This window comes from Oryctolagus cuniculus, chromosome 17 (assembly GCF_051225735.1).
Source record: "Oryctolagus cuniculus isolate XC-2025 breed Fujian yellow rabbit chromosome 17, ASM5122573v1, whole genome shotgun sequence".
NCBI classification, from domain to species: domain Eukaryota; kingdom Metazoa; phylum Chordata; class Mammalia; order Lagomorpha; family Leporidae; genus Oryctolagus; species Oryctolagus cuniculus.
This window is the reverse complement of record NC_142883.1, coordinates 9,187,099-9,259,187: the sequence shown is the minus strand read 5'-3', so window position 1 is coordinate 9,259,187 and position 72,089 is coordinate 9,187,099. Positions and strand designations below refer to the sequence as shown.

Here is a 72,089-nt window from a genome sequence, read left to right as displayed (position 1 = left end):
TGAGAATAGGACATTTTTGTACCAGTTAAGACTGTTGTTAGATGAAAAAATGATTTTGGTAATCTTGGATGAAAAGTGAGTCAAATGTGTTCATGATAAATTGCTGCCTCTTTCCTGTAATTCAAGCGTTGTAAGTCAGGCTCCCCAAGAAACAGGTTCTGAGATGCGAATTTGTGTGCAAAGATTTACTGGGAAGTACTTTTGAGATCATCAACTTGAGAAAGGACAGCAAGAGTAGGCTAAGTGAGAGGCTGAATGAAGAAGCAGGTACAAAAAGGACTCCTGCCAATCCCAACAGGAGTTCTGCACCTGGAATGGTCCTTCAAGGATGGAGAAAATGGAACCCTTGCACAACGTTGGTGGAATTTAAATTAGTGCAGCAATTGTGCAAAACAGTATGGAGGGTGCTCAAACATCTAAAAATGAAATGCCACATGATCAAGCAAGCCCACTATTTTGTATATAGATTTTATAAGTAGAATTAGAATCAGTAAGTTAAAGAGATATCTGCACTCCAATGTTTATTGTAACCCTATTCACAATAGCTACAGAATTAGTCAATGTGCCCATCAGTAAAAGAAAAGATAAAGAAAATATGATGTATACATACAGTGGAATACTATTCAGCCACAAAAAGCAAATCATTTCATTTCTGGCAGTGGATTAACCCAGAGAACATCACATTAAGTGAAATAAGCCTAATGCAGGAAAACAAATACATGATCCCCACCATGTTTGGAGTCTGAAAGTTTGGATTCCATCAAACTCATGCGTAGAATGCTGGTTGCCAGGACTGTAGTGTTTGGGTGAAAAAGGTGTTGGGAAGATGTTGATCAAAGCACATAAACTTCAGTTACCCAGGAGGAATGAACTTAAAGGGTCTCTTTGACAACATGGTGACTCTACTGAATAGCAATATACTGTGTTCTTGAAACCTATTAAAAGAGTGGATATTTTATCAACAAAAAAACTGTAAGATAATGCATATGTCAGTTAGCTAGCTGTAATCATTCTATAATGTATATATACTTAAAACATCTCATTGTACATGATACTCATGTGGAATTATCTGCCAATGAAAGGAAAAAAAGGACAAGAGAAAGAAAAGAAAGAGTGAGGTGAACAGTGTGAGAGAAAGAGAAAAACAGGGGCCGACGCTGTGGCATAGCAGGCGAAGCTGCCACCCGCAGTGCCAGCATCCCATATGGGCGCTTGTTCAAGACCCTGCTGTTCCACTTCTGGTCAGCTCTGTGCTATGGCCTGGGAAAGCAGTGGACGATGGCCCAGGTCCTTGGGCCCCTGCACCCACGTGGGAGACCCGGAGGAAGTTCCTGGCTCCTGGCTTCAGATCGTTGCAGCTCCGGCCGTTGCAGCCAACTGGGGAGTGAACCAGTAGATGGAAGACCTCTCTCTCTGCCTGCCTCTCCTCTCTCTCTCTCTCTGCATAACTCTGACTTTCAAACAAATAAATCTTTAAAAAAAAAAAGAAGAAGAAGAGAGAGAGAGAGAGGGAGGGAGGGAGAGAGAGAAAGGAATAAATAAAAGTAGTAGGAAAGAAAAGATCCCTGGAGTTAAGATAACAGAGTTGGGCAGGCCTGCCGTATATAAATTAAAGACTATGGGTTTCCCCAGGGAAGGGATGTAAACTTGGATGAGGCAGCTCTCTTCAGTTGAGCGCAATTCTGGGAGGAAATCAGTTGTGCTTGCAGGTTCTGCTCTCAGTAAACAGGATCGGTGCCAGGAATAAGATTCTGAGTCTTGAAGCAAAGATTCTGGTTAGAGCGCTGGAAACACATGCTCAATAAGTAATGATCCCTTTAGACTTACTGTAATTCTTTTATTTGATTTCAGTCTTTTTGAAACTGAATAGGTCATAATTGACTCAGTATTCCTCAATTAACTTCTGTTTGGAAAGGAGTAATTTTTCTATATTTAATCATTTCTACACTTATTGTCTCATAAAATTTTATTCCATATCATCAAACCTTTAAGCCAATAGAAGGAACAAATAGTAAACATGGCATTTAAATGGCTTTTGTGTTGGAGAAAAACCTTCACTTTTTATGTTTTTAAGACCTCTCTCTCTCTCTCTCTCTCTGTCTCTTCTTTTCCCCAAAATAAATAAACAAATTTTTAGAATGGGGTGACTGTTTAGCCTAGAGGTTAAGATATCCCTGTCCCACATCCAGATACCTGGATTCAATTATCGGTTCTGACTTCTGATTCCAGCTTCCTGCTCATGTGGACACTGGGAGGTAGCAAGGACAGTTCCAATAATTAGGTCCCTGTGACCCACATAAAGGACCTGGTTTATGTTCCTAGCTCTTGGCTCTGCTCCGTGGGAGAGAACCACTATATGAGAGCTCTCTGTTTCTCTCACTTTCTCTTTCTACCTCCTAAATAAATAAATAATAGAAATTAAAGATAATGAATCTGTTAGATTAGATTTTTATTATAGTCAGTTATAAATGGAAAAAGTAAGATAAAGTTGTTTGATGTTTATTGTTTAAGCAAATTGAAGCAAATTTATATACTAGCTAATTAAGAGAAGCATATTAGTAGAGACATAACATGTAGGTTACATTTCACAGGAACTTGGAAAAGTCTTTTAAAGATCAAGATGAATCACAGGTACATCATGCAAACACTACCTATGAAGCTTTCATTGTAGTAGATATGGAACAAGTATTAATAGGATTGGAAAGGACATTCAATGTGTATTATGGCTTATATTTTTGTTGTTTTTTAAGGTGTGTCTTAAAAACACTTCTAGCTTTATCTGTATTGAATAAGATACAGCTAAGAACTTACCTCTTCAAAGTGCTTATATTATAGTTTATGTTTCAAATATGTATAAGTTTAATGATTCTGGCTTTAGCTTTGTGTCCCAGAAAGCCAAATTAATAGATGTAAAATTGATAGCTCTCTGTTATCTATTGTTATGTGAGTCCCAAACTGAGAAGAATATAATGAATATTTGTCTTGATGTTGTTAAAGAAACTTAGGTCCAAATAACAGCCTCTATTTTAACTTCTTTTGTTCCTTGCACATTGTCTTCAATTTTAGCCTCACTGCTTTGTAACTTAAGTATTTGAAACATGAAAAAAATCTCCTGACAGATATCTGCTTAAAAGAGATATTGACGGGGCTGGTGCTGTGGCATAGTGGGTAAAACTGCCACCTAAAGTGCCGGCATTCCATATGGGTGCCAGTTCAAGTCCCAGCTGCTCCACTTCCAATCCAGCTCTCCGCATGGCCTGGGAAAGCATATATAGAAGATGGCCCAAGTCCTTTGGCCCCTGCGCCTCCATGGGAGACCCGGAAAAACCTCCTGGCTTCAGATCAGCACCGCTCTGGCCGTTGTAGCCAATTGGGGAGTGAATCAGCAGATGCTTCCTTTCTCTCTGCCTCACCTTCTCTCTCTGTGTAACTCTGCCTTTCAAATCAATAAATAAATCTTTTAAAAAACAGTTATTGTTGATATTCTTTGAAAATACAACTTACTAATATCATAATTGACTTCCTGAATAATCATAAATAGTCAAAATCTGAATTTTGTTAGAAACTTTTTATTCCTAGATAAGTAACTGGATATGGTATTTTTTCTGAACAGATAATTAAATTTGATTTTTAATTTTTTATTAATTTGGAGAAGGATTTCCTATTTTCTTCAAATATTCTGAATGCATTAACAGGTACATTGTCAACAGTTGATAGAAAATTCCCACCAGCAATTAGTTCCATAGTGAAACCTGGCGTTTGATTATTTCCAAGAATCCATAACGCTTATCTTACTGATGATAAGGAATTAGGCATTCAGGATATTGAAAGAGAAAAATTTCCTAGGCCAATGTTGCTCTAGGGAGGAAAATATATTTCCATTGGGCTCAGCACTGTTGGAAAGAAAATAAAGAAGAAAAATTCATAATCTCTTCTCCACACTTCAAACAATTTTAAAAATCACAACAATTTTCTATCCCCTTACTCTGCTTTATTTTTATTCAGAATAACTTATGTATATTACATTGCACATGTATTTTTATTTAATTTTTTTCCTTGTCAACAGAATGTGATCTCCAGAATAGACCCTGTCGATCTATTAGCACCGATTCCCCAGTACCAGCAGTGCAGAGTATATTTGATTATTGAATTATATGTTGATAAAAATTGAGTCATATTAAATCTTTTTTTTATATTTTTATAAAGATCAGGATCCTTGAAGTCAGAATGGCTGTCTTAGATATTAACTCTGTGGCTAATAAGATGTGTGGCATCAAGAAAACCAACTCATATAGTAGGTTTGATCTGCACCCTAATGAGATCTACTTTTCTAGGCAAGTGTCCTTAAACCACAGCTCCTTGTGAACATTGACTGCTGACATCATGAACCTGTTCTTTCTCCAGAGAATTGCCTCAGATGATTGCAAGCCACCTCACTGGATGACTGAGTGTCCAAACAGAAACGTGTGTGTGAATGTCCTCAACGCAGTTTCATGCATCTTTACCTGTATTGATCATAAATTATTAATGATATATTTGCCTATTAATAAGTAAATGAGTCACTCACATACACACACACACACACACACACACACAGGGTAGACTTGGCTATTAACAGGTAAATGGATAACAAATGGATCACACACATGCATACACATACACACACACACAGAGTGTTACTATAGCAATGGAAAACAACAAGCCATTAATAAACACAATATGATTGAATCACAAGAGAGTGTTCCTGAGCGAAAGAGCAAGGTGACCAAAATGAGCACAGACGGTGTGCTGTATTTCTTTTTATGAAAAATTCTAAGGAACTCCAACTAAATGTAAGAAGAGAAAGGAGACAATTAATCCTCAGTGAGGAAGACGGCAGTGAACAAAGGATGAGAGCTTGTGTTTGGGCATAAGGAAAGGCTTGGGACCGATGTGCATGTTCATTTCCTTCACTTTGATCATTGTTTTATAGGCATCTACATACATCAAATTTGATCAAATTGCATAATTTATGTCAATAAAGCTGTTACAAAATCAGGAAAGTGGCAGTAGCCAGGGGAAATGGGGTGGTTTATAATAGGAAAGGGACACATGGGAGCTTCGTGGAGGAAGGAACCTACTTTTCCTTGACTTAAGTATACATTATACAGATGTTCATTTTATTATAATTCATTGAACTGAATATCATACCACTTTATGTTTTATACATGAATGATTATCTCATTATATTTCACTAATTTAAAAGTGGAAATACACACACACACACACACACACACACGAGCCTATATTTGGAACTGTAATTTCTAAAAACATAATTATCCCTAAGAACCATGAATTTTTTTTCCTTTAATAACACTTGATTTTTATCTAAGTGGTAGCAAATACACTCTGTTATCTGATTGTAGTTTAAGTTAATCTTGGAAATGGATATCAGTTTCTATTTCACTCACAATCACATTGCCATACTGTTTTTAAAAGACAAAGAAAGCACAATTAAATCATATCTCTGTGAACCCATGGTGGTCCATGCATCATGGAAATGTCATCTGTTGATCTGTTCTGGTGGTGTTGCTAGGTTTATGACAACATTTGGATGGGTGGCTCCTGGGAATAGTGCATGATTTTATTTTATTTTATTTTTATGGTTTTATTGTACTCTGTAGCCATTAAGTGCAATGCTTCTGTAGTTCCCTGGGGTACAGTATTATATTCATTGTGCACATTTATCTTGTCTCTGATGGTTCGTTTTCTCCCCTTTTCCATTCATGGAGAATTTCCTTTTTTTCCTTCTGTATCATATCTAGCAGTCCTTCCATTCAGTTGCTCAAAATGCTTTATCACAGTGTGCAATATGTATGCAGAGTCTGGGGAAGAAAGTTTTTATATCTGTAACTGGATCCAAGAATATGTCTTCAACAGCTAAGAGAACTATAGCAATGTGTATTCCTAGGAAAATAAAATTGGTACAGAATTTAGACAAAATTAAAAATAGAGCTGCCAGCAATCCATTTCTGGGTGTATATAACAAAGGAAATAAAATCACTAAGAGATATCTGCATTCTCATGTCCATTGGGTTATGTTCACAAAAACTAAGGGATGCTATCAATCTATCAATGAATTACTTGATAAAAATAGTATATATATATAAAATGAAATATTATTAAATCATAAAAAATATGGAAATCCTGTCACTCAAAAACATGGAAGAGTCTGAAGGACATGCTGAGTGAAATAAGAATCCAGGAACATGAAGACAGATACTACATGGTCTCACTTACAGGCATAATCTAAATAAGTTGCACTCATGCAGGCAGAAAGTAGTAGAATAACAGTTGAATGCTATGGTGATGGTGAAGTGGAGGACAGGGAAGAGGTGGGCTGGGAATGGGAGCAATTTGTCAACAGGTAAAAGTTTTACTTATTCAAGATGCAAAAAGTCTAATGTACAGCATGGGAACTATTGTTAATCACACTGTATTATATACTTGAAAACTGCTGGAGAGAAGATCTAAAATGTTTACACCACCCACAAAAAGCCTATGAGATGACAGATATGTTAATTAGCATGATTTCATTATTGTACTATGGGTAAATGTAACAAGACATCATGTTGTGCCCCACAAATAAATACAATTGTAGGTCAATTACATGTTAATAAAGCTGAAAAAGACTTTGAAAGAAAAGGAAAAGTCTCTATTTTATTATAAATAAGTAATGTTCATAGTGGGACTGGGAATTAATCTTATTGTTTTAAAGGGAAAACAAAATTTTGGAGAAAGAAAGAAATTCTTTCAAATAGGGATAGGAGACTGCCTCTCAGTAATGACCATGATCTGGGACAAACGACTATTTATTGTTTTTCCTTTGAATATTCCCTGGGTCTTATGGATATTTAATCATTTCCATTTTAAAGTAGGGGAGTTAAGCCAAAGAGTGCTCCTGCTAAGTTCAAGACAGTCAAGAAAATTACTAAAAAACTGAGGATTTGTTAGTTGCAACTAAACATGAACATCATGTGGTTTAATGAGACAGAGCATATAAATCTGTATATGAGAGAAAGGTCAAATTGAGAACCAACACAAACATTTCCAATAAAAGGAAAATCCCATTGCCACATTTCTCAAACCATAAAGTCTGAAAGATATGTTCAAGTAAATTTCATTCTGCAGTGAACTTACTTACTTTTCTCCTCCAGGGCCTTTATTCTGAGCTTGTTTTTCCTGATGTATAGTCATCCGTGAATTTCTTTTTATGTGATCCCATTTGAAAAATGTTAAACATAATGCTTATTTTATTTTTTTAAATTATTTTGCATTTAAAATATATATTTAAGACTGAATACTATTCCATTATGTTTATGAACACAACACACACACAGTATGTACCATATTTTACTTCTGCATCCGTGGACAGCCACTTGGGATGATTTCATATCTTGGCAATTGTGAGTACTACTGTAATGAACTGGTAATTGCAGCTCTCTCTCTCTGAGCTAGTGCTTTTATTTCCTTTGGTTATATACCTAGCATTGAAAGTGCTGGATCTTATGGTGGTTCTATTTTTAATTTTTTGAGGAAATGTCACCCTATTTTTCATAATAGGTGCACCAATATTTGCAAAGACTGAAATCTGACAGTAAAAACAACATGGATGAACCTGGAAGCCATTACACTTCAAGTGAACAAAGTGAAACACAGAATGAAAAATACTCAGGACCCCACTTATATGTGGAACATAGAATACCTGAATCCATAAAGCAGAGAACAGAAGGATGGTTGTCAAGAAGTGGAGGTGGCAAAAATGACAAGATGTTATTCAGAGTACAGACTTGGCAGTCAAAAGGTGAATAAATTGTGGAGACCTATTATATTGTTAATAGTATAGTTGATATAATTAATAATAGTATATTATGCTGGTGCCAAGGCTCACTAGGCTAATCTTTCGCCTGTGGCGTCCATATCCCGGATTCTAGTCCTGGTTGCTCCTCTTCCAGTCCAGCTCTCTGCTGTGGCCCGGGAGTGCAGTGGAGGATGGCCCAGATCCTTGGGCCCTGCACCCGCATAGGAGACCAGGAGGAAGTACCTGGCTCCTGGCTTCAGATCGGCGCAGCGTGCCGGCCGCAACATGCTGGCCATAGCGGCCACATGGGGGGTGAACCAACGGAAAAAGGAAGACCTTTCTCTCTGTCTCTCTTTCTCTCACTCTCTCTAACTCTGCCTGTCAAAAAAAAAAAAAAAAAGAATAAAAAAATTATATGATTGAAATTTGTTAAGAAATCAAATGTTAAACACAAGATAACTCAAAAAGTTTATGGAAAAATGAATATCAGAGAAATTTACTCATGAATTTTAAAAAATGTACCAAATAAAGCTATCTTTCAGTTCCATTTTCCAAGTACCCTCATATTCATACCAAAATGAAGACGTTAGCTATGTGAAGTGATGGATATGTTAATTAGTTTGATTGTAATATCCATTTCACAATGTGTACATACATCAAAACATCAGATACACGTTGAATATATACAATTCCTATTTGTGAATTATATTAATAAAGTTGAGAAAATGAAAGAAAAAAAAGGAAACAGTGCATGTTAACCAAACAAGTGGCAAATTGATGTTTGTTTACATGGCATCACAATTTTAAGAGAAAGCTTTCCTTTAACCATTGGAATCATTTTTTAAAAATAGTATTCATAGATAAACTCCTTATAATTAAGCTGCCTCTAATCTTCTCTGACTGGAATATTTTAGTCTGTGTTTTTTTTTTTTCTTTAGATTATTTCTTTACTTGAAAGGCAGAGTTACAGAGTAGCAGAGGCAGAGAGAGAGGTCTTCCATCCACTGATTGACTCCCCAAATGGCCACAAAGGCCAGAGCTGTGCTGATATGAAGCCAGGAGCCAGCAGCTTCTTCCTGGTCCCCCATCCAGGTGCAGGGCCCCAGGCACTTCGGGCCATCTTCCATTGCTTTCCATGACATGGTAGAGAGCTGGATAGGAACAGGAGAAGCTGGGACAGGTACTGATGCCCATATGGGCTGCCGGTGGTGGAGGCGGCAGCTTTACCAGCTACGTCAGACGCCAGCCCCTTGTCTATTGCTTTGACTAAGAATCCTCAAACCCTCAATGAATTACTAAAACAGCAACACACAAGACTCAAAAAGTTACAGCAACATAATGTAGACAGGCAAATAGATGTATACAGTAGTTCATTCTTATCTGAAACAGTAAAAGACTATTAGTTTGGAAGAGTGACTTTTGATACCAATCATCATATTAAATTGAGAAAAAGGAAAGGAAATTGATATTACTTTGCTATAATCCTAGAGGTGATCATAGTTGCTGGAAAAAACTAAATACTTTTATTTTGACCAAATATACAGTATATACTATAAAACACAGTAAATTATGAGAGAGCACCTTAAAAAAGTCCTAGGAATTGGAAACTCATCTTGGAGGGAAGAATGCTTTAATGAGCTTATCTGTTCTTTTGCTGGGAGGTACTATTTAGGATATAACAATGATAGAATCATGTACGACAGAAGTTTCTACGTAATTGGTCAATTATTGTGACTATAGAAGTTGAACTGCCATTCTAAAATGCACTAATATTTAGTAAAGCTCTACTTACATTAATTGAAACCTTGAAACATTGCAGACAGGGTCAACCTCAACATCCAAATTGTGTGGGTGAACAAATTAATGATGACAGAGGTCATATAGTTCTTAAAAGAAAATCAGGCTGTGTTTCCAGATCTGTCTTACCCTACAGAACACCCTTATCCAATTATATGAGCACACTTCAAAATATTCATGGCAAACAGAATTAAAATATAAGTTTATTTTGGGACAAACACTGAAATCCATTCTTCTTTTCATAATATGCATTTTCCATGAATTGTTTCAAGACTCCTCATATTACTCATATTTTTTTTCACTCCAAAAGCAATATAAGGAAAGTATTTTAAGCATGAGTGAACAGGTCACTAGGGCTGACCACCCAGGGCATGAAAGTGTACATGGAAATAAGTAAACAGATTAATTAACACAATCAGATTATGCACCTTTAGAGCTAGCGTCTCCAAGATGAAGCCTCCTAAGTGAGCCCCACAGACTAGCTTGGCTTTCTCAGAGCTATTTCCTGAAGCTTCTTTTTATATTGACGCACTCTTAGCATTTTTAACACAGTAATTGCAATCATAATGGTGATGAAGTTGAAACTTGGCATTCCTATCCAAATTCAGGCAATTAAGGCTTTTCACATTGGCATTGATGCATGAGAACACTTGTTACAGTTTGATGTAACATATGTCTAAAAATATACTTCTATTAACAATGGAATCAACGAGTACTTAGTGATAAATACACTGAAAAGTGTGAAATAAAAGGTAAAACTCAAAAGATTACATGATGCCATGTATGCCAAATAAGGGCCTAAAAAATTGAATACTTTCACTTTTCACTTATTTTTAAAAAATCACTCTTTATTGCAAGAATGTCATGGTATCACACTTATAGGCACAACCTAGGAAATGATGGTTATTAGGACCGACGTATCTGTGAAGTTCTAATCTGTGAGAGTGTGTCTCTGTCTTAGTCTAGGCATTCTTTTAATATTGGCATTGTTTTAGGATGTTATATTTTCTTAAAATCATGTTTTATCCTCTGCCAGATAGCAGGACTACTGGTGTTTTGTTTGGTTCTTATTTCACAATTAAAAAACTTGAATATAAAATGGGCAATTAGGTTCTATTGCTTACATGATTGACATAGGACCAAAAAAACTTGAGAAAAGAAAAATGCATTTGTCAAAGTTTAATGATCTAAGATGGGATTTCAAGATCAACCTTGCCTGTGGATTGCTTTTCAATGGTGGGCCTTGTTCTTAGATTGCCCATTTTCCATTCACCATTCCAGGATTTCTTTCCAGAAATATCCTGTGAGGTCCAAATGGTAGCCAGAGTTCTGTCCTTGGATGACAAGCAGCTGCATTCCTTAATCCAACACTTCTTCTGAAAAACAAAATACAGAACATATATTGAAATTAGTGATAATAAGGATATCCTATATTTTGTGGGGAAACTTGGAAACTTGCCTGTTATTCTTTTTCATCCCTTGGCTGGAAGAAAAACACCCCAAATGCTAAAAAAAAAGGAGCCCTGGAGCCCAGAACTTTAAATTGGGCTGTGGATCCATACTGCTTCAGAGCCTTTATTCTCGTGTGTTATTTGCTTTATACCATGTATGTATATTTGTCAATGATGACCCAAGACTTTCAAAAGTACAGCACTCCTGTAGAACAAAAATTCCTACAGTCAAAACCTGATTTTCTCTATTTATTGAAAGAAGCTGTATACTTATCTGTGGTTAGTTGCCTGATATTTGAATCAAATGTATCTCTAAACCTTCACCTGTGTTTTAAGTATTAAATGTTTACATTTCTCCTTTTTCTCTACTACTTTATTTGGTGTCTTTTCCAAACATTTTATTGTTCATAGTTATTGTTACTTACAACTTGGAAACTCAAAATGTCAGTAACACTGATCAACAATTCATGTCCCAGCTCTAAAGCCTGGAAGTGTTCAAAGCCAATCACATGCATTAAGCCTGTCATTATAAAATAAATCAAAATTAGAGGGAAAACAAAGGAAGAAAGGAAGGAGGAGGGATTGAAGGACAAAGGGAGGGAGGGAGAGATGTATGGTTATCTTCTTAGAATTTTAACTATGAAATACATGAAATCTTTTCTCTTTATATTAATAAAAATTCTTAAATGTATTTATTAATTTTAAAGGCAGAGTTACAGGGGCAGAGACAGAGATAGAGAGACACAAAGGTCTTACATTGGCTGGATCACGCCCCAAATGGCACAACAGCTGGAGCTGGGCCAATTCAAAGGAAGAGCCTGGAATTTCTTCCAGGTATACCATGTGGGTGAAGGAGCCCAAGGACTTGCGCCATCTTCTACTGCTTTCCCAGGCCATAGCAGAGAGTTAGATTGATTGGAAGTGGAGCAGCCAGGACTCAAATGGGCATCCATGCCGGGTGCCGGCACCGAAGATGGTGGCTTTACTTACTACACCACAGTGCCGGCTAAATAAAAAAAAAATTAAAAATCATCCACAGGGGCTGGCACTGTGGCAAAGTGAGCTAAGCTTCCAACTGCAGTGCTGCCATCCCATATGGACACTGGTTTGTGTCTAGCTACTCCTTTTCTGATCCAGCTCTCTGCCTATGGCTTGGGAAAGCAGTAGAAGATGGCCCAAGTCCTTGGGCCCCTGCATCAGTATGGGAGACCTAGAAGAAGCTCCTGGCTCCTGGCTTCAGATTGGCACAGCTCGGGCCGTTGAGGCCAACTGGGGAGTGAACCAGCAGATGGAAGAACTCTCTCTCTCTCTCTCTCTCTCTCTGCCTCTCCTCTCTCACTGTAACTCTGACTTTCAAATAAATGCATCTTAAAAAATAACATAAATAAATAAGTATAATTTGAACAACCAAAGCAAGACTGCAGAACTTAAGTAGAGGCAAAGATAAAGAGAAAATTCTGGTCATATTTTGGAGGAAGTAACTTTTTAAGTGTCAAAAAATTTTTTAAAGGTTTACATTTTTATTTGAAAGAGAGAGAGAGAGAGAGAGAGAGAGAGAAAGGGGATAGATCTTCTATCCGTTGATTCACTCCCCAAGAGGCTGCAATGGCCAGTGCTGAGCCATGCAGAAGCCAGGAGCCAGGAACTTCATCAAGTCTCCCACATGAGTGCAAGGGCCGAAGAACTTAAGCTGTCTTCTGCTGCTTTCTCAGGCATATTAACAGTGAGCTGGATCAGAAGTGGAGCAGCAGGACACAAACTGGCACCCATATGGAATGCCAGCGCTGCAGGCCATGACTTAACCCACTGTGCCGCAGCAGTGGATCCTAAACAGTTTTTATTAAAGGAGTCATAGCTACTTATTTTGAGAGCTCTGGGATGTAAGCATTCCTAGAGATGCTATTTAATTTCTAAACTGTTCGGCTACAATTGCTTATACCTGAATCACGATGAGAAAGTAGGAGAAGGAGGCAAAAAGACAAAGAGATTCCATCCTAACAGAAAGAAAAATGAACTTCTCTTTCCTTTTGCATTTTCTCAAGAGACTTGAAATTAAGGCTTGAATTGCTTCCAAATACAACTTTCATTATACTATTGTTTCTTTCAAAGACAAAAAAAATTCTGAGTCCATACTATGAGTAGAATTTCAACTTGGCATGATTTCATGTCATATAATTGGCTAATGAAATCACTTATAACCTCCAAGGGATATAGTCTTCAATGAGTGACATCTGTTAAGGTAAAAATGTTTTCAAACATTTGAAAACAGAACTTACATATCAACAATTTTATTCTGCTCACTAATTAATGAAGAAACTGGCCAAATGTTAAAGCTGCTTCAAAGGAGAAACGGATTTACAGAGAAGCATTGTTCCTAGTTCCCCCCAAACTTCTGCCTCTACAATGTGGTCAAACAGTGTAATAACAGTAAATCAACAAACTATGCAGACATTTGTAGAATCAGAAGGATCCTGGGGGAGCCTCAAGGCAATGCACAGACTCACACCCAAAGGGCCCCAGTATTCTCACCTGCCCACCTATTTCTTAGACCTGGATAATCTTTCCTGACATGATAGAAGTTTTCACATTTAGATAAAGCCATAGGAAAAAAAAAAGCAATAGAAGCAATTAAATAAAGACCATAACTCTGCAATGGTAAATAGAATACCAGGAAAGAAAATAGACAAACTGAAAAAAGCTTTGTATAAACTTCTGGTTTGGAACCATTGTGTTCTGTAATGCCAATTGTTGTTTCTAGATCTGAGGACTCTCCCCATTTATCATGTAGCATCCAGTTCCGATTTATTTATTTAAAGTTTATTTCCTTTGAAAAGGAGAAAGAGATTCATCTTCCAAATACCTGCAACAGCCGGGACTAGAGCAGGCTGAAGTCAGAAGTCGGGGAACTCCATCTGGGCCTCCCACATGGGTGGCAGAGACACAAGCACTTAAGCCATCATCTGCTGCCTACCACAGTGGGCACAGTTAGGACAAAGCAATAGGAAGCAGAGCTAGGATCTGCACCCAGCACCCTGATGTGGGCACCCCAGTGAGTTAACCTTCTCTGCCACACACCAGTCCTCAGATTTACCTTTATTTCTTCCCTCTAGCACTGCTCAGACTAGAAATTCTCAAGATGCGGAGCTTTTGTATTAGCATGTCCAGAGAGGTTGGAGGGGGCCTGTGCTAAGGCACAGTGGGTTAAAACCCTGGCTGAGGCGCTGGCATTCCATATGGGCACCGGTTCGAGACCCAGCTGCTCCACTTCCGATCCAGCTCTCTGCTATGACCTGGGAAAGCAGTAGACGATGACACAAGTCCTTGGGCCCCTGCACCCACGTGGGAGACCTGGAAGAAGCCCCTGGCTCCTGGCTTCCGATCAGCGCAGCTCTGGCCGTTGTGGCCAACTGGGTAGGGAACCAGTGGATGGAAGACCTCTCTCTCTCTCTCTCTCTCTCTCTCTCTGCCTCTTTCTCTAACTCTGTCTTTCAAATAAATAAAATAAATCTTTTTTTTTTTTTTTAAAAAGAGCTTGGAAAGGTTTCCCCAGCAGATAAAGTTCAAAAGAAAGATCAGCTCTGCTGCCTGAATACAGATTAGACCTACAACACAAAGAGTCTCGGAGTGACTCTGAGAATTTCCTGATCTCACAGCGCTTTAACACGCATCCGCCCTCGCTTTACTGGAAGTGAGTCCAATCGTGCGTTTGAAGACCCCAGTTTATACATTGTCAAAGTGTCAGAATGGGTTCAGTTGGAAGAATTCTATTTTCCTCCTGGTGTTTATAAAACAAAATTAAAGACATTTTCCTCTCTTTTTTCATTTCAACCAGATAAGGCTTGAGGCTTGAAAGGCAATTACGTTTATACTTTGCCATGTTTGGCTGAAAGTTTAGACTTGAAATAGAGCTGAGATTGATAGCACTTCTGTTCTGTTGCAGTATAATTGTTATCTCTTTTCTGGAAGCCAAACAGAATTTGAAAATGGCATTCAAGTTTTTTAAGAAGCTTGATTCCATTCCCTCTCATTCACACAAACCCCACACATAAGTCCATCCAGAAAGTTTATAAACAACGTTTAATGTATAATTCAAAGCTTATCCTTACTTTTAACTGCTTGGATGGTTAAAAATAGAGTGATTTATTTCTTTCTACATAGAAAAGTATCTTTCAAAAGGGATTTTGTCTTATTTTAAAAAGTAACAAAGAGCCTATTTTGCTTGGAATTAGAATTTTTTCTCCAGACTGGATGTTCTTTAAGTTCTCTTGCTATCAAATACACATTATTAAATTAGCCCAATATTAGCTAATTAATGTTTTAAGATTGGGAAATATCTATCTATCTATCAATCTATCACCTAAAATCATAGGATAGTCAACAAGAGATTTTTCAAAAGGAAAATGTTACCTAGAAATGTGCTTGCTTTTGTAGAAAAGAATTGAAGACCAGGTCAATGGCTGGGGAAGAATTGAGAAAAAAGGAGACATTTCATTTCATATAAATCTTCATATTTAGGGGCCAGCACTATGGCACAGTGGGTTAATGCCCTGGACTGAGGCGCCAGCATCCCATATGGGTGCCGGTTCGAGACCTGGCTGTTGCACTTCCAATCCAGCTCTCTGCTATGGCCTGGGAAAGCAGTAAAAGATGGCCCAAGTCGTTGGGCCCCTGCACCCTCATGGGAGACCCAGAAGTTCCTGGCTCCTGGCTTTGGATTGACACAGCTCTGAGCGTTGCGACCAATTAGGGAGTGAACCAGTGGATGGAAGACCTCTATCTCTCTCTGCCTCTCTTCTTTCTCTGTGTAACTCTGACTTTCAAATAAATAAATAAATCTTTTAAAAATATCTTCATATTTAGCCATATGTACACATTGTTTCTATAGAATGCTAGCAAAATAAAGATGACAGAGCTACTACAAAATTAAGAGAATTTTGCAGATTTGTATCAATTGGTATGATTTTCATATTTAACTGAGAAATGCAAAGTAACAAAAGAACATGTTTTTTAAATATGCAAAATATAAACATTTATATAAATGTACATAAAAAGATAGACAGGCATGGGCATATACTTTCTAACACTATTTGTGTTAAATTTGGTAGAGGCTGAGGAGAAACTGAAGGACTTGTAAAATACCCCATGTTGTGTGAATATTCTTTATAGTAACAATTAGCACAAAGTGCATGCAGTGGGCCTGGCACCCTTCTTAGCAATTAGCAGATATAAATTCATTTACTAAAAGTTCATTCAATAACAATATACAAATAAAACAATGAAAAAATATTACAAATGTAACTTTATTTATTTACTTGAGAGGCAGACAGACAGAAAAGAGAGAGTGCTAAAGAGTTCCCATCAATTGGTTTACTCTTCAAACACCTGTGGGACTAGGCTGGGCCAAAGGTAGGAGCCAAGAACACAGTCCAGGTCTTCTTTGTGGATGGCAGCAACTCAGTCACTTGAGCCATCACCTGCTATCTCTAATGGTGTGCATTGGAAACACATACACAAACACACACACACATACACATACACAATGTTGCTTTAGTAAAGCCTATCATTGGTCTATAAAAACAGATCCTTCCCCACATTCTCAACTGAACATTAAACCAAATACAAATGGCTATCTTATTCAGAAAGTATCTGACTCATAACACATGTACTATAATTAAAGCATATGGTTATTAGTAGGCATTTGTCATGCTGACAAACCGATGTTTCAGAAAGATTATACACATGTACACACATGGGTAACTAACTGCTTTAAGTGAATATGTTGTATAATTTTGTTTGTAGGTCAACAGATGTTTTTCAAAATCAAATTCAAGTCTCAACTTCTGCTGAAAATATTAACATTTAATTAAAACACAGCCATGCACACTGCTACTGTTTGGCTATGTCTTGAATGTGTACCCTAAGGGCTCAAGTGTTGAAAGCAGTGACTGATGTGTCACCAGTGTGGTTGGTTCCTTGAACAGGCAGAACCTAGGGTAGGTCATTGTGGTCACTGCTCTTGGATGGAATCAAGTAGCACTTTTGAGACCCAAGGTACTTCTTGTAAGAGTCAGTTATAATCAAAAGAGAGACACTAGCTCCTTTCTTTCTCAGGCTTTCAGTCCTATTGTGTGATCTCACCTGTACTGATGCCATCTGCCTTGAGGTGACAAAGCCAGGCAGGTATCCTAATAGCCCATGCCATGCTGTTCAGACTTCCAGACTCTGAAACTGTGAACTCAGTAACTTTCCTTTATACAGCCTCAGGTAGTTTATTATAGTAAAAGAAATGAGATGAGTGCAGTATCCCATATAAACACACAACACATGCATCTGTTGGAGACATCTAAACAATATGAATAAAGAAATTTTACGTTTAAAGGGAAAAATCAATTATCTGCATAATTCATACTTTTCAGTTAATTTTATTTTTAATTCTGTGGTTCAGTTTATCCATTTCTGAGAGACTTTTAAAGTATAAAATGCACTGAATATTTATTTGGTTCTGTATAGATCAAAGACTTACAAAGAAATCCAACAGTATTCTGTTTCTAATGTTGCTTTTCATAATATATGCAAAGAATGACTTATTACTTTTTACTTGTAAAAACACACATTTCCTCTAATGTTGGTACTTTCATAAAACTGTCTTTATAAAATATTGCCTATCCATATGTAGGCAATGTGTAAAATAGACTTTGGATATTTTGTCATGGTTTGCAGTGTATATTTTGTTACCTTATGCCAACTTTCCATTCTCTTTACCAAAAAGTTGTCCAAATTTTTAATGCAGAATATTTTAAACATAATTTCATCTAAACCTGTTTTCCTCTAATTTACTTTTTAAAGGGGAAAAGGTCAGAATATTCCAATCAATTGACGCACTTCACTTAATTTATGCATCAAGGAACTCAAAAACTGTGCGTCATTTGACTATTTTCCATTTGCTTAGAGTGAGATTAGCGATAGGTTTATTACTGAGTTTATAATCCAAATTAGGCAAAAGACAGAAAACAGGTTATGGAAGACCAATAGCTTTTGAAATATTTTTTCTTATTGAGTTCCAATTTTGGATACTTGGAAACTGACTTAGAAAGACTCTAAAGGAAAATAAAATCAAATAATTAACCCTTCCATCATTTTTTTTTTTTTTGACAGGCAGAGTTAGTGAGAGAGAGAGAGACAGACAGACAGAGAGAAAGGTCTTCCTTCCATTGGTTCAACCCCGAAATGGCTGCTATGGCTGGCGCTGCACCAATCCGAAGCCAGGAGCCAGGTGCTTCCTCCTGGCCTCCCATGCGGGGTGCAGGGCCCAAGTACCTGGGCCATCTTCCACTACCTTCCCGGGCCACAGCAGAGAGCTGGACTAGAAGAGGAGCAACCGGGACAGAATCTGGCGCCCCAACTGGGACTAGAACCTGGGGTACCAGCGCCGCATGCAGCGGATTAGCCTAGTGAGCTGCGGCACCAGCAACCCTTCCATTTTGTACCAATAAATAATACCACAAAAATGAATAACCTAGAAGTACTTTTTAAGGAACATAGTCCACTTCTCGAGTATATGGTTAATGCCATCTTTCCAGTGTTGAATATGGGTCATGCAAAAATGATAGAAGAGTAATCATGGATTTTCACCTTCCATTTCAAAAGAGAGGCTATATTTCCAAATTGTCCTCTATGGGTAGAAAAAGCAAGTTAGAGAAAATAAGAGTTTTAATGCATTTATGAAAGAGCGGCACATGCTTCCCAATAGCACTCATGAAACTCTTCTTGAAGGACAACAACAACAATAACAACGACAAGAAGTTAAAAAAATGATAATTACCAGTACTCTTATCCCTTTGAAAACTGTAATACTTTTCCTTAGTTTGGAATTATCTAAATAGATACACACCTTTTTCAAACACCATTCAAGTTTTGTGTTTACCTGTTATTTTATTTTTGTTTGGCATCAGGTGGTTAAATCAAAGGAACACATACATATTTTGAAAACAGTGATACTGTCTACACAGATAGAACATGGTATAATTTTTGAATCTCCAAAGGGTGTTCATGCTGCATAGTCTAAGAACCCAGAGATTAGGGTTTAGTCTCTCCAGAAACGTGGAATCAAATATTTCTCCTTTTTTCATCTATTCCTGTTCACCATGTATTGTTCTGAATAGAGAATGAGCATGTAATCACATTGGCTGGAAGGCATGAGTTATGCCACCCTGCTTTAGTCAGTCACCTTTCATTAGTCCAGTTGTGTCTATTAACTGTGTGACTCTAACTGTGTAACTCTGGGAAACAAACTTTTCCAGCGGTTTTCCTCCTTTTCTCCTTCCACTGTAATGTATTTGATTGAGCTGGTGAGACTAATAGAAGCAGTGGGTCAAGTCCTGGCTGGTCTACTTCTGATCCTGCTCCCTGAAAGCAGTGGAAGATGGCCTGAATGCGTGGGCCCCTGCCACCCATGTGGTAAATCTGGATGGAGTTCAAGACCCTTGGCTTTGACCTGGTCCAGTCCTAGTCATTGTGGCTATATGGAGAGTTAACCACAGGACGGCAGCTCTCTTTCTCTCTGCCTCTCTCCTTCTCTATCTCTAAGTTTCTTCCTCTCTCTCTCTGCAACTCTGACTTTCAAATAAATAATCTCTTTTAAAAAAAGAAACTTAAACAAGCACAATAAAAATGGAAATGGCATAAAAATGGAAAGAAATAAAATATATCTATCATATTAAGACACCATATTGCCCATATAAAGCAAACATTAAAAAGAAAAAATAATTTAAAAAGCAAAAAAGGAGAAATGCTTACATGTGTCAGTATTTCTATAAATATAGTTTTTCCAAACTTTGCTTTATATTTTTGTCAAACCAATGACCAAGAATGATATAGCACTATAGTTTTAAGGATCTGTGATTATTTTAAAGTTTACTATATATGAAATGGTGTAAGACATAAGCAATTTTGATGGTCATAATCAAATAGAAATGTCAGTTGGATTTCTACAGATGAGAGATAAATGGAAAATTTAAACACAGATTTAATTTAATAGAAAAGTCAGTTGGATTTCTACAGATGAGAGATACATGGGAAATTTAAACACAGATTTAATTCAACAGAGTAGCAAATCTCCAGGCAAAAACTACAAAAGCCCCTTACGAAGGAATTAGTCAACTTTATCAACAGACATTAAAATTGTCCTAAATAAAAGAAGATGGCTTCACTGACAGAATAGGAAGTACCAACATTCTAATAATGTTCAATCTACCCAGTTTGATCTATAGATTCAATGCAATTCCCAAATATGTGCAGGGTATTGATTTCTGTGATAAACGAAGGAGAATAAAATATGTAGTTGAGTGTCAGAGAAAATACAAGTCTGAGACATTCTTTTGACATACTCTGTTAACATAAAGATACTGGACTTGAAATACATAAACAGCATATGGCTGTCACTTCAAGGAAGGTGTGAAACCTGGCAGTTTCGCAAACTGCCGCAACATTGCAAAGCAAATATCCCTGGGCTTAAGAAATAGAAATTGCATCAGTTTGCTGGGGTTGCCAGAGTAAAGTACCATGACTGAATGACTTAACCACAGAAGTTTGTTTACTTGCCACCGTTCTGGAGGCAAGTAATCCGAGACCGAGGGTCCTCAGAGTTGTCTGTGCTAAGTCTCCTCACCTTGGCTTGTATGTAGATGGCTGTCTGCCCCTCCGTGTGTCTTCACATGATCACCTGTATACGAGTCTGTTTCTTTTTACCCAGGCACCAGTTATATTGGACTAGGAAGCACCTATATTACTTCACTTGACTTGTAACACCATTGTAAAGGCCTTACCTGCAAATCCAGTCACACCGAGAGGTACTGGGAGAGAGGACTTCCACATAGGAATTTTGAGGGGATATGAGTCAGCCCATAACTCACCCTGTGTTGTGGAAACAGCTTGTCCAAAGTGCAAAATCAGACATGGTTTGTTCAAATGGTCAGGCTTGATTCTACACACCAAAGTCTGTCTTTTTGTCCACCAAAACATGGTATTTCATTTTTCTACTTGAAAAAACAAAAATGAACCTGGAGGAAAAGGTAAAATAGATTATTTAGAAATGGTTCTTCATGCTTTGAAGAAAGAAAGACATTCTTTTAACACACAGCAGCAAATGTCTGGTAAAATTCTGGGGTACTGGATCACAAAGCAGAGATATTAGAGATTTCAGATGTTGACAGAATCCAAACTAAAGCAATGGTTGAAACCAAATGAGAGGAAACTGAAGAGAGAATACTGTGACTACTCACTGACGCAAAAAATAAAAAAATTCCAGAGGCCACCCCTTGCTCACCCATCCTTGTGTAGGAAAATGGGTAAATGCATACCAATGACAAATTCATCTCAGCTTCTTTGGGCACAAAATTCATGCTGGAAATTTCATATAAAAGATTAAATTTAAAGATAGCATTAAAGAGAGCATTCAACTGGAAAGAAAACTTTAAAGTTTCTGCTGAATCGATTACTATCAAGAAAGACAACTTAAAGGTTATTTTCTTGTAACTGAAGATAAAGCTATAAAACATACGAATAGGAATGTTCAATAATATTCAAATCATGAAGCAGGTGTCAGTTTGTTATAAGACTTGGCTGGCTTTGGGGGCTCACCAGGCTAATCCTTCACCTGTGGCGCCGGCACCCTGGGTTCTAGTCCTAGTTGGGGTGCCGGATTCTGTCCCGGTTGCTCCTCTTCCAGTCCAGCTCTCTGCTGTGGCCCAGGAGTGCAGTGGAGGATGGACCAAGTGCTTGAGCCCTGCACCCGCATGGGAGACCATGAGGAAGCACCTGGCTCCTGGCTGCGGATCGGAACAGCATGCCGCATGCCGGCAGTAACGCGCCAGATGTAGCAGCCACTTGGGGGGTGAACCAAGGGAAAAAGGAAGACCTTTCTCTCTGTTCTCTCTCTCTATCACTAACTTTGCCTGTCAAAAAAAAAAAAAAAAAAAAAAAAAAAAAAAAGGAGCTCCTGGGGCCAGCGCTGTGGCACCAGCATCTCATATGGGTGCTGGTTCTAGTCCCTGCTACTGCAGCTCTCTGCTATGGCCTGGGAAAGCAGTAGAAGATGGTCCAAATTCCTAAGCCCCTGCACTTACGTGGGAGACCTGAAAGAAGTTCCTGGCTCCTGGTTTCAAATCGGCCCAGGCAGGGAAGTTGCAGCCATCTGGGGAGAGAACCAGCAGATGGAAGACCTTTCTCTCTGTCTCTCTGTCTCTCTGTCTCTCTGTCTCTCTGTTTGTAACTCTACCTTTCAAATAAATAAGTAAATAAAATCATTTTAAAAATCTTCCATTTAAAAAATGAAGCTGCTAAAATATTAAATTTTGGTGAATAAATGAATTTTCAGAAAAGTGTGCAGAAAACATTACAAACAATATACATAGTAATGAAGTGTTATTCAGTATGTTATATATAATCATGAATTCAAGGTATGTTTTATATAATGTACAAGTCTACATTATGATAAATTCATGTCACTACTAATCCTCTTATATTTTACAAATAAATATGTGATGAGAATAATATGTTGAATCTTAATAATTTCAGTGAGTGATGTTTTTTAACTGTTTTTTTGAAAGGACCTCATTTCACATTTTGTACCAAGCCCTGTAAATTATGTAGCTAGTCCTGCCTTGAAGACATGGGAAAGCATTGAGCCAAGTAGGGAGTTACTCTGAGATTTACCTCTGAATGTTCTCTTTACAAGCTCCTGCAATAATCCAAAGTTGGAATGCTACAAAATTAACATGACAAATAGATTTATACTTTCAGAGAAACACGAAATAGATGAGGACAGAGATACTAAGAGTCAAAATGTTTCCATGATCTGTTGGACTAGCTTAATCTAACATAAGTCGATAACATGAAAAAATAAATCAATCAAAACAAGAAGAAATGTGCAGCCTAGAAACACGGAGAAAATACCCTTGAGCACTGCCAATCCTTGCCTCATTCAAGAGTCTTATTCCAGGGCCTTTGTGCCTATTCTGGTTCTGTTAAACAGCTCTCTGATTACATTTTCCAGAGGACAGAGGATCCAACGAATCCTCCATTGCCTATGATTACTGGGTATTTATTTTTCTTAAGACAAACGAATAATTGTCTGAACAATGTGATGAGCTGAATAGTATTTATGTTTTAAGTAGCTAAACTTCAAGTTCACTTTCATCCTTGAAGCTGAGTAAACCCAAGGAACTGATACAGTATAATGAGATCAGTCATTATGAAAATTATAAATTAGGTTAAGTTTATCGATATTGATGCTTTCCTTGCCTTTGCTAGATTTTTGGGTGGGCAACTCTCCAGACATCCAGTGTTGTCATGGCAAATACTCAATGGGATGTTTCCAACCAAGTCTTAAGCACTATCTTAACTCACAACCAGAGCTTCCCTGGCATTATTGCAATTGGAATAAACCTAGAATCATCTACGTAATACAGATTGCTAGATAAGACTTCCCACCTAGGTTTCATGAATCAGAATTCCCCAGAATTACCCTTTGATTGGTGTGTGATTTAAAAAGTAATTCATCAGAATAGAAGAGGTATAAGGATTAGCATTTGGAAGTGACTGCTGTATATGTTTCCCCAATGTTTTCTAATTTATCACAATGTGTCTGGACTGTTAACTTATTTTACATTCAGTTCTCTTACAGTTTAAACATTTGTTAAAAGTGATAGTATCAAATAGTGCAGTAGGCGAAAACTACTTAATATATATCATTCAATTTTTTATTATGAAATGAAATGAAAATGGACAGGAACTTACTGAGGGATCCACTGTGATTAGAGACCTATGGGGAAACAGAGTGATTAGGGAAATATCAGCATGTGCCCCCACCTGTCCGACTAAATATGCCTCCTAAAATTTACCCTAAGAAGTTATTCTTGCATTATAAAAATCATTGTCATTATTCTTATATAATAAGTGTCTTATAAAAAGACAAAAGTGTTCTTGAAGTGGATAAAATGCAGATAAAAATGAAAAACTGTCAGGAGTACATCTAGCTCTGCCCTGAAGTCCTTAAATCAGCCTCTGAATTCTAGACTGGAAAGGGGAAGCAGACACAGACAGTGGATATAAAGACAGGGACTGAAGGGTCAGGTTGATAATATCAGCAAATTTAGAAAGTAGGGGGAGAGTGGTTCTGTGAAAATACTTGGAAATACTGTTAGTATTTTCACCATCTAGTTTTCTATACCATGACCCTTTCAAACCCTGCCAAATGTAACTGGCAAAAAATTTTGACGATGGAGGGGACATTCGTGAAACTGAAGTAGCATCCTATGATGCCTAATAGCCCTTAAGTTCTCAAAGAACCTGATAGTTAAATTGAATACAACTTACTAGTAGTCCAATTCTTCTCTAACAGCGTATGCCCGTGTATCGTCTTAGCTACTGGATGGTGGAGTATAGAGATTGGAATCGCAGCAAGAAAAAGCAAAATTAGAGTGGGAATAAATGGGAAAATAAGTCATGAGCTTAATTCTTACAGCACTTTTTGAAAAGGCGGTGGTTTGTTGTATTTTCACAGTAATTTGATGTATTTGTAAACTGAAAATCCAATGATTCCCCACTGTGTGCTCCCTAAAACCCTATGGATGTAGGTTGCTCCACTAACATTTGAACATGTCATTTACAAAGATTCTATCAGCAATGGTCCCACTCTTTCAAGATAGGTGTACAGCCAGAAGTTTCATGTCACTCGGTCATAGGAACACACTCTGCTGCTTTGTTCCAGGATTTCATGCAAATTCTCTGTATTCATTGCCCCAAAATACATGTCAGATTAAGTATGTTGAGAAATTTATACTATAGGAATAGTAATAAATTCTTCCTCTCTCCCTCCTACTCTCCCTCTCTCTCCCCTCGTGTGTGTGTGTGTGTATGTGTGTGTGTGTGTTCAAAATTGAGATTTCCAAGGTGAAAACCAATATGCAATTTTGGAAACGGAAACATGATGCAAAAATATCCTAAGAAGACGCAGGGATAGAAATGTGACAATCAGAGACAAGTGCATGGGGGTACTGAGTAGAAAAATAAGCAGGGGAATACAAGATAAATTTTGTAACTATGCATTTTTATAGTAGCTGTGTTTCATACATCCTTTTTTATGAAACCACAGGAAATTAAACCCTCAAAATTAAAAAGTTTATGATAGCTTTCTGTCCAAACTTGCTGGTTCTTTTAAATGGCCTAAATTCCTTTTCAGAATCCAATAGATAATTTCTAAAGAAAATTAAAAAAGGATTATCCAAAGAATGAATGAAAAGAAAATGTATTTCTTATCTATCTTTGTATTTCTCAGAGTTATTACTCTTTTCAAATATTGGTAATCTATGTTTCGAGACACATTTATTGTGTTCACTTTTCCTGACTTCAGATGTTTAAACCAGCATAGCGTTGCATTTTGTAAGCCATGTATCTTTAGTTACTCTTCAATAGACTTCTGGAATAGCAGTAATCATATGACTCATGCCAAAAGATCATGCATTTTATGGATGTGTTGTGAAGTTTTAAGTTTGAAAAATCAGTCATTGTGGAAATGAAGAGATACCTTGACATAAACTAGGATACAGCATTTTTTATTTGTGTTTGAAAGACTTTGGTGATAATAAATCACAAAACATATACGATCTCATTCCATATTTTAAACTCTTAAAAAAAAACAACTAATGCTGATATGATTGTGGAAATCATTCTCTAAACATATTATATTATATTTCTTTTTAAAAAAATTTTTATTTTATTTATTTGAAATACAAAGTTACACAGGGAGATTGAGCCACAGAGAGAGGTCTTCCATTCGCTGGTTCACTCCCCAGATGGCCGCAAAGGCCAGAGCTGTACTGATCCGAAGCCAGAAGCCAGGAGCTTCTTCCTGGTCTCCCACAAAGGTGCAGGGGCCCAAGGACTTGGGCCATCTTCTACTGCTTTCCCAGGCCATAGCAGAGAGCCGGATTGGAAGAGGAACAGCCGGAATTAGAACCAGTGCCCATATGGGATGCTGGCGCTTCAGGCCAAGGCTTTAACCGGATGCACCACAAGACTGGCCCCAAATGAACATATTATATTTCTTGAGACTATCATTAATGTCAACTAATCTGTACAATGAAAATTAAACAGCCTCCTGTAAGTCCAACAAATAATATCTTTTCAGTATTTGAATGGAATGGATTAACATGGAACCACCTTGGTAAGACATACAAAGAAGTAAAAGTTTGGTTAATATTTGTTTAGGTATTTTTCCATTTTATTTAGTCTCAACAGTTCCTGCTTCCAGGACAAGAATCCAAACTCTGTAAGATTCCAAGGCAAGACTTATTCAGGCGGAATACTTTGCCTTTTTAATCAAAAGGAAAGATGGGATAATCTCATAAAATAATCCTTTAATGTGATATTTACACCATAGGGCTTTCAGTCCTGAGAAGCTGAAATGAGTTGTATACTGGTCTACATTTACCTCCCTTACCCATTTCCCTACACAGTGATGGGTAAGGAAGGGGTGGCTGCTGGAATTTTGTGACAGTGACTAGTCACAGGATTTGCTCTTCCCTTTCCTCTCATTTGCTGCCAACTCTTTTTTTCACTCTGGATTTTACCAACATTTAAAATCCCCTCTATCCCTGCTTTGGGACCTGGTATCCTGGAATTTTACCAACTGTTTGCTCTTTAACCACGCTGAAAGAATGAATGCCTTTATTTCTTCAAAGAATGAAGAACAACTTATAACTTACCTCCTGCAGCCTTCCCCTTGAATTAATTTTCATTTTGTTCAAATAAAAATGAAGTCTGATGTTTTGGTAGAAAAAAAGAGAGACCTTGATGTGCAAAATTAAGATTGACCTTTTGAGATAAACTATATCCATTCTTTGCAATAAGAACAAAAGCAAGAGCAATATTATGATGTTCTTCAAAGACTAGAGGTTTAGATTTCCACCAACAAAATATAGTGCGCTTTTCAATAAATTTATTTCTTTATTCTTATAGAATAAATCATTATTCTTGCACAAAGGAAACACTAAAGTAAGATAACACATTTGAGATGTTAAGGTATGTGCTCACTTGAGAATTTCTTATATGATCTTGTAATAGAGTAAATTTGCTTTGGCTTAAATTTAGGCTACAATCTTATCTGTTGCTTAGAACAGAACTAAATTTTCATCATGCTCATACAACCATACATTTGATTCTCTCATGTCTTAATGCAACCTCTACTGACATTTTCTCTATTGTGAACATTTTAATGTAATGTATTTTTTTTGTCACATTGTTGTTAAGAACAGCCTCAATACAGTGGAATCATGTTCAGTGTATTATCCAAATATTTTCTAAGATCCATGAAAATAAGCATTCAACTATTAAAATAAAAAGAGCATATCAATCAGCTGACAAAAATCACCGAGGGCATCACACTTGGGGAAATATTTGAGTAAAACAGGATGCAAAAAGCAAAGTGGTTTCCTCATTGTGGATTATGTCCTCATACCACTTTCCTTAATTCCAGGTGCTCCCAGGTTTTTATCCAGTTGAACTCTTTCAAAACATGTCCAAAAAATTACCAGCAGTGTTTTTCTTCAAAGTGATAGAAGGGATGGCTTAACTGGTAAGAACAGACGTCCCACTGTTTTCATACTATCTGGGCACCTCTTTGTTTTTTTGTTCTAATAGTAAAAGCAAAAAAAAAAAATCTTAAATGTATCATGCTACTATTTATTTTAACGGGAAGCCCTGCTTTGGGGAACGATACTTGTTTACATCAGTTGGAAATCATATTAGTACAGGCACATTCTTTGAATTCAAACTCTAAATACACTCTTGTTTAAGGAGCACAAAGGCCTCGTCATGCAGGCTTAGTTAGAACTGGACAATTGCACAGCTTTGCTTTTGCCTGACTTCCATTCTAATCTGTTGACTTTTAAAATTGAATGAAAAACACCATTGTTTCCTTATAAGAGACTAGCACATGGAAGACAGGGAACACAATAAGGGATAGCATTACTCACCTTGGAGAACATGACTTCCAGGTGCCGTTGTCTTTATTATCCTTGTCATCAGTGAATAGTTGAACTCTTCAGTTGCCCTAATTCCTGAAATCAATATCAAGTGAAATTCAGAGGAAATAAAATCTTAAAAAAGATAAAAAGTGATGAATCATGAAAAGAAAAAAAGATTAAATGAAACTTGAAAGAATAAAATGTATATAAGGATAGGTATATTGAAAGTAGAAAACTGCAAGGCATCCTTTAAAAGGACATACACATCTAACCCAAGTAGTGGAACACTTTGGTTATATCTTTTAAAACTATTAAGAGATAAGTTATTGTTAATGGTGATAATTAAAATCTCTCAGAGCCATGGTTCTACTTCAATGTATCACTAAACTCACAAGCATTGTTGTGAATAATATTTGGGAAAATAACATTGGAATGGAATTTAGAAAGCCTGTCTTTAGGCAAATATGTGAAAAAAGGTGACAGGTGGTATTTTCAGAACCAAGCTATGAAGTGATGAGGCACTGTTATTTATTCTACTTGGTTGAGATACATCCATACAGACAGACATAGAAAGAGAGAGAGAAAACTCATCCACTAGTTCACTTTCTAAATGTTCACTATTACTTACTGATTTCAGGATGCATATTAATAGGAGGCTGTAATCGAAGGTGGAACCACAACTTAAACCCAGGCACTTTGATAAAGGATGAGGACATCCTAAGTGAAGATGTAATTACTGTGTCAGATGTCTGTCCAAATAAGCTGCTGTTAATAGAGTCTCTTGTTCTGATCACCCTTTTCCCACCACTGCTCTATAACAACTTCGCAGTCTTTAACATTTCACAAATCTGAGTCTTTTTGGTATCATCCTTGTTTATACAAGAATCAATCCTTTTTGTGATATTCTGTCTATTCAACATCACGTATCTTCATTCTTTTTTTTTTTTTTTTTTTTTTTGATAGGCAGAGTGGACAGTGAGAGAGAGACAGAGAGAAAGGTTTTCCTTTTGCCGTTGGTTCACCCTCCAATGGCTGCCGCTGCCAGCGCGCTGTGGCCGGCGCACCGTGCTGATCCGAAGCCAGGAGCCAGGTGCTTCTCCTGGTCTCCCATGGGGTGCAGGGCCCAAGCACTTGGGCCATCCTCCACTGCACTCCCGGGCCACAGCAGAGTGCTGGCCTGGAAGAGGGGCAACTGGGACAGAATCCGGCGCCCCGACCGGGACTAGAACCCGGTGTGCCGGTGCCGCTAGGTAGAGGATTAGCCTAGTGAGCCGCGGCGCCAGCCTTCATTCTTTATGTTGAATAATCTGTGCTTCTGATTTATCCAGAATCTTTGGATAGTACATCTCACTCATTATATAGAGGATTCTTCAAATTTAGTATTTTGAATGGACTATTGTGGTTATTGAGATACAGACTTTTAAGGTAGGCCTATTTTGATTCAGGGAGTATTGCCTTGTCACCCATATTAGTCAGTTAAGCACCTGCTACAGAAAAGAATTAGAGGAAGCAATTCAAAATATAGTTTCCATAATCAATATTCTTGGATTGAAACCCTGCATCACAACTCACTGTCTTAAGACTTCAGGTAAATTACTTCATCTCTAAAGTGGAAATAATTGCAGTAACATTATAGGATTGCTCTGAGCATGTAATCGAGATATTACAGATAAAACACCTGGCAGATATCATGGCTTGCATTAAACATTCACTCTGGCATGTGTTACACTAGTGTTATTCTGCTACTGTTATTGTTACTACACTTCTGATAAGAAGGAATGGTGTTGAATATGGCAGTGCCATTGGGGAAAACCAAACCAGGTGTATCACGCAGGGTTCTGGGAGGAAACAGATTCACCATCAGTTAACTCAAAGGGTTAATTGAAGATTGTTCAACAGAGGGACTATTTGCTGATATAGAAACAGGTTTAACAGAATTATAAAGGGATAACATGATGCCCAGAGTTTCACACACCAGTAGGGGGCCTTTCCATTAACTTCCTGAGCTTGCAAAGGAAACACAGTGCAGTGTTTCTAGAACCCAGTAAGTTATGGATGCTGGAGTGCAATCACTCTGCAAAAGCTCTGTTATACAACAGACAGCTCAGAAGGAAAGTGGCAAAAGAATATGTAACTACTTTCTCTTCTACTTAGTAACTTTCACTGACCATCCTAGCCAGAAACCAAAGAAAAAGAAGTGACACGGTGCAGGCCTTTTAGTTGAGCTCTGTAAGTTGAAAGCAAGGAGGAGCTGAATCTGGAGGAGTAAGTAGACAACGAATAATGTACAAGCTCACTGCAATGTAAATTTATTTTTCTTCAACTCCAAATAAGCCCAGTATCATGAAAGCAGGATGTGATTCTTGTTATTTGAAGAGTCTCTAATGAGATTATATAGGGCCTTGGGCTTTTATGGATCGTAGCCTGGATCTTCAACTTTCAACTGTAAGACTGAAATGCTCTGTAACCATAACCTTTGAGTTCTTGTAGTTTGCTTTGTGAGCAGTAAAGAGTGTAGTATTGTTTCAAATAAGACATTGCTGGCTGGCGCTGCGGCTCAATAGGCTAATCCTCCACCTTGCGGCGCCGGCACACCGGGTTCTAGTCCTGGTTGGGGCGCCGGATTCTGTCCCGGTTGCCCCTCTTCCAGGCCAGCCCTCTGCTATGGCCAGGGAGTGCAGTGGAGGATGGCCCAAGTGCTTGGGCCCTGCACCCCATGGGAGACCAGGAGAAGCACCTGGCTCCTGGCTTCAGATCAGCGTGATGCACCGGCCTCAGCGGCCATTGGAGGGTGAACCAACGGTAAAAGGAAGACCTTGCTCTCTGTCTCTCTCTCTCACTGTCCACTCTGCCTGTCAAAAATAAAATAAAAAAATAAAAAATAAAATAAGACATTGCTAATTTAGATATAGTATCTAACAGAAAATTATTTATTATTTAATGACCAGTTTTGGAGTTTATATCAATAAGGCTGAAGCTGAGTAATTTAGAGAAATCTAATCTAATTTACAATATATAGTTCGAACCAAGGTTACCATAGAATAATTCAGTGTTATAATTTAGCAAAATGGAGAGCTTTATTTGGAAGGTAATGTAATTATTTTTATTAATTCTTGTTATTTCAAAGTAATGTGACCCTTTTCTTAAGATTTATTTATTTTACTTGAAAGTCACAGTTACACAGAGAGAGGAGAGGCAGAGAGAGAGAGAGAGAGGTCTTCTATCCATTGATTATCTCCTCAGATGGCTGCAACAGCCTGAGCTATGGCAAACCAAAGCCATAAGCCAGGAACTTCTTCCGGGTCTCCCATGTAGGTATAGGGGCCCTAGGACATGGGCCATCTTCTACTGCTTTCCCAGGCCATTGCAGAGAGCTGGATCAGAAGTGGAGCAGCCTGGACTCGAACTGGCGGCTATATGGAATGCCAGCACCAAAGGCAGCAGCTTTACCAGCTATGCCACAGCGTTGGCCCCATGACCCATTTTTAAACTATGCTAAATTATATATTATGAACATTTAACAGGGACTTTTGGGTGGTTTTTTTTTTTTTTTTTACTTTTTAAAAGTATTTATTTATTTATTTGAAAGGCAGAGTTACATACAGAGAAAAAGAACTCTCTCATCTGCTGGTTCATTTCCCAAATGGCCACAGCGATCCACAGCTGGGCCCTGCTGAAGCCAGGAGCTTGGAAATCCATCTGGGCATTTTGATTGCTTGGACTTTCATATTGAGTTCTAATAATAGCATTAATTCTTGACCAATGCTGTCTAGTATTTAATATTTAGTTTTAAATTTCCCTCTGAATCATCATGAAACATTGCAAATTGTTTAAATAAAAAGCTAGTATATTTATGATGCTGACCAATTATTTGAGAAAACTTCAAGATATTAGGCTTGTTTCTCCCTAAAAAAACTTTAGATATAGTGGTCAAAATGGTGCAAGTCTCCTCTGGCTAGTACCTGTTTTTCTACAAAATACTTACAAAAGGAGTAATTTTCAGCTCAATATACTTTAGGGAAGACACGAAGTAAAAATAAAATTCATAAGTGTTACTACAAGTATTTGTCACATATGAGGGATCTTTAAGAAGTGCATGCATAAGGGTGTTATGAAAAAACTATGGATGGATTTCAAAAAATTTTTGCACAAAATAAACTTTCTTTCCATTCCATTTCCCATGAACTTTCTGTGGTACACTTGTATTAGAAATAATACACTCCACTGCAACCTACAGAAAAAAGAATTAAGGCAAAATCAGATTGAAATCACACACAAAATATTCCAAATAGCATGACTAATGTCAACATCCAGAAATCTCACTCATTCCACACACATTGACCAAACCACGTCCCATTAAAAACAAAAAATAAACAGTTCAAAGAGATGATCAGGAAGCACTTGACCCAATGATTTGACCACAATAAAATATTTATGATTCTCTCTTTCATTCAGGAAATTATTTGATACCATCATGGAGTGAATAAAGTTGGAAGCAAGGAAAGAGTATTGACGTCAACATTTGTTATAATGGTGAAATAAATACTGGGTGCGTGGTTAGCAAATCCTGTGACAGTGAAACAAATACACAATCCATTTGGACTAACACCAGAAAAATTTGAGTACTGAATAGATGCATTTTTAAAAGAAATATTTATTTGATAATCTTAATCACTATTGCTTAAATTTTAGAAAATTCATAAAATCTAAATTCTCTAAATCCTCTTCACCCGTAATTTTGCCTCTCCTAGAGATATTACTGATATTATTACATTATGATTAGGTGTTTTATTTCATTTCTTCACAAAAGAGGTGGTTCTATTGTGATGGAAGTCAATAGAAATATAAGCATTATCAGGAAAATATAATGGAGAAATGTTAGGAGACAAAACTTTGTTCCTCTCCAATTTTGATCTGGCAAAGTAAAAAAATATATTACACACATTCATGAAAATTTTAAAATCCAAGACAGGTAAAAGTATTCTGCAATATGGCCGGCGCCGCGGCTCACTAGGCTAATCCTCCGCCTAGCGGCCCCGGCACACCGGGTTCTAGTCCCGGTTGGGGCGCCGGATTCTGTCCCGGTTGCCCCTCTTCCAGGCCAGCTCTCTGCTGTGGCCAGGGAGTGCAGTGGAGGATGGCCCAGGTGCTTGGGCCCTGCACCCCATGGGAGACCAGGAAAAGCACCTGGCTCCTGGCTCCTGCCATCGGATCAGCGCGGTGCGCCGGCCGCAGCGCGCCGGCCGCGGCGGCCATTGGAGGGTGAACCAACGGCAAAGGAAGACCTCTCTCTCTGTCTCTCTCTCTCTCACTGTCCACTCTGCCTGTCAAAAAAAAAAAAAAGTATTCTGCAATATGTAACCCTATGTAAATATCACTTGTCAACATCGAGATTATCTCATTTAATTTCAATCACTGTACTAATTCTTATGGCATGTCACTTCTTGCAAATCTGTAGTTAACTCAGCATTGCAGTTGTCAGGAACTGGATAAAATGTATGTCCTCCAAAAGAGTTAAGGCCTGGAAAGATATCTTTCTTGTTGACCTTTTATATCTACATGCAACATACTTTTAGCGATAGCAAATATTATTTGAGAAATTGTTATGGATTCCAAATTCTTTTGAATTTCCTACAATGAAAGAAGAAATATTCTCCAAGGCTCAAGATCATTATTCCTTGACTACTAGGTACAGAACCTGTGTTATAAGAAGCAGGAAAAATACCTTTTTTTGATGCCTGAATCCCACCCTTTTAAATGCTTTCCTTTACATTTTTGAGGCAATAGGTGAGTTTTTTCAGAATTTTTTCCAGTAACTCTGCCATTTGGGAAAAAGATCCTCCAGAAACAGATACATTTGTTAAGAAAGAAGACAGAAAGACAATCCAGAATCAGGAAGACTGAAATGGGTTTGGGCAGTAAAATTAACAAACAGAATCTCAATGGAAATGAAGGGGGGAGGGAGAGAGAGAGAGAGAGGAAGAGAGAGAGAGGGAGAGGGAGAGGGGAGGGTCTTAAGTGAAAAATTCAATAGTAAAATCTTAGGGCTAAATGGAATTTTAACATGATATGCTATAAGAAATGCTTTTAGAATTTAAATTATACTGACATCACTCTTATCCATTCGTTGACCTATAAGCCAGCAGGAAATAGGTTTCTGGGAAGATTACTGCAGCAATGATATAGGTTTTGCACCCCTTTATAAAATAGGCAGAGTGACAAGGATAGGAAAACCAAAAAGTTACTGAGAAAATGATAACTGAACAAAGACATAAAAATGAAGGGATTAGCCATATGAATGTCAGAGAAAAGAGCAATGCAAGCAAAAAGAGCAAACATTTTTCAGGAGACCTCGCTCTGGAGGGGGCTTGTGTGTTGGAGGGAGACCTTGAGGAAGTGTGGTTGATGCAGGGGAAGTGAGGATCAGATGCAGGAAATGAGGCTAGCTGTAGTAGGAGGCCACTTCCTCCCTGGACTTTACCTTCCACTCTGCAGGAAGCTGGGAGTCACTGGAAAGTTTTAAGCACAGAACTCATGAAGCATGCTTCACAATGACTGCTCCAGCTGCTGTAATCAGATATATTCACATGAGTTTAGAAAAAAATGGAATGATAAACAGTATGCCAGTTATATTTTCAAGGGATAGGAAAAGGGAAATTTTTTCCTATGCCTCTAATGTATTTTACGTATTATGATAGCAGTGCATTATTTTTGTAATGAATGCAATCCAGTATAGGTGTGTGTGTGTGTGTGTGTGTGTATAAACTGTGGATTCTGACTCATGTGTGCTATATAAGCTGTCTTTGAATTGGCTACCTGGAAACTTTGTGTTTTGTGTTCCCCAAGTCACCCTCCTTATTTTTGGACAAAGGCTGTTATTAAACAAATTTTTTTCCTTTATGATCTGAATGCTTTTTCTTACAAATCTCTCCTGGTAGTTCTAATTGTCCAGAGATACAGAGAAAGGGTTCCATTGTTTTTCTAAAAGACATCTCATCACCCTGCTGTAGAAGGGCGCTGAAAAGGACAGAAGCCTAAAGAATGTTTTACAAATTTCACAACTCACCCAAAGGCATGGGGCAGAAGTGAATAGCGGCGGTAAGAAGTAAGCAAAGAAGGAAATGTGGTGGGAAGTTGTTCTTATTTTGGATATAAAAAGAAACTTCACATCTCGTGTTGAGCAACGTTCTAAGATCCCAGGTGAGTGACACAGGAGGGTTATTGAGAAATGTGAGGTCCCAGTCTGCTACAAACGGCTGTGCCCATGAACAATAATTGAGAAATTCAATGTGGAGAGGACTTAATGGCCTCTTATTGGTTTCAAAACGGTCTACTTCTGTGACAAGAAGTATTTTTAGAAATGTTATCTCATATTTTCCATGCTTTTATTACGTCTGTCCCTTCTAATTTTACACCTGACTGCTCTAAGTGGGTTTATGCTCATGAGGGGTAGGGGGTAAACGACGAAATAATAGTTCCAAACACAGAGAACCAAAACTCTTAGACTCAAGTAAGTATAGGAAACCATGTTCTCCCTTAACACTGAATTGCTCGGCTGCCATTAAGTAGACTTATGGGACTTCATCCCCAAAAGGAAAACACTTAGTTGCAAACAATTACAGAAATGCTGGTTTATAAAAAGTAGAGGGTTATGACCTTTATAAATAATAAGGCATTTATTGATCATATTTGCTGAGAAGAACCTAGAAGGCATGGAAAACAGGAAAGAAATCACAAAACTACATTTGTCCCCCATAAAGCCTTGCTTCTTGCATAAAAGAAGCTGTACCTCGCACTAAGCCAACAGAACTCTCCTTTTAATAACATTTGACTGAGGAAGCCTTTGCTTTTATAGCTTATGTTAGCAATGGGACTGGGGGTATACACAACAGCAAATATTTTTCTATGGAAAAACATACAAAGGCTACATTAACATAGGTATAAAAATGCAAACTCACAGTAAAATTGCAAATGCTGGTGAAAGGCAGAAAGCACAATCATACCAAGATCATGGAGAAACATTGTAGGTGGGGAAAGATTGCCCAAAGTGAAAAATAAATGCCTTACCTAAGAATGATGACCTTTAACCCACCCAGAAGTCACTTTCTCGCCTACAGGAGGCTGAAGCCCAGAAGAAACACAAGCAAAACAGCCTAATCATTTTTTGCAAGTAAGTACAATAATAACCAAAACTATTATTTGTAATTTCAGAAGCAGTAATAAGTATTCTACGTGCTTTATGTGGATGAATTACACAGAAATCCCCTCTGATTTGTCAGACATCCCCATATTTGGTACAGAGAGGCTGACAGAATGGGATGTGCCGCTTGTCTCTCCTTCAAGCTCTATAAACAGGGTCCTCCGATTTAGCTGCATTCATTTCTGCAGGTGTATGAAATGACCTATAGGAATGTGAGAAGAAAATAAGAAAGAAATCATTTCAATGTTTTTATTTGTCTTTAAAATTTATATTGATATGTATAATATGCATATACAAAACACAATAAGTTTATATGATGCTTAAATATAAAATTTAGCTATACAGAGGACTTGTGCTAAAAATATCTAGGAGAAGGAAGACACAAGCAAAAAGTTTTCAGAAAAATTCTTGAATTATTAAAGCATATAGCCCCCAAATACAGACCAAAAAAGCCATAAACAAGTTCTAACAAAAAGCATAAATTTATGTTTCTTTGCATGTGTTATTTTTGTCTAAAACTCTAATAAATATTAATTTCCAATTTGATTTTTAGCAAAATGATTTGTCAATTCTGCTGTTGCAGTTACTCAAATACTTGCATATTTAAGTTCTAAGTTACAAAGCTAAAAGGAGATACAGAAAACAAATGCTTTTATTAAAAAATTAGATATAATTAGGGCCAGCTCTGTGGCATAGCAGGTAAAGCCACCACCTGCAATGCTAGCACCTGATATGGATGCTGATTCATGAACCAGCTGCTCCACTTCTGATCTAGCTCTTTCTAATGACCTGGGGAACCACAGCAGAAGATTCCCCAAGTTCTTGGGCCTATGCTACCCACATGGGATATCTGGAGGGAATTCCTGGTTCCTGGCTTTGACCCGACCCAGTCCTGGTCCAGTCCTGGTAGTTGCAGCCATCTGGGGAGTTAACTAGCAATTGGAACATCTCTCTCTCTCTCTCTCCCTCTCTCTCTCTAACTCTGACTTTGAAACAAATGGCTATTTCTTTTAAATATGTTAGAAATAATATAAATGAGAATGTGTTTTAAATAAAACACTCCATTTGCAGTCTATTTAGTATGCATTTTACTTCACCGTAGCACAATCTATGAAGCAATAATCATGATGGTGAAATGTCCCCTTGTGTTTAGTATTTTCTGTTTAAGGAAATAATAATAAGAAGAATGTATATTAGACAAATAAACAAATGTATAAAAAGGTTTTAAATGTTTGAGGAGATAGATATTTATACTGATATGGCATTATACTAGGTTTTCATGTATTGAAACATCACATGATGCCCCATAAATATACAGACTTTGTGTGTCTTAAATTTTTCTTTAATTTTAAAAAAGAAAGAAAAATATAAAGAAAAAATACCCATCCCAGCAGCTAAGTGTATACACTAAAAAGGATGATAAATTATTATTACATTGTGTTAGTTTCCAAGTATTACTGCAATAAATTAACACAATTTTAAAACAATGCAATTTTATTATCTTCCAATGCTGGAGCAGAGAAGCACTAACAGGGTCTTAGGGGCTGAATCAAGTATCTGCAGGGGTGCGTGTCTGCTGGAGGTTCCAGTGGAGAAGCTGTTTCCTTACCTCTTCCCACAACTGGAGGTCACATGCATTCTTTGGGTTTTGGTTCCTTTCTCCATTTCTAAAGCACATCACTCCATCCTCGGCTTCTCTCATCACATATCCTCCTTTTACTTTGAACTAATCCTTACCTTTTATAAGAATTCATGATTAAGTTGGACCACTTGGATTAATCAGGATAATTTCCCCTTTACCATGTAAAGCAATATAATCATAGTTTCCAAGGATTAGGATTTGGTATTTTTGAGGATCATTATTCAGCCTGCTGCATAGTAGCAATTTGGCCCCAAAAGATTCAAGTTTCTTCCAGACACAAAATATACCCACTCCATCCTAAGGTCTACAAGAGTCTCAATACACTACAATGCCAACTCAAATCCAAAATATTATCTGTGTCTGAACAACTCAAAAGTTCTAGATTTCATTATCTGAATCATTTTAACTAGGTAAGGATGAGGATGTGCACATAAGCCACTATGGGGGATATTCTTCTCATCCTGTGGACTTGTGAATCAAGTTACTTCCCACCAAATACAGTGGTGGAGCAGGCGTAAGAGAACACTCACAGTCATTCCTGAATCCGAAGAGATAAAATGGAAGTGAAAAAAAGACAAGATCCCAAACCCCAGGCAACATTGAAAACTGGCTCGTGGAAACTACATTGGTATCCAAGACTGGAAATATTCCTCAGTGGTTTGGCTGTTTGCCTTCTAGGCTCACAGGCTGGCTTCACGTTCATTCTTCCTTTCCCTGGAGGGTAGCATAGATTTTCTACTGCCTGTAGAATTTTGGAAGTCCTAAGGCCTGCCTTTATTTCATTTTCGCTATGTTCCATTCAACCCATGCTGCATTGTTTCTGTCGGCATTACATGGTCAAAAACCTCATGAATTTTCTATTTATGTCGGAGAGATTTGCTTCAGTTGATAAGATATTTTTTCACAAATGTTTCTGGGGTAATCGTATCTTTATTCCTGGATTCTGCTAAGATATTTGATGGCATTTGTCTACTGAATGTCTTCCGAGAGTCCTCTTCAAGTTGAACACTCCCACCTGATTCTTGTGAGGCACTAGCAAAGTGCTGTGCAGCTACACCCGGGGCTTTCTCTACAGAGCACACTTTCCTGACAAGGAATCTCCTAATTATAGTGTATGTTGAAATCTGGATAGGATGAAAATTTCTCAAATCATACAGCCCTGGTTCCATTTTATTTTATTATTTATTTATTTATTTGACTGCACAGCAATTTCCTCATTTTCCTGGTTCAATGTAAGTCGCAAAAACAACTGGCTTCCTCTTGCTACTCTGCTTGTAAATCTCTTCAATTGAATTTTCAAATTCATCACCTACAAGTATTACCTTCCAGTTAACCTTGGGACAAAATGTAGCTACACTTTCTGCCTTTATGCGACAAGGTTTGCCTTTCCTCTGGCGCCCAGCTGCCCGGTCTCCATCCCCTTCTGAGCTATCATCAGCGATGCTTTCAAACTCATCTTTCTGCCAATATTCTGTTTACACTCAGTTATTTTCCACTAAACGCTCACGCCTTTCTGTGCTTTCACCATCACTGCTTTTACTGCTCATATTTTTATGAAGAGTCCGTTTCTAATGATCTAGGAATTATCTCAGATTACACATTATTTTTCCTACCACACCTTGCATTATTCTAGTCCCAGTCCCTTACCCATTTCCAAAGCCAATTCTACATTTTTAAGAAATCACTGCATATAGAATTTCCCACTTCTAGATACCAACCTTGGTATACCATTATTTGATGTCTACTGCTTTCTAGCGTGAAGTTAGACATTTTATAACTACTTCAATTATCTTCACAAATATCCATGGGAAACATTGCTAGATATTTCACGAACATAAAAGTTTATGAGGCAATTAAAAAATGACAGATTTTGGAACCAGGGATATGTAGCTTCAAATTTTGATTGTATCACTCTTTTTTTTAAGATTTATTTTATTTTATTTATTTGATACGCAAAGTCACAGACACAGAGAGGGAGTGACAAAGAGACATCTTCCCTCTGATAGTTCACTTCCCAAATATCCACAATGGCTGGAGCCTGGCCAGTCTGAAACCAGGAGCCAGGAGCTTCGTCCAGGTCTCCCATATGGGTATAGGGGCCCAAGGACTTAGGCTATCTTCCACTGCTTTCCCAGGCAATAGCAGAGAGTGAATCAGAAGAGGAGCAGCCGGGTCACAAACCAGCATCCAGCAGATGGAGGCCTAAGATACTATGCCACAGTGCTGGCCCCAGACTGTGTCACTCTTCCACAGCATAATTTTGGGCAAATCATCTTTTTAAAAAGATTTATTTATTTACTTGAAAGGCAGAACTACAGAGAGGCAGAAGCAGAGAGAGAAAGGTCTTCCATCTTTTGGTTCACTCTCCAGATGGCTGCAATGGCTGGAGCTGCACCCATTCGAAGCCAGGAGCCAGGAGCTTCTTCCAGGTCTCCCACATGGGTATAGGGGCCCAAAGACTTGGGCCACCTTTTACTGCTTTCCCAGACAATAGCAGACAGCCGGATCAGAAGTGGAGCAGCCAGGACTAGAACCAGTGCCAGCAGCCCAGACTTGAACTGGCACCAATAGGGGATGCTGGCACGGTAGGCGATGGCTTTACCTGCTATGCCACAGCTCTGGCCCCACTAACTTTTGAGATGTTCTGAGCTTCAACTGTTTCAAAATAAAATAGTAGAAATAAAACTTACCATTCGAAGAAATTTTCTTTTCTCGTTCTCTTTCTCATAGTGAGGTATATATAAAGTAATATATGCATTATTCTTGCATTAGTGGATGTAGAAGAGAAGTTATTCTTGACATTTTCACATTCTGAGGCCACATATGGAATTAACTCACATGAAGAATCATACCTTCAAAGGAAAGGAGATATATTTGAGAGGTTTGATAAAATCAATATACAAGGAGTTTTCAAAAAGTTCATGTAAATATATATTATGGGAAAACTACACATGGATTCCAAAATGCTTTTTACCAAGATACTTATCTTTTCATTCTATTTTTTTTCACAAACTTTTTGAAGTACTCTCCTATTTGGAGACTTTGAAGGTAATGTAGCTGATGAAGGCTTCTGTAAGATCTATGGTGTTTGATATGCCTACTGCCTTTCATACTTTTTCATTGCTTTTCTTGAGAATAATTAACATATGTCAACCTCATGAATTATTTAGAGGCAAGATTATGGGTTTAGCCAAGTTCTTATTTCATTAAAACTCAGGCATAGGAGAGTTCTATTTTTCTAGGGGAATTAAGAAATAAATAAGTGCCAATATCAGCTTGAATGAGAAACTGCTATTATAATCTTTAGTTAATTCTAATTTGTAATATGTTCCTCTAAAATAGTTTATTTAAGAAAAAGAATCATTTGGTTTAGTCTGCTTTGGGGATTTAAACAATTCAATTAAAATGTGATCCATTAAGCACACACACACAAAATGGAAGGAAGGAAGCCTCTGGGACTATATTTATTACTTTCCACCTCAGTAAAGAAAGAATTGTTTTAAAAACTGAATCTTAATGTAAGCCACGAGGAGTCATCTCAAAACTGTCTCCCTGGAACTTGTCTGAAAATAGAAATTTTATCACTTGCGTTTTAAAAGAGCACCCATGTAGGACGAACCATTGTGGTCTACAAGTTGGAAACTTATTCTCTAATCTGTTGAGTATTTCCTTCAACTAAGTTTTTATTCTGTCAGAAAGTGAGCAGTTAGTTCATATATGTATGCATAAATATATTCCGTGCTTAAAAATCCAAGACATCATCATTTTTGTAGATCAAAAATAAGAATAACTAACGAATATGTTTGCTTTCTTTTCTTTTTCAAAGGGAAGAAGGATGTAAATTGCTAAGATGAACTCTGATATCAAAAAGACTAAATTCCAATTTCAGCTCTGCCACTGCTTCTACATATTAGCTAATCTTGAGTTTCTTACTCATTTGTGAAATGAGTGCAGAAATATATTTAGTTATAGAGAATTAAATGAGAGGACACATATCTGCTAGAAGAAAGCTAGATGTTCAATCAACTTTTTCATACCTGTTTATTTTTAGATTCTTGACATAATACAGGCAAATTGTCTCTGTTTCTATCCAATTGTTCTGCCAATAAATACAAATTATTGAGACATTTCAAACTTCTGAATTTTCCTGGGGCTGAACCTTGCTACTTTCTCTACATATTTCCTTCATAGGGCTTAATAAAATTAGCAATGCCCTGGTTTGTATATTTGTTTTCATGCTTTCTGTCTCTCTGACCAAATTAGAAGCTTCAGAACAGGACTGTTCAAATCTAGCCTGTTTTTCCTTAGAACAACAACATTGAGTACAGAGTCAGTCCTTATTTAATATTTACAAATACTAGAACTTATATACACTAACACTTATTATTATTTATTAATATAATTATTTATACATTTCATTTATATTAGAGAATCCTCTTCAATTATGTCTTAGCCTACATTGGGAAGTAACTAAGCCTATTTATAGTCTTTTTTAGTTTATTTATGTGGTTTTTTAAATTTGCATTTCTCTTTGAATGAATTCAAGAATTAAGCCAATTATTACTTTCATTACTCTGTGGTAATGTGCATCATCTAAACCATGGATATTCAAGGTGACAACTGAAATTCAGATTAAAAATTTTTTCATTGTTATTATTCTATTTATTATTTACTCACCAACAGGACACCTGGAATTGTACCTCTTTGTATTTAAATTAAATGAATTGGTGTGGATGTTGGGTTGCTTCAGGATATTCATTTTCTTTCTCCCTCTGCAGCTTCTGGATTTCAAGCAATTCATAATTCTCCTTAGATTCCTGACCTAGAACTGTCTAAGGAATCCTTTGGTACTACTGCTGCTGAAGTATTGTCATTCAGTGTGAGTGGGAGGTGATGGCCCTGAGTGGGGTGACCACAAAACACACGAGGTGAGAAGCAAGGGCAAGACAGAAATAGTGATAAATGGTTTGCAAGAAAATTCAAGATTGTTTGGTTGTGAAAACCTCATGTCACTCAAGTGTCAATAATCAAACCCAAAGCCCTTTCTTTGGCCACTGAAATCTGTTCCCAAGTTTTATAAGATGACATCCCCAAGTCTGTCAAGCACTCTGATTTTCCTCAACTCTGAATAACTTAGATGAAGGTCCCATTCCTGAGTATTAATCAAAATAACTACCTTTAAAGATCTGACTAAGGTTGAAGCTGTACTGATCATTTCTTCCAAAACTGCTCATTTCAGAAATCAAAAAATCTTAGCAGTCGGTTTTTCCTGACGGCATGAGGCCCATCTTAGCCAACCACTCTTGACCTTAGGGCACCTTTCATTTCTTTCAATAAATGTAGATTTCCCTGGTGATGTCACACAGGTTCCCTTTTGGGGTCTTCTGTTAAACCAGCACTATACTGAAGAAATGTAAGCCATGAGAATAATTCAACAAGTGAAAGAAGAGCTTTTAATATTTTTCAGGATATATTAAAATAATTCCAGCCTCATCACTTTTAAGAGAACATCTCATGATTAGAAAGGTATTTCCTGGTTCTTCCTATGCAAAGGTGGCATGAACCATCATTTCTTTCAAGAATACAATTATTTTCAGTGTGCATAATATTCAGCCCAAGGAAACGTATGTTGACTTTAGTTGTAATCTTCAGCTATAGAATATTTCATATTTGACTTAAGAAAAATTACAACTGCATTTGTGAGGTACATATCACACATTTCTAAGAGTTTATTTTCACTTATTTTTATTTGCCTCTTGTGAGTTGAGTTGCAGCCAATGTATTTATTTCAATAAATGTCCTTGTTCAACTCTTTCTGGCTTCAGAATCAACTTGTAGTTTCTAGCTGTATCTCAAGTAAATATTGGCAAAAGAATCAAAATCCTTAAAATGCCTCAGCATATTAGTACATTCTAAGTTACAGAAAAATAAAAACAGAATCCTTGGTGAGTCATGTTTACCAGCCTAATCCCAGATTTCTTTGACCATAATTAATTCAATGAATCAAACAATCTCTTGCATGCATCACTCATAGTCTGAATGCTGTGCTAATTAAAAGTAATTCTTAATATCCTGCAAGTATAGTTGTAAGCTATGGTAGTTTCCTGTGTAGTGACAAAGAATTGGGGGAAAATGAGCTTATATATTGGGTTGACAGAACAAGTTACGGGAAGTAACTTGAAGTACAGTTGGATGACAAATATAGCTGTTGACCTGGCAAATTGCCATTGTGAGGAGACATTGTAGGAGTTATACCGAAGAAAAAAATATTAAGTTAAGAAGCCATTTTAGCCTAGGATTTCTATTTTGAGGATTTGTCTGCCAGTGTCATCTGTTAACGTCAAACCAAGAAGCTTCTTACACTCCTTTATTTGTAAGAGCCTTCATTTTCTGAACACCCAAGGTCAATCAAGTCACCTTGTTCCCTAAAACTAAGTGAAGTCAGTAGGACATGAAGACAGAGCCAAAGGGAAGCCAGAGCTGTAGTGCTTCAGATAGGTTGATGCATTCATTGTTGCAGCATAGAGGTGGTTGATGTAGATGTTTAGCTATGATCCTTAAGATTCTGGTTAGCCATCTCCCTGGTAGCTGCACTCCATCACAAATCTAACTTCTCAGAGAGCGAAAGATGCTGATTTAGACCCAAGACACAGCCTATTGCTCTTATATTCTCCCCTGCTTATATTTCCCTTTCTCTGCAAGATTTTACTATCAATTCTTCAACCCAAAATGCAAACACCTCAAAAATTTATTGAAAATATCAGATGTATAATGCATGAACCAATTACCCTGGAGTGTAATATGGAAGCTGGCTCATATGAGGGTAGGTAATCCTAACTAATTCTCAAGGCCAATAAATTTACTTCTCAGGGAGCTCTACCATGTAATTTGGCAGTGTGAGAAATTAGCCAACCTTTTTCAAGGAAAGTCATTAAATCTCAGCATTTTATAAATATCGTGCTGAAAGCAGGCAAGTATTCATCATTTTCATTTCATTTTGATCATTTAAAATAAAGACCTCAAAATGCTTCTTGCAAAAAAATACAAATATATTTTCTTACATATTCTCCATTTCTGAAACAGAAAAACAGTACTACTGGTTTAGGTTACAATTCAATAGGAAGACGTGAACTATCTTGACCTACTATATAAAAAATAATCAACAAGCTTACTGGATTTATCCATATAGTATTTTTTCCACACATCCTTCTTCATTAAGGACATTTATTGCAAAATATTTTCTCTGAAAAATAAATGAAATAATGTTTTATTAAAGGGTAACATACTTGTTCTATACTTTACATTTAGAAGCAAATTGGTATGATTTCCTATTGAACAATAAGTAAATGTTCAAAGTAAGTAAGAATTAAATTTATCCTCCCTGATTGGCAACAACTAACTGAGCACCAAAGGGGAAACTTGTTGAAGTGAAATGAACACTGTGAGAAACAGTGACTTGATCAGCTCTTGTCCTGACGGTTGATGTACAATGTAATACTTTATCCATTTTAGTATTTTTTTTTTGTTCTAGTACCATCGGTTGAACTCTGTAATTAACACACAATTATTCTTAGGTGTTTAAATTTTAACTGAAAATGATCCCTGTTAGGAATTTGGAAAACATTATGTTGAGTGAAATAAGCCAATCCCAAAGGGACAAATACCACTTGTTCTCCTTGATAGGTGACAACTAACTGAGCACCAAAAAGGAAACCTGTTTAAGTGAAATGAACACTATGAGAAACGGTGACTTGATCAGCCCTCACCCTGACTGTTGATGAGCAACTTAATATGCTATCCCTATTAGTATTTTTTTTTGTTCTACTTAATACTTTTGGTTGAATACTGTAATCAATACACAATTCTTCTTAAGTGCTGAAACTTAACTGAAAAGTGATCGCTGTTAAATATAAGAGAGGGAAGAGATGTGCAATTCGGGACATGCTCAAGCTGACTTACCTCAAGCAGTAGAGTTAGAAACATACCAGGGGATTCGAATTCAATCCCATCAAGGTGGCATGTACCAATGCCATCTCACTAGTCCCAGTGATCAATTTCTGTTCACAATTGATCATAATGATAGGACTAAGAACCAAAGGGATCACATAAACAAGAATAGTGTCTGCAAATACTAGCTGATAGAATCAAAAAGGGAGAGAATGATCCAACATGGGAAGTGAGATACACAGCAGACCCATAGAATGGCAGATGTCCTAAACAGCACTCTGGCCTCAGAATCAGCCCTTAAGGCATGCGGATCCGGCTGAAATGCCCATGAGAGTATTTCAGGCATGGAAAGCCAAGACACTCTGGGGGGAAAAAAAAAAAAAAAAAAAAAACCTAAATGAAAGATCTCCACGAGTGAGATCGCAGTGGAAAGAATGGGTCATCAAAGAAGGAGGTACCTTTCTCTGAAGGGAGAACTTCCACTTTGACCATGGCCTTGTCTAAAAATGATCAGAGTCAGTGAACCCAGGGGGCTTCCATAGCCTTGGCAGCTCATGACAAGAGCCTAGGTTGATTACTGATGCCATAAACAAGAGTGTCAATTTGTTAAGTCAACAACAGGAGTCACTGTGCACTTACTCCTCATGTAGGATCTCTGTCCTTAGTGTGCTGTACATTGAGATTTAATGCTATAACTAGTACTCAAACAGTATTTTTCACTTTATGTTTCTGTGCGGGAGCAAACTGTTGAAATCTTTACTTAATGTCTGCTAAACTGATCTTCTGTATATAAAGAGAATCGAAAATGAAAAAAAAAGAATTAAATTTATTATAATAGTTTTCATAAAATTGTCATTTTTTCAGGAAAAGGAGAGGCTATGGGTCATAATTCAAGCCAATCAAAATGGCAGCTACAATGCAATGTGTCAAAGGACCACTCAACATCCATTTGACCTTCAGCAGAGACAAAATTTCTCAATTGAGATTTCTTAAAGGTGATATTCCACTTTTGTTTTTCTGGGTGGCAAAACACTGGGGCGGGCGGGGGGGGGGGGTCTTTCCTGGGAAAGTATATGATCACTTGAGGAAAGAACTTGACCACCATTGATGGAAATCAAAGAGATAGATAAAGAAATATTCATAAAGGACATGAGCATGACATCTAAGTTTGTATTTTAATTCCGTTGAATTTCATTATCCCATTTCTGATATTTTAAAGAATAAAATCATCAAGCCAGATCTATACACACATGGGCATAGCATTTCAATTACTTAGCAAGTAAATCGTGAAATTGCAATTCAAATGTAAAGAAGTAAGAAGAAAGACATTTCTTTTTGTATTTCTTGGAACGTCTATTTCTTGGAGCCTCCTGATTTTGGCAGAATGAGCTTGAAGAGGACTGAAAATTGAACCAACTATTCCTGTCCTTAAATGTGGGAGTTATTCCTGTTTGCTTCTTCTACAAAACCAGTCACTCTAACCATATCTTGAAAAGCCCTTTGCACAACATATTTGATTTGACAAATTGCCTGGCAAAGGCAGTAAAGAACCTGGGCTTGATCTCAGAAACCCCTCCAACCTTTTTGTTCACCTCAAAGCACTTCTTTGAAGATATTTACATTTCCCAAAATAGGATATGTAAGTGTTTCACTTGAAGAATGTGTGCATAATAATGAGTACAAAACTAAGGTGGTTAAAAACATTAGGGATCTTCTCGTGCACTTAGATGTCAGGTAAATTATTTTTCATCATCTGAGTTCCCAGAATGTGCACAAATGGTTGCACAATATATGTAGATATATGCAAAAGCCCTGCCAATAGGTACTTGTGGGAGAACCGGAGCCTGTTGTCTCCACATAGTCGTTTTCCCCCCATCTCCTCTTCTCCTTAGCAGTGTTCTGTGCTCTGAGTCCATTGTTTTCTCCCATTGGGCTTTGCTTTCTCATCCTTACTCATGTTTTTGCTCCTGTTTTCATTGCTTGTCGTAGTACTCTTCAAACCAAAGCATTTGCTACGAGTCCCAAAGTTCAAGTACTTGCAGAAACCCTCACTTGAAGGACACACAGTACTGTCTCATCCCTGGGTTCTTAGGACACATCATTCTTCTGTGTATGTTGAATGTGTGTTTATATGTGTATGTACATATGTTTCTTTATTGTATCACTTGTGTTAATTTCTTTCATCTCAAGTATTTTAAGTTTTGTGAACTAAAAGGACTGTTTTGTTTGCTTTAATACTAGTTACCCTGTACTGAGCATCAACATGTAACAATACATGTTGGAACAAACATTGAAAAGTAAATGATGAAAGAGCTGAAATAAAACCTTGTAGCTGACAATTTTTGAGTGTAATTTTGAGTAGATATCTGGTCCAGTCACATGCCCAAGACTCACAAAGGCATAAAAATGCTAGTATTTACAATATCATATCCCCTGCATATATAGCCAGAGACTCACTTCCTTATAGCGAGATATAATATAGTAACTAGTTTTGCCTAAGGGGATGTAAGCAAAAGGGCCACATACAATGCCTGCAATATGACTCATGGGAGACAGCAACATCTTCTGCATCATTTCCAACATAAACACTATGATGGGAGTACAAGCAACTATTTTGCAACAGGAAGAAACCCGGGCACCTAACTGTTAGGAATCCACATTGTCAGACAGGAATACCAACACTTAAGAGGAGTGTGAAAAGTAAATAAACAAAAGTACATTCTGTCTTGTTTAAGCCACTGTCGGTTGGGTTTCTATAATTCACTTCTGAATATTATTCTGATACTTACCCTTAAACATAGGATAGCCATAATTCCAGTTTACCTGGGCTAGTCCTAAATTATAGACATGCCACACTAATTTTTCCTACTACTTCTAGTACTCTTAAAAGCACCTAGCTTGGATGATATGTTATATGGTGATGGTACACAATGCTGTAGATCCCAAGTATTTTTAGCTTCAGAAATATTTATGGAAATGACACTTGTTTCCTAGCAGTTAAATGTAAAACAGCTAAAAATGAATGTATTCTGAGTCAAACAAGGATGAAAGAGTTATTGTTTTGCCTAATAGCTATAGACCAGTGGTTAGGGCTAAATTGGTATGTATAAGTATGCCAGTTGCATGGGAGTTTTTATTTATTCATTTGCTTGGAGTTTGGAGTTTCATTTTTTTTTCCACAAAGGATAGGAATTTCTAAAAAAAATATGGTTTTACTCCTAGAGACAAGCTTAATGGTAAATACTCATATAAGAGAGATAGAAAGGGGTTACCTTGGATAATGTCAACGCCACTTTCAAGATTGTGTTCTATTACTTAGCCATTTTGGTCAATTGACTTACAATCTTTACACATATATAAGGCAAGTATTTTGATTATCCAAGATTTATAAAAGAGGAATTTGAGATTTAAAAAAAATTCAGTGACTTTCCTTGGGTTAGATAGCATCTGACAAAATGGCAAAACTCGCTCAACTCTGAGTCTACTCTATCTTTGCTCACAAATTTCACACACACAGTTCAATCCTCAAATCTATAGATGATGAAAGTGAGACCCCAGGGATTTCTCTAATAACACAAAGTAGGAAAGTTTCTCCATTACAGACAAGCGGGATTCTGACCTTCTGGGAAAGTTTCCTTGCAAAACTGTCCCTAGGAATAAGAAAGAAGACACCTCTTTAATATTTAGCTTTATGTAAATGGTGCCAGACACTTCCAGTCTTGCCCAAGGCAACTGAAATAAGTATTTTTGAGTGAACCCTTCTTTTGAAGATAAATCTTCAAAAGACACTGCTGCCAGTTATTTAACTCTGGCAAGGAAGGGTACAATTATAACACCCTTGCATAGATTGACTTTATTGGATCTCCCTTCTCAGCCAGACCAGGAGACCCACTGAGTTACATACAAATGTTTGGATGGCACAAGATGGTGCTCTGAGTAATCTAAAATCTGTGTAACCCTAGCAGTAGCATCCTGACTGGGGTAGTTCCAACTATGAATCAGACTTTCAGGAGAAATATTATGAATTGAAAGTATTGAGAGAATGCTGGAGGACACAAGATGTGACAGGGCTTCCCTTCTAATGTGGGTGGTACATGGATTGACCTTGTTGGATTTCAAATATACTAAAAAGCTGATCCACTTGGCCACTGGAATTGATCTTGAGTATCCCATGAGTGTGAATGGTCAGCTGTTTTCCCCAGAGTAAATGTTCTTAGAATTATTTATTTGTAAGCCTGTAACATAGGAAGTTCTGGCCTAGAGGGTCTAGAACTGGAAGTAAGGGATGGAATAATTGTCTGAGCTGAACAGCATGTAAGTGTGAAATCTTTGAATACAGTTTCTTTAAAGATGTACATAATGCATTTACCAGGGACATAAAAGGGGAGACAATGCAATCTGAGAATGAGAGAGGATGCCCAGGTCAAAGCTGGGAAAGTGGAATAAGGTCTAGCCTAGGAAGATAGAACACCTGTTCACACTGGGTACGCATCATCCTTTCCCTTAGAACATTCATCCCAGGCAGAGCTGTCTGGATGGACAGAAGCATGGAGAAGTATTTTCTTTGGTGAAAACATTTTCCCATGACCACTAACATTTTGTGCCTGATTCTAACCCTTCCCTTCTCCCCGCAAGAAACAAAGTACTTCATGATGTTTCAATGAGCTTTGCATATCCCAGACAATATATTGTTTCCCTGAAGCAGATCAGTAACATGGAGGATAGCATACAAAACAGGTTCATCAAGAATGTCAACAGGAACTGATGTTTATAACAATCCTCACCATGATAATCCCTTTAAGACAATCAGGTCATGAGGCTTTGCACATGTACAGGTGCTGTGTATTTATTAGAAGAGACACGTAGTATTTTCCACATGATACTCCTATGTCTTTGGTGTCAGAGTAGGGTGATAGTCTTCAGACCAATATTTCTCAAGTTCTTTAGACCACCACAGGCTAGGAAAAGTCAATGAAAGTGTGTTTAAGAAATTGGGACTATGTGGTTTAAGTAACAAGAAGTCTTGAAGTAAACATTCATGACTAAGTGGCAGTGGGACATAATCAAAAACCAGGCTCTTTCATTTTTTTTTCTATTAAACCATCCTCTGGATGTTGGCTTATCTACATTCTATCACAGTTAATAAATGACAGCCCTGCCTCTATTATTGCTTCTTCCTTCCAGAGAGAAGAGAAAGAGAAAGAAGAGGCCCAGGCTCATATCAGTGGAGTCCCTCCTCTTAATACGGAAAACAAAGACATCCTTGTTAAATGCAACCAGATGGGATTCAGCCACATGACCACCATCAATTGATCTTTGACTAAGGGGAATAACATTACCATGACCAGTCGTGGCCAAGGTGACCAGCCGCTACCAAAACTGTTGGCTCCCCTTCATGAATGGTTACTAAAAAGGAGCTTTGTAGACAGGGCTACATTTCCAAGCCTCTCCTGAATCTAAATAAAGACATGTGACTAGATCCTGCCAGTAGGATGTTCACAACAGTTACTCTGTCTCTTCCATGCAGAAGTAGTAAAGGAGTGGGTGTCCCCACCTTCCATTCTCTCTCTCTCTCTCTTTCTCTCTTTCTCTTTCTCTCCAATCCCTTTCCCCTTTCCCTGTGAGCGTGTACATATGGAATTTAGAAAGAAACATCATACATGAGGCTGTAGGGGATAATAAAGAATCAAGGGACATTCATAAATTGGCAGCTATGTGAATGAGAAGTGAATTTTCATTTTGTTAATTCAAGAAACTTTCAATGGTTTAGCTAATAAAGCAGTGACCCCTACCCTAACCAATACACTGGTTTGTGTCAGTCATGATCCATACTCTCAGAGGAAAGCATTATGGCCAACTTTTTTTGAGTACTCACTTTCTCCTTGCTCTTGATCATTAATTGAGCCCCAGTTACCAGGAAAGCATGCAGATATAGATGTTGTAACAGCAGTAGAAGGTTTCTATCATGCTAAATCAGAACAACTTTTTGATTCCTGTTGAGACTATTAAGGCCTGAAATTTTCCAAGGATCACTGAATTAGGCTCTTGTGTCTACAGCTTACAAAGCACTTTGAGTGATACAACATAAATTTGGGAACAACTGTTCTATCAGATGTTGTTGAGCAACAGCCCGGAGATCTTCCATGTATCCTCTTCCTCTGGGGTATCATATGCTGAGAAGTAGAAGAAAGTGTTAGAGGCAGAGGTGTTTGCACTTGTGAGTCTTGATGATGACAAGAGCAGATGGGGAGCCAGTGCTGTGGCGTAGCAGGTAAAGCTGCCACTGCAGTGCCGGCATCCCATATGGGCAGCAAGTCAAGTCCCAGTTGCTCCCCTTCCAATCCAGCTCTCTGCTATGGCCTAGGGAAGCAGCAGAAGATGGCCCAAGTCCTTGGGCCCTGCACTCGCATGGAAAACCTTGAGGAAGCTCCTGGTTCCTGGCTTCTGTTCAGCCCATTTGGGGAGTGAACCAGTAGATGGAAGGCTTTCTCTCTCTCTCTCTCTCTCTCTCTCTCTCTCTCTCTCTTTCCCTCTCTGCCTCTATCTCTCTGTAACTCTGCCTTTCAAATAAATAAATAAAAAAAGATTTAAAAAGAGCAGATGTAGGGATGGTGGCTAATGCTGTCCTGGCCATGTGACAGTGGTAAATGAGAAATATGATGCAGAGAAGGAGCACCCTTAAAATAAGACAGGAAGTAGATTTTCAGGTCACTCCAGCTGATCTTTGCCTAAAGACATTTTGCCGTATACCCAAAGCACCACGCTGAATGCCACAATCCAGTTTTTAAAGAACCCAATGCCTAGTCAGGAGGGCATGAATTAGGAAAGGTGTGGGACACAGACACAGGCATACACAGTTCTAGAGGAGGAGATGTAGAACTAAGAGTGGAACATCACTTTAAAAAATGTTTGTTTTAGTTTGAGAGACAGAGGGAGAGAGATTGGGAGTGCAGAGAACAGAGAGATCCTTATCTGCACTCCTCACATGTCTGCAATGGAAGGGACTGGGATAGGTAGAAGCCAGGAGTCAGGAATTCAATCCAGATCTCCCTGTTGGGGACAAGAACCCAAATACTTGAACCATCAGCCTCTTCCTTCCAGGATGCATGTTAACAGGAAGCTAGAATTTGGAGCAGAGCTACAGCTTGAACCCAAGGGCTCAGCTTAACTGCTAAGCCATACAATTGCCCCTGAAAGGCATTTTGGAATGAGCAACATAGATAAGGATTTCAAACTGTCAAAACGCAGCCAGTGAAGCCTGAACTAGGACACTAAGTCTCAAAGGCTGAATCAGGAATAGAGATCCAATGGAAAGACACACACACACACACACACACTGAAATCGGAAATCACAGGAACTCTATGTGAATGTTTCTAAAAGAACAAAGAAAAGGAAATATGGAAAATTTGGTTAGTGAGCATCTGGCAAATGGCTCTTTAAGCTCCCCCTGCCCCATAAAACACACACACACACTCACACATATTTTAGGTAGAAATGCTCTGAGGGCATAAGCATACAGACTGAAGATTATTAGAATTCATTGTATTCTTGAACTCCATGTTTCCCAAACCAAAGAATAAGAAATAGCTGAATTTGATGAAAGTAGAAGATAAAAAAATGGTTTAGTCCATTTGTTCAACATGCCAGGGCAAAGGGCCATGGGAAGATTCCATCACAGAGCCATAGCTTCCACCTTGCAAGTGTACTTAGGAAGATGGAATCAGTGGCTCAAAAAGTACTTCAAGCACTTTGAAATGTGGTATCTTACGCCCTCTGGTGGCTATGTAGGTTTTATTATTATTTGAAGTAAGGAAATCACAGAATGCCAAATACAGGAGTAACTGGAATCCCAAGTATTCAATAACAGAGCCGCACTGAAGGTGTCCTAACCATTATTTAAACATATTAGCCCTTGAACAAGAGCGAAACACACTCCATCTGTTTTGCAGACTGCTGAGAAATGTGCTTTCTCCCAGTTTTTCTCCAACACTTTTCAGGAACTTCTCCGTGCTCTGTCATCAGAATACTTCAAAGATTGTTAAGATTCTGATTTCACTTGGGAGGATTCTGAAGCCCTGCTGCTTCTTAATAGTTTGGGATTTGAGTAGGAATTTAAAACAGAAACTTCAATGCCCACAATGATTTTGAAAGGGTGACTCTTCAATAATACATTGAATGATGCCTGGCCAAGACTTAACCAACTTGTCTGTTTCCCTCTTCCTTGTGTCTGGGTCACAGAAAAATAGCCTGGTCATTGACATGGCAAATTGTCATCAAATTACGTCAAGTGCAAATAGTTGTGACTGACATCTACAAAGAACAGAAATCTAAAAACAAAGGGGCACTTCAGTGTAGACTAATGTTCTTTAAGCAGCTGGTTTCCAGAGAATTGCAACTTCGATTCAGTTATATATATATATATATATATATATATATGCGTTTAGAAATACATAAACAGCAGGTACATCAAAAAGTTCATGGAAAAATAATTAACTGATACTTGATCTCAGTGTAAAAATTCTGAAGTCCCTGAAGGTTTTTGAACACATATTTTCTATGAGCTTTCTGAAGATCCCTTGCATATGCAATTAGCATATATAAAAAGCTAGAATGTATGTGTGTGTACATCAATATGTTATATGTTTAATAAATATTTACAAATGAACTGAACAATGAAGACTACAGAAAAGTCTGATAATTGATGCCTTCCATTTTCTGGAAAGTCTTTTCCTGGCAAACTACATGGAGATCCTGATTTGGGGGAGGTATTGCTGGATTGGAACACAAAGCAGGTTCAAAGTAAAATAAAAGGTATCTCAAAGCCTCTGAAATAAGAAAGTTCATGCTTTTCAAATCCTGGGAATTGTCTTCACATTAATAGTCACTTTACAGGTGAATGCCACTAAAAATACAGTTATTGGAAACTTTGAAGAGCTTCTATTAGTATTCCTAAAATTTTAAAATTACTTGAAAACCTCGCCATTACTCAATTGGAAATGAATAGCTCTAAAGCTAAATCCTACAGAGGAAGTCTTTTTTTCATGTAAGTGTGATGTGTTGTGAGTAGGCCCCTCAATTTCTTGAACACAATCATCTCTAATAGTATGGATTTGCAACTCACAGGGAAATTTTGATTGCAACCTGTTGAGGTTGGTTATATTTTATTTTAGTTGCATATCTCTTTAACTGACTATTTTACTTTGCTCCAAGTATGAAAGAATCTCTAGGTTTAGAAACACTAAGGGTGATTTTTGAAGTTGTTTCTAACCCTGCCCCATCCCCCAGTGGTTCAGAATGTATTCGCTGGGGCAGTAATACCAGCATTCATCTTGCAAAGAGATAAAGAATGAAGGGAAAGAAGAGGAGGGAAAGCAGGAAGGAGAAAGCTATCTCACAGGTCCATAGGTTTCTGTTAAAAATAAACATTTACAGCATACACATTTGACCTGCACAAGTCCTGACATATAACTAGTTCACACAAAATGATTTTGAATTGAACTATTGCTCCCAGTGCAGAGAATAAATGTGCTCAGGAAATAAAAGAATAAAAGCTTTACTAGGTTCAGGTACAGGAGTTAGCATTTTAAGCACCAAAATCTTATTGAAAAAATTTCAATTCTTGTCTGTACTAGTCTATGCCAAGTATTAAAGAACTGATTCTCATAACTCATTTTATTTCCCTAAGTAATTGTCAGTAATTTCTCCTCTGATTAAATCTATACTTCAAATAGTAGAATATTAGGTGATTTAGTCATAATTTGCTCCTTTCTATGTTAAAGAAGATTATTGAGTTGGTGAGTAATGTTAAAAATGGTTATTTTACTAAGGACCTGGAATATATTTCAGTATAATTTTAATTATATATCCACACTGATTAATATTCAAGATAATTTATTATTTTTAATCAAGCATTCTGGCTTAATTGTACCCAGTAATACTATGATAGCTCATTCAGATTAAATGGAATGTTAGACTAAACTAGTTCTGAGTTTAACATAGGGCCATCCTTCTGTGCTTTTCCCAGGTCATTAGCAGGAGCTACATCAGAAATGGAGCAGGTGGGGCCGGCGCCACGGCTCACTTGGCTAATCCTCCACCTGTGGTGCCGGCACACAGGGTTCTAGTCGTGATTAGGGCGCTGGATTCTGTCTCAGTTGCTCCTTTTCCAGGCCAGCTCTCTGCTGTGGCCCGGGAGTGCAGTGGAGGATGGCCCAAGTGCTTGGGCCCTGCACCCGCATGGAAGACCAGGAGGAAACACCTGGCTCCTGGCTTCCGATAGGCGTAGTACGCCAGCCATAGTGGCCATTTTGGGGGTGAACCAAAGGAAGGAAGACCTTTCTCTCTCTCTCTCTCTCACTGTCTAACTGCCTGTCAAAAAAAAAAAAAAAAAAGAAGTGGAGCAGGTGGGACATGAACCAGCACCCATATGGGATGCTGGCATCACAGGCGGTGGCTTTACTGACTATGTCACAATACCAGCCCCCTACCTTGAAGTTTTTACATGTAATAACAGTTGTCATAAAGCCTTGAGAAAGGGATTGTCATTTTTCAGCCTCATCTCATATACATTTCTTTCAATTATAAACAGCAAAAAAATTAATAGACGTGTATTTAGAAAGGTAATGTATGTTTTAAGGTCAATATGTTATTATTTTAGTTTTGTGTACTTTTATATAACAGCCATATGTATGTGTGTTACTACCACTCCAATCAAGATAGACAATTTCCCCATCTTCCCACTAGCTACTCTTATAACCTTTTGGTCAATTCTCCTCAGAGGTGCTGTTGGTCTGATTGCTATCGCCATCAATGAATTTGACCTATTTTAGAATTTCACATAAATGGATGTATAAAGCAAATTCTCTTTTGCCCAACCCATTCCTTAATTCACATGTTCTTGAGACCTACTCACGTTATCTTGCTGATAAATTCATTGTACATTTACTTCTATTTTATTTTTGGCTGGGTAGCTTTTCACTGTGTATATCTATCATAGTTTGCTTATCTATTCACCTGTTGGTAGACATTTAGATTGTTGCAGGCAGTTGGTTATTACAAATAAAACAAATAAACCTTCTTGTACAAGTCTTTTTGGGGACACATGCTTTCATTTCTCTGGTGCAAGTGCCTGAGAATGAAGATGCTGGATCATAGGTATAAAACATTTTGAAATAAAATTTAGTGTTAAAGCAGAAACAATCCAAAATAGAAAAAAAAATACTCCTTCAACTCCCTGAGTTTTATTCTGTTTTTGAGTGTTATCTACTTTAGTATTTAGACTTTTTGGAGAGGGTAGGGGCTGGAAATTCACCTAACTTGTGGGGATCTAGAGTTGCCCTTGGCATTCCATGTGGCAGCACAAGTATACAGAATCTTCTATGAACGTTTTTGTTTCCATGAATGTTGCAAACAGCCAAAATTAAGAATTATGCTCACATGGTTCAAGTTGGTGTCATCAGGTGACAAGTTCAGGGCTTAAAAATTAATCTAAATCAAGACAAGAAGGCTTGATGTTTTGTTTTGCTATTGTTTTTGCTACCTCACAATATGACATAAGGACCACCTAAGTGCAAAGCTCCTGGGTAGCTGATTAGATGCTTTTTTTTTTTTAACTTTTATCTAATAAATGTAAATTTCCAAAGTACAACTTTTGGATTATAGCAGTTTTTTCCCCCCATAACCTCCTTCCCACCCGCAACCATCCCATCTCCCACTCCCTCTCCCATCCCATTCACATAAAGATTCTTTTTTTTTTTTTTTTTTTGGACAGGCAGAGTGGACAGTGAGAGAGAGAGACAGAGAGAAAGGTCTTCCTTTTCCATTGGTTCACCCCCAAATGGCCACTGCGGCCAGCGTGCTGTGGCCGGTGCACCACACTGATCCAAAGCCAGGAGCCAGGTGCTCCTCCTGGTTTCCCATGTGGGTGCAGGGCTCAAGGACTTGGGTCATCCTCCACTGCACTCCTGGGTCACAGCAGAGAGCTGGACTGGAAGAGGAGCAACCGGTACAGAATCCTTTGCCCCGACCGGGACTAGAATCTGGTGTGCTGGCGCTGCAGGCGGATTAGCCTATTTGAGCCACCGCGGCGCTGGCCAAGATTCATTTTCAATTATCTTTATATATAGAAGCTTTTTAATAAATCTTTCAGATACCCATATACCCAACAACACTGAATAATCACTGGATCCATTTAGACCAGTGATTCTCAGGTATGACTGCTCATGAACATCACCCAGGAAGATTTCAAAATCACCCTGCCCATGTCACACCTGAGAACAATTAAGTCACAATAGCTGGGCATGGATTCCAGGAACCAACACTGTTTAAATCTTCCCAGATGTTGCAATGAATGACCAAGAATGAGAAAGATAGGTCCCCTCTATGCCATTTGTAGAGCAGAGAGCCCTAGTGCCTGAAAGTCTTGGATTTTGCTTTACATCTACATAATTATGACAATATTGTAAAGTACTGTGGAAAGAACATTTATTTCCTTTATATGCATACATTGAATATGTAGAACTCTTTAATATGCCTTATCATAATTTTTCATTATTCTTATTGCCCCATGAGAAAAGACCACACATATTTAATCTATATTTTGGATGGAAAAATTAAATAATTAATCTTATATTTACCTAATATAATAATGTTATATATAGTCACTTAAGAAATTCGCTCACTTCTTAATTTTATCCATGTATTAACAGGGGTATCTTTGTTGAATCAAGAAAGAGAAACTCAGGAATATTCCACACAAAGGCATGCTTCATTTTAAACAGAAACAAGAAATAATACTTCAACTTACCTGAAATCACTGCTGAGAATCTTTAAATGATAAACTTCTCTAATGTATTGATGTGACTTTAAGTTATAAAAGTGTATTATATGTACAAATTTTCAGGAATGCATGTTTCATAAAGTGAATTTCATTTTTTCTAAAAAAAGTGTTATGCTGTTTCATTAGAATTTATAAAGTACTTAACATACTTATCACATTTCTGTGATATACTATTGGATTTCTACTTTAATGACAACGTTCCTTTTTGAAATTTGCTAACATTGGGCTCAACCCAAGATGGCTGAATAGTAAGACAAGCTGTACTGATTTCCGACACAGAGAGATACCAGAAAAACAAAGGCAGGAGCACATCCCCAGAGACTAATTCAATGAAAATTTTGGTACAGAACAGAACAGAGACGGTGTGGCAGTGAGGAGAGAGCACAGATATGCTGTTGCCAGTCTTGACACTAGCCACTCCTGCATCTACACAGCCATCTCTGAGAGAGGAATTTCCATCTTGCCAGGATAAGGTGAAAGGAGACTGCCATGGCCCCCACCACTGGCAGTTTTGACTGAATAAGAATCCACAGTCCCAGCTGGCTTTGAGTGCAGCCAGGGAGCTGGCCAGGAGGTGAGCGACTACTTTATTCTGTGAAGGAAGGCCATGCTGTCCCCTCCCATCCCCCACCTAAGCACTAGACTCAATTTGCTGACATTGGTCATACATAAAATAATTCACCTACAAAACAACTTACAAACTTTTTCAGGGTGGGCATTTGACCTAGGGCTTAAGGCATTGCTTGGGAATGCCTGCATCCCACAATACAGTGTCTGGGTTCAAGTTCTGCCTCTGCTTCTGATTCTGGCTTCCTGCTCATGTGTACTGTGGAAGGCAGCATTGGTGGTTAAAGTAATTGGACTCCCTGCTACCTGTATGGGAGAACTAGATTGAGCTCTGGGATCCTGGTTTTGGCCTGGCCCAGCCCCAGCCATTGTGGGTAATTAGGGATTGAACCAACAGCTAGGGATCTCTCCTCACACATACATACACACTCTTTCTTCTCTCTCTTCCTTTCTCTCTCTCTAGCTCTAGCTCTTTATCTCTAATAAATCAAGTAAATAAAAATTTTAATAAAAGATTAACCTATTTCTTATTTGCAAATGTTGCATTCTTACCTATTATACCTGTTATACAACTGTCTTGCCCTATTAAGTAGCTTTCATTCTTTAATTAAATAAAATAGCTTGATGGAGCACTAGTATGCAAATTGATGAATCACTTTGAATGATTCAAACCCAGCATGGTAACTGAATATCCCTACACTGTCTGTAACAAAGAAAAGTCTTTGGACATACAGGTAAGAAACATCAGTTTCTTACTACTTAATGTAGCATGGTCATTAGTGCTTATAGAGAAATAAACAGGTTCAGGGTGCCATTTGAAGTGTGTGGTAACTTCATTTTATTTTAAACCAGAAAACTGGACACAATAGAGATGACATTTCTTCCCCTAGACTTCTTCAAAGACTATTTTAATTACCCACTGACATAGCCAAGTCAGTCTTTAGTGAATATGTAGTGACTCCTCTAATTAGAAGCACATTAAACCTATAATAAGCCACTCTCAAGTCCTACAAGCCCCTCAATACATAAAATTTTTGAACTATAAATGAAAGAGCAGCTTGAATGGCATAGAGTGTACGTCATTTGAGGATCCCTGGCCATCCCCCTCCATCTGTGTAAATGCCCCAATCATGTCTCTTTGGAATTTCACAGGCCATAGCCTTTTGCTATGTGCCCTTTAAGTAGCCCCTGTCCATTCACCATGCTGTTGGCCTCCTGCCATCCTTTCTAGCACTCTTAAAACAAACTATAATTGGCATTTGTTTGGCTGGGAGTCAGTTAATTTTATTTCTACCTTTCCCAGTTGTCTTAACCATTGGATGCCTTGACAGTTGGCAAATGGAGACAGCAGTTCAGATATGTCACATAAAATCTGTTGGATGAATATTTTCCTCTAGGAAAAGTGAAAGTGAAATCCTATCCAGTCCCACCCTCTTTCCAAAACAATAAACATTTCCTGGCCTCCATATTTCCCCTAATCATTTAAAGCATTGCAGTTGTTACAGAACGGGCAGCTGAACTTTATGCTTTCCTAGGCCATCTGTTGTACTATTTAGTCTTAAGAAGATGATTTAAGTGACTTCAGTCCATTGCAGAGAGGGTGGGTATCAAATAAAGGGTTCTGGTACTGTGTCACAGGAAAAACATAATCTAGAAACTAAACTCTTGAAGAACTTTTTTTTTTTTTTTTTTTTTTTTTTGCTTAGCAATGCTTAATAGTTTAATAACAGTGGAAAATATACCAGTATGCAGGTAATACAGAGAAACACTGGTCTTGAAATCTGTATACTCTGTTCAATTGTAAACACAAATTAGATATGATGATAGAGGATACCCAAATAGTTTTATTCTTCTGTTTTTAAGACAAATTTTCTGTTATATAGTAATACCCTCTGTCTGTCAATCAAAGGTCTAATAAATTACACATGATAAATGGCATGAAGTAGATAAGCTAGAAACATTGAGAGAGTAGAGGTAAACATATATTATTAAATGAAATTGCTCAAATATATTTAATTATCATTATATACTATATCTCTGGGTCACAACACTGCAAATAATGAAATGCTTTTAATGTGCTTCAATAGACCTCATCCCAAGAATAAAAACATCTATATTTTTGAATATCAGTCAAGGACAAATGCAGGCTATACATTTTTGAACTTAAGGATATACAAATATTACAGATAGTACAGGTCACAATTCTCACTCAGAGAAGTGATTTTTGTGTGATCTCATATCATGGAAATACATAATTCAGTTCAGACGAATGTTCAGCCCAAAAATAGAAGCAAGGCCAGCAGCAAAAGCTATAAAGCAACAATGGTTATAAGAAAGAGTTCCAATTATGAGGAATCCAAAAATGGAAACATCTGCCTCTTCAAGTAGCAAAATAAATAAAATCTAGAAATATTAGCAAAGGAGCATGGAACTCTCTAAATCAAATCCATACATTGGGTGAGGGATTTGACAAGCTAGTCTTTGTGATTCTGAAGGGTTGAAAAAATTGTCTCTTAAAATTACATAAAAATGGACATTTGTGATACGAGGGTAAAACAGATTAATGAATGGCAAGCAGAGCTTTCTTCTGTGTATCATTGAGGAAATATACATTCTTTTTCTTTTTAAAGATTTTTATTTTTATTATTTGAGAAGTAGAATTACAAACAGAGAGAGAGAGAGAGAGAAACAGAAAGAAAGGTCTTCCTTTCTTGGGTTCACGCCCTAAATGGCTGCAATGGCCGGAACTGTGCAGATTTGAAGCCAGGAGCCAGGTGCTTCTTCCTGATCTCCCGTTCAGGTGTGCAGGGACCCAAGCACTTGGGTCATCCTCCACTGCTTTCCTAGGCCACAACAGAGAGCTGGATTGGAGGAAGAGCTGCTGGGACTAGAACCGGCGCTCATATGGGATGCCGGCGCTGCAGGCAGAAGATTAACCTACTGTGCCATGGTGCCAACCCCAGGAATATTCATTCTTAATCCATTTCTGTGAATATTAGTTGATTAACTGAAAAAAGTATAGCCCAACAGAATTGATATTTTGTGATTAACCAAGAGTAGACGACAAAGAAATTGGAAACGGTGATCATTTAGCATAATAATATTACAGTCCTTTGAGTACTTTTAATTTTGTCATCTAAGTATTTTTAAAATGGAAATAATCTACAGTATAATTTAAGAGTGTTTGACTCTACTCTGAAGCTCATTGTTCAGCAGCAGTTCAATAGCTAAGACTACACAGTGCAAAATTGTTGGAAAACAGGTTCCCCAGTAACCATCATGTTAAAGAAAAGGTGCACACTTTCCAGAAAAAATAAAGAGGAGTGATTAACCCAATTTTTAATAAGGTAATGTACAAGGGACACATATTTCTTCCTACTTTCCCTTTTTATCCCCTTCCTACTTTTCTTCTTTTTTTTTTTATTAGCATCCCCATGTTTTGTTGGAGGTGAGAGTGGTCTACTTTGAAACAAACAAACAAACGAGCAAAAAACATTTCCCAATCTCACTTGCAGATGAAGGTGCCCATGTGATTAGCCAATGAGATATGAGTGAAGTCCCATGAAGCTCCAGAAGAGGGAGACGGCTCAGCAGACAAGTTCTTGCTCCTTTCCTCTTCCGTCTATTCCTTTCAGAATATGGAAACCAATTTGAAAGCACACGCAGAACACAATAATAGGAGCCTGCTTTTTCAATGATTGTGTGTTTGCTATAGTATAATTCGGTGGCCTCTTTTAAACTTCTTTTATGTAACAAAAAATAAACTCAATTTATTTTGGCCACTACTTCGCAGTTTTCTGTGTCAGATGAAATCAGCTTCTGACCGATAAAGCTTAAGGGACCTGTTGTCACGTCATGGCTTGATTTGTTTTTTCTGCTCGTGAGGCTCAGTCTTTATATTTGCTTTAACTGGGGGTCTCTTTCTGTGTTACAAAGAGAAAATATCTCTTGATTATCGCATTTCCATAGAAAATAGATGCAATAATAATTTATGCATAGGGCGAGAAGAAAATAATTTTGAAGACATAGAAGGAAATCATTATTGCTTGATTTTGAAATGTTTTTCCTATAGTATCCTGAAAATCCTTCTCCATTCTCAAAATGAAGTCATTCTGCTTTCCTGTATATAAATCTTACTCAAGAAGACTTTAATTCAGGATTCTATAATTTGCTACTTGTTCAAAGTACTTTGTGGCAGAGAATTCTCTTCATTCACTTGACTCGCTTTTTCATTGTACCCTTGCATTGTATTCAGTCCTTACATACTCAAAAATGCACTGAAGTGCACCATATAAATTACTTAAAAATTATTCTAAGTACTGGAGAAAGCTGTAAGTAAACACACAAAATAGTATGACTATCCCACTTGAAGATGCAATGGTTCTCCTATATTAAGTTTATGTTGCACTTCATAAATTAAATACAGACAATAATTTTAGTAATCTGAATTGCTTAGTGTATAATGTTAAATTAGGGGTAACATGGGAAATTCTGCATTTTCTGTCTAAAGGTACAATTGCTGAAATAAAGATTAGGAGAAGACTGAAACGAAAGTAGTTTGTGAAGACAGATTACTGCTCCCTCACTGAGAGAAAGTGAGAGAAAGAGAAAACTGAATACTCACAGTACATTTTTCATTTGACAATGAGCGTTACATATGAAAGAATGACTCAAAAGCTAAGAAAAAGCAGCAAGGAACATATACTAATGATGATTAGCATAACTAATACTACTGACATTTTAGTAAAGGCTTGGCATATTCTGCAGTACTTATATGTATTGCCCATTTAATAAATGACAGTAATTATTTTACTGTATACCAGTCTTGTCAATCAATATCCACTGAATAATATCACAATGGTAGGTACCAGTTTTTAAAATGCCAAACAACCTATTTTTTAAGGTTAAAGGTCAGGGATGTGAAGAGGTCAGAAACCATGGCATGGAAAATCATGTGAAGGGAATGACCGAGTTTAGAACATTCAAAATCAGTGTTCAGCTCACAACCCAATCCTACTTAATCCAATAAGAGCCGCTGATCTTCAAGTAACCACAGACTCCATCAACTTCAAATATCTTTGAGACGTGTAAATCTTCCTCATCATTGTATTTTGGAAAGCGTTGCCTTGACACTGGCCCAAGTAACCACAGTTATTTTCTAAAAATGGCAATCATAGTTCTCTATAAGTAGTTCCAGGCAAAATATATAGTCTAGCTGTTTCAAATATACCATACAAAAGTTCCTTGGACTTTCTGACTTGTAGACTAGGACTTGAATAATTAAGCAAAACTTCATATTAGTGCTCTTGAGTTACTGGAAAAGTAGTCTTCTTGTGGTTAACAGATTCACAAGGGTGTAGAGTAGGACCATTTGTCTTGGCTCCACCTGTTGACAATGATCAATACTATGTTTTAACACTGAGCTACATAAAAGATTAGCACTTACTTTCCATTGGAAAACATTCTTTGGAATCCACATAGTCATTTTAGGATCTGCTATGAAGGCTCTTTTTGTGCCATTTATAGAAGCATAAGCCCAAAGCACTGGATGTTGCAGATGTGAAATTACAATAATAGAGAAAATATGTTCTAATCTAGTCATTAACACCTTTAAGTGTTCAACCAGTGGATTAGTGTTCCTTTAATAATAATAATAACATCCTAAAGACAAATTTGTATAAGTTGAATTTCCAAATTCTGGCAAAATGAGACCTCAGAACAAGTCAGCCAAGAATATTTCAAAGTCTGTTATTTTAGTTATTGTTTTGCATATAAATGTTTATTTACTATGCATCATTTTACCAAAAAATAAATAATAATGAAATGAATACTCTCCTAAATGGCGTTGGAATATAAAATGAGCCTGTCTCCAGGAAGGCCAAAATACAGCTGAAATTCATGAATGACTAAGGAAGGACTTAAGTAGTGTATCATTTTGGCAAAAATAGCAGCAAAAATATATATCTATGAAACTTGATCTATTTTGTCTCCTAAATTGACTCTAAGACTAATCCACAAAATGAATTATAAAATTTCTTTTGTGATGAAAGTGTTATTGGAAAAGTGGAAACATCCAGAAGATCTCAATTTAAGAACCTGTTATGGCCGGCGCCCCGGCTCAATAGGCTAATCCTCCACCTAGAGGTGCCGGCACACCGGGTTCTAGTCCCGGTCGGGGCGCCGGATTCTTTCCCGGTTGTCCCTCTTCCAGGCCTGCTCTCTGCTGTGGCCCGGGAAGGCAGTGGAGGATGGCCCAAGTGCTTGGGCCCTGCACCCCATGGGAGACCAGGAGAAGCACCTGGCTCCTGCCTTCAGATCAGTGCAGTGCGCCAGCCGCAGCGCGCCAGCTGTGGTGGCCATTGGAGGGTGAACCAATGGCAAAAGGAAGACCTTTCTCTCTGTCTCTCTCTCACACTGTCCACTCTGCCTGTCAAAAAAAAAAAAAAAAAAAAAAAAAAAAAAAAAAAAAAAAAAACCTGTTATGCTATGTATCTAAGAGTAGGTCACTACAGTTTTCAAAGTCTCATCTTATTAAAAATAAAAATGTGCAAAAATCCATAATGTAATTAATATGCTTTTTTCTTTTCTTCAGATAATTGGATACATGTTCTGAGTGATAGAAAAAAAAAGAAAAAAAGAAAAACTCTGTGTCTGTGGTGGGGAGAGAGGGTATGGCATTTGTGGTACAGCAGTCAACTGGCCAATTGGTATGCTCCTATCCCGTATCAGAGTGTCTGGGTCTGTTCTCAACTCCACTTCCAATCCAGTTTCCTGCTACCATGCGTCCTGGAAGGCAGCAAGTGATGGTTCAAGTACTTGAGTCCCTATCATAAGTGTGGGAGTCATGGATTGAGTTCTACTCCCCTTGCTTCAGACTTATCCAACCCTGGCTGTTGCAGGCATTTGGAGAGTGAACCAACAGATGGAAGATCTCTATCTCTTCTCTCTTTCAAATAAATAAATAAATGAATAAATAATTTGTTAAAAAAGAATTCAGTAGTAAATTCTAATAAAAATCTTTTTAGCTAAGTGACATTTTGTGTTGAGATAATTTTCCTACATTTGTGATTGCACACACATGTGTATATCTGTATTGATGCTAATATGAGCCCCATCAAAGATGACACTAACTGACTTCTTTCATTTTGACTCCAGACTTCCACTGGGGAGTATTTCCACATTAATGAGTCACAGAAAAAAAAATTTAAAGCTATGTACACCTTACTGTGGGAAAGATACCTAGTTTACTAAAGTGGAAAATGTGTTTACAGGACTTGGTATTATGCAGAAAAAAAAAAAAAAAGCTTTTGTGGCTTCTTCTTATCATTGACACATCTACCTTTGAAGTCTATGTTCCAATGAGCAGTCAAGTCAAAAGGCTGAAAAACCAACAAACTCAGCAAAATTGGCCAGCTAAATCCACATAGGTATCTGCAGAGATTTTTTTCACTATTCTACAGGAAGACACTATGTTTACATCAATGTACAAGAGCGAATGGTAATGAAGTGAGAGATGGAAAATTATTCTTCTGCAATGTGTAACTAATTTGATATACATTTTACATAGACATATTTTATATAATTAATATTTTATTTATATGTATTTATATATTATATACATATATGTTTGTATATAAAATTGGCTACACATTACAGAAGAAATATTTTTTCCAGGGCAGCAATTTAGATTCTTCAGTAAACACCGCAGATCAAAGACAACTTGATGTGGAACAAAAGCAGCCCTGCTGACAAGGCTGAAGTCTGTAGGGCAGATTCATTTCTTCCACTGCTGCCTCTTTTAGTCATTCCCACTCCATGTTCAAATAGACACTTGGTCTAAATAAAAAAATGCACTGTCGACTTAGTCTGTGAAAAGATGTTTTCAGCAGAGCTTTATTTTCAGAGGAATCATTTTTGAAGACTTCATGTAAATACTTAAATCAATATTCATGTAAATAAATATGAAATATCTGTGAAATGATACTCAGTTGATATAATCATAAATCACTGATAATTTAAAGATAAGGATGACATAGAGTTCATAAAAATAGAGGTATTTAATTAAAACATCAAATTAATAATATTTTACTAGGTGGCGTTACCAAGATAATTCTTATACCGAAATTTAAAATGGTTATGTATTTTCAGATATACTTATCTATTCCCTGATGTTATTTTAGTTTTCAAATAAATTTTTGAAGCACATTCCTATCCCATAACTTAGATTTAAACCAAATGTGCACCTCTTGGTGAATAATTTACATAGTTATCACTTAATATTCAATTTACAGGAAGGAAGGAAAATAGAATTTTGATATTCTTTTTAAATTAATTTCCTATGATGGATTAAGTAAGTCCTGATAAGTGACATGACTGGGAAAAACAATATTTTCTGAACATTTTTAGAGCTGGTCCTGAAATTAAATGTGTTGTAAGAATTCATACCATTTAAGATAGAAACATAATTTATTTCGAGGAATGAGCTGTTATTAAGAACCCAACTGTTGTCATCTGTGTCTCAGAAAAAAAAAGCCAGTTGCAACTCTTTTCAGAGTTTGAAAAAAATGAAGATGCATCACTCTTAATGTCTTATCTAATGGCTTGGAGAGAGACATTTCTCTATTTTTTTCCAAATTAAACTTCTTCCATTTAAGAAAATGAAAGATGCATTCTTCTGTATTTTCATTACTTTCTTCAACCTGTAATCTCCATCTCAAGTTTCCCTCATCTTTGAAAGATGAAATAAATTCTGCTGCTATTGAAGTTAACTCCAGATGTGATAATATTCTGTGTACTATTGATATCTTATATTTTCAACCTTTGTCTGTATGTATTGTTTCTTCATAGAAAACATGAAGAATAATGTCATCTTCTAATGAGTTTTATTTTTATTTTCAATTTTTTCACATAATTCAGCATGTACTGAACATGGCCTTATAGAGAAATATAATGTATTTTTCCAAAGATATTATGAAATAAATTTGGACAAAACAGCCTAATTAAGAGCATGTTGTGTGGCAAATGTAGAATTCTGTAAGTGATGATGGTCCCTATGTCTTATTTTCCCCTAATACAACACTTTTTATTTTCAGTGGACAAATTAAAAGAGAAATTGGCAGGTGTAAATATATGGCAGTGAATAGAAACGAAGATATTTAGACCTCTGTGTCTAGCATCTATTTTAAGTCTGATGTGCTATCATTTCTGCTTAGGCAAATCTTGAAGAGTTGGACTTGGTAAAGAGGAAAAGCCCTTTTTTAGCTCAGATTTGCAAAAGTTATCCTGTGAAACAAATCTAAGTTTTCTTTTAGTGATTTTCTTTTCGTGATTTTTCTTAGATTCCTCAAACACACATTAGCCCTTTCTTTTCAAAGATTTTCTGTAAAAATAATTGATTGAAATTATCTGACATACTGAAAACGATTTCCAATTCAACTGAATCATTATAGAATGAGGACCTAATGACAATTCAATGGTGAGAATCTATTCTCATGGCAAGAATCGACATTGTAACATATATTATATTCATAAACATATAAAATATTATGCTATATGTTTCCTAACTTCAAAGAGCCATGCCAAATCCAGACTAGAAACATGCGCACTGTCAATTGTATTATATGCCTTATTATACATTCAAAAGTAAAATATTGAAGCATGAACAGTGTCCAAGTAATACTTAACCAGAGTACTAGGAAAAGCTCCAGAGAAGAGATATATAAATGCAAGTCATGCAGCATTATGGGGATTCAAAATGAACCAACAGGAATCTCAAGAAAAGGGAGATTTTGAAATTCATGTCATATTCACGGAATAGAAGAAAATTCAGTGTGATTAAAAACATTCAAATGAGGCTGTACTTAGGCTATCAGACTAATCACAGAGGGTCCTGAGAGCATATCAAAGTGTTGTATCTAATCCTTTCAGTTATGGAAGTTGTCTACTTTTTTTCTGAAATAATTATTTACAATTGTGCACTTAATGTGTGAAATTTGAATGCAGTCTATGTAACACTAACAAAGTTTTTTTCATACTGTATCAAATTATTTTGTTAAATTATGTTATTTAATTTCAAAGTCACAATTCAAATCCAAACATTTAGATTTCATAAAAATGACACTATAATAGCATAGATAGGAAGTGATGTGTGGAATGCAGGCATATGTTTTGATCTGTGCTTTGGGGGTATGATAAAGATAATTAAGGCAGTTCTAGTAGTGTTTTTTGTTTTTTTAAATTGGAAAGCAAAAATTGTATGTGTTTATGACATGTAAATGGTGTTTCAATATCTGTATACATCGTGGAATATCAAAACTAAGCTGTTTGAAGTATGCATCATCTTGCATACTCATTATTTCTTTATGGTGAAAGTATTTAAAATATAATTGTTTAATGATTTTCAACTCTACAACATATTGATACTTACTATAGTTATCATGATGTGCAATGGATCTCTTGAATGTATTCGTTTGTGTCTAACTGGAATTGTACATCAATGTCTCTTTAATCCTTCTGCCTGTCAATCTCCGGTGACCACAATATTACTCAGCTTCTATGAGTGTGACTTTATTACCAGCCATATAAAAGTCTTTCTGTGCCTGATTTCACTTAATATAGTGTTTTCTGGGTTCCTTCATGCTGTTGCAAACGACAGGGTTTTCTTATTTGTAATAGTATTCCATTTTCTTTATCAATGGATCTGTTGATGGGCAGTTAAGCTGATTCTTTGCCTTGACTATTAGAAATAGTGCTGCAGTGAACGTGGGCATATAGATATCTCTTCAACTACTGATTTTATTACCTTTGGATATATATCTGTAGTGGATGGCTGCATAGTATGGCAGTTCTAGTTTTAATTTTCTGAGGAAACTCCATACTCTTCCATATAAATTATATATTTATAGTACTGCCAGTCCCTAAGCAATCTTGTGTTTCTCCATATCTTCTCCAACACAAGTTATCATTTTATTTTGTATAATACCCATTGTAAAAATCATAAGGTAGGTGATAAATCATTGTGGTTACTGTAAAAGAGATTCTTAAACATCAGGGTATGGGATGACTCTTTCATAAACCACATTTCCAATTTCAATTGCAAAGTGTTTTATTCACTTGAACTGAAGCAAGTTCTGTAATTACCATATTAACCAATTGTGCCAAGAAGTTCTAAATTCATGGATAACAGTTTGAGAAATGATTATTTTTTTTTTTTTTGACAGGCAGAGTTAGACAGTGAGAGAGAGAGACAGAGAGAAAGGTCTTCCTTTGCCGTTGGTTCACCCCTCCAAGTGGTCGCCACGGCTGGCATGTTGCGGCCAGCACGCTGCGCCGATCCGAAGCCAGGAGCCAGGTGCTTCTCCTGGTCTCCCATGGGGTGCAGGGCTCAAGCAATTGGGCCATCCTCCACTGCACTCCCTGGCCACAGCAGAGAGCTGGCCTGGAAGAGGGGCAACCGGGACAGAACCGGCGCTCCATCCAGGACTAGAACCTGGGGTGCCGGCGCCGCAGGCAGAGGATTAGCCTAGTGAGCCACGGCACCGGCCCATGATTATGTTTAAAACATCATCAATGTAATATTTATGATGATATATAAGCAATATCTGTCTTGATTTAAATAAATCCCATAAAGACTATTTTGAGACTGCTGTCCAGTGTTTGATTTAGCAAATGCCTTAAAAGCATCAAATTCACAATTCTTTAAAAGTTTGTTAATGAAGAAATATTTTCTCCTTTATGAAGGGGAATCTCATTCATAAACAGAGTTTTAATTATTTCTTCAGGATTACAGAGTATGTACCAGCCACTGTCATATAGATAATATTGTTGGTTAAATGTTGAAAGATTCCATTTTTTTCTTTCAAAATTAAAGGTATCCTAAATCTTGGAGTTTGCATAAACTTTTATCTTCCCAACAAAAATTAAATTTGCCAAGGTATATTTGAATCTAAGACTGTCTGGAAAAATCCAGTTCCTTTATTTATTTAACTAGAGCTCTCACAATTCAAATTTGTTAAATATTTCAGAATAATTAGTGAAGCAATTCTAAAGATTATTCCAACTATATCTTTAAAATATGCATCTGTTTCCTGTATACTGATCAGGTAGGTGATAGTTTGGTTGTTTTCTATCAATAGCTTGTAACACTGGAGAATAAAGTTATAAAAATTCAAATAATGGTGCATTCACACTTGCTATTTTATAATATTTCTGGCATTTTTAGAAAAGTTAATAACTACCATTATCACCAAAGTGCAGACAACCTCAATTATGTGACAATGAATTTATCAAAACAGGAACTGACTCTGAGAATGAGCTGCATTAATTCTTGAGTTTGAAAATAACATATTGAGCATCACAGTCAAACAGAATTATCTAAAGCAAAAAGGCATACGAATTAAAAAGTGGACTTTTTAACAAACAAATTTATGAGTTATGTGGCTTAATTCCAAACAGTCCAATAATCAAATAAGTACAGAGATATGTTTAAACATAAACTTTGGTTTTCATTTTCTTCCAACTCAAAGTAAATAAAATGAAACAACCATTAAGTCAATTCAAAGTACACATGATTACACTTGAAAAATGCAAAAAAAAAGTAGCACTGGCAATATTTTGAAATTCATATCTCTACTCTCTCCTTAACAAGTAAGCTATGTGAAAGGTGTGCTGAAAATATGTTTTTTACAGAAAAGCTAAGACCTTGAGTCCATTCTTTGAACTGTTGACTATACCAATTTTAAGGATGAATCTTATAGTGTAAAATACTGTTCTCAGGCAATCTG

At 37.2% G+C, this 72,089-nt stretch overlaps 1 long non-coding RNA gene across 2 annotated transcripts; it reads left to right on the top strand.

The window, feature by feature from the left end:
* The first annotated feature begins 35,113 nt into the window (after window positions 1-35,113).
* Window positions 35,114-54,271, top strand: LOC138846135 (uncharacterized). Of its 2 annotated transcripts, none has more exons than XR_016224326.1 (4): window positions 35,114-35,312; window positions 42,733-42,882; window positions 46,766-46,896; window positions 51,086-54,271. It is a non-coding gene; the product is annotated as an uncharacterized LOC138846135 (long non-coding RNA). The 2 variants fall into 2 exon arrangements; XR_016224327.1 differs by lacking the exon at window positions 51,086-54,271 and adding an exon at window positions 47,891-48,232.
* Window positions 54,272-72,089: the final 17,818 nt, after the last annotated feature.